The 61,525-nt window shown below is 36.5% G+C and overlaps 1 pseudogene; it reads left to right on the forward strand.

Moving 5' to 3' along the window:
- The first annotated feature begins 36,303 nt into the window (after nucleotides 1–36,303).
- LOC136404263 (DNA-directed RNA polymerases I, II, and III subunit RPABC2 pseudogene) lies at nucleotides 36,304–36,724 on the forward strand (annotated as a pseudogene).
- The last annotated feature ends 24,801 nt before the right edge of the window (nucleotides 36,725–61,525 follow it).

Below are 61,525 nucleotides of genomic sequence, written 5' to 3' on the forward strand. Positions count from 1 at the left end.
AAGTGCTGAAATAGTTCATCAGCATTTGTCCCTACGACTGCAGTCTTTATAGTGGAAACACCATAACTAAATATTTGCTGTCTGTACATAGATTGAAGGGGGAATATGGCAAAATCTGAGAAGCCATGATAATGGCATATAATTCTAGTCTTTGAGCTGATTTTAAGTTGACAGTTTCAGTATAAAGTTGTCCATTGATTTGCAAGAGTGATTTGCCATTTAGTGGAAGTTTCCCAGAGCCATTGTTGTTGATCCTTTGAAAAAAGGAACAACAATAATTTTGAGGCTCAAAACCTATAAGCTGTAAGGGTCGCCTATGCCCCTTAATAACCCAGGAGGCAACAAGATCAAAACATGGAAGTGTATTCAATGTGCCCAAGCTGTAGCTGCTCTTGTACCAATTGAGCAGGTGCTCTAAGTTTCTCCTGAGATAGGGGCCATTGGTCTACCCATAAACGATTATCTGATTTCCAAGTAATTGGGTCAGCACAATGCATTATTGGGGTAGCAGGAGCTACCAAGGCCCCTATGCTAAATTTTGATATCCTAATCCACACCTTCTGCTATTGGATGCCACTTCTATGGGGGTGAGTATTCCTCGCTGTTCTTTCCCTAGTCCCTTGGTTGGCAAAAATCCCCGATCAAGCATTTGAGTAGTGACTAAACCATTAGGACTGACAAGCAATGCTCCCATATTTTTCAAAACATCTGTACCCCACAAATTAACTAGCCATCCAGGGAGCACATAAGGCTTAAAAAATCCAGAATGACCTTCTTAATCTTCCCAATTTAGAAAACTAGAACTTTGTTGGGATTTACTCTGCCCTATACCTTGTAATTCTGTGGCTGCTGCATGAATGGGCCAGGAAGGAGGCCAATGTAGCTTAGCAATAACAGATACATCAGCTCCAGAACTAAAAGTCCTTTAAATTTATGCTCATATATTGTTAGTTCCATTTCAGGGCGTTCCTGACCTATTTTTTTTAAAATCCAATTGGCAAAATCAGAGGAGCCAAATCACCAATTTTCTTGGGGTCCCTTTTGTAGGATGTGGCCTGAGAAGCAGAATTAGCATCCTTATATTATTCTTCTAACTGCCTTGAATTAGCCGTGAGACAATTTTTTTTTTATTAATTTTAATGGGGTGATAAAATTATCTTCTGTTACCTTCTAACTGATTTTTTTTGTGCCCTTCCCCTCCCCCAAACCACTCCCTCTCCTCCTCCCCACCCTGTAACCCCAACTCTGTTGTCCATGTCTCTGAGGCTCATTTTTATGTCCCACCTATGTATGGAATCATATAGTTCTTAGTTTTTTCTGATTTACTTATTTTGGTCAGTACAATGTTATCAAGGTCCATTCATGTTGTTGTAAAAGATCCTATGTCATCATTTCTTATGGCTGAGTAGTATTCCATAGTATATATATATCAAAGCTTTTTAATCCACTCGTCCTCTGTCAGACACTTGGGCTGTTTCCAGATCTTTGCTATTGTGAACGATGCTGCCATAAACATGGGGGTGCATTTCTTCTTTTCAAACAGTGCTATGGTGTTCTTGGGGTATATTCCTAACAGTGGTATAGCTGGGTCAAAAGGCAGTTCAATTTTTAATTTTCTGAGGAATCTCCATACTGTTTTCCACAGTGGCTGCACCAGTCTGCATTTCCACCAGCAGTGCAGGAGGGTTCCCTTTTCTCCACATCCTTGCCAGCACTTATTCTGTGTTGTTTTGTTGATGAGGGCCATTCTGACTGGTGTGAGGTGATATCTCATTGTGGTTTTAATTTGCATTTCTCTAATGATTAGTTATGTTGGACATTTTTTCATATGCCTGTTGTCCATCTGTATGTCCTCTTTGGAGAAGTGTATATTCATCTCTTTTTCCCATTTTTTGATTGGATTGTTTGTCTTCCTGGTATTAAGTTTTACAAGTTCTTCTCATCTACTGTTGGTGAGACTGTAAAGTAGTGCAACCATTATGGAGGAAAGTATGGTGGTTCCTCAAAAAACTGAAAATAGAACTACCTTATGACCCAGCAATCCCTCTACTGGGTATATACCCCAAAACCTCAGAAACATGGATACATAAAGACACATGTAGCCCCATGTTCATTGCAGCACTGTTCACAGTGGCCAAGACATGGAAACAACCAAAAAGCCCTTCAATAGAAGACTGGATAAAGAAAATGTGGCACGTATACACTATGGAATACTACTCGGCCATAAGAAATGATGACTTCGGATCATTTACAACAAAATGGTGGGATCTTGATAACATTATACGGAGTGAAATAAGTTAATCAGAAAAAAAACAAGAACTACATGATTCCATACATTGGTGGAACATAAAAACGAGACTAAGAGACATGGACAAGAGTGTGGTGGTTACCAGGGGTGGGGGGAGGGCGGATGCGGGAGACAAGGAGGGAGAGGGTTGGGGGAGGGGGAGGGGCATAAAGTAAACTAGATAGAAGGTGACGGAGGACAATCTGACTTTGGGTGATGGGTATGCAACATAATTGAATGACAAGATAACCTTCACATGTTTTCTTTGAATATACATACCCTGATTTATTAATGTCACGCCATTAACATTAATAAAAATTTATTTAAAAATAAAATTAAAAAAATTTAAAAATCCAAAAAAAGAAAAAGTTTTACAAGTTCTTTATAAATTTTGGTTATTAACCCCTTATCAGATACATTGTCAAATATATTCTCCCATTGTGTAATTTGTCTTTTTATTCTGTTCTTATTGTCTTTAGCTGTGCAGAAGATTTTTAGTTTGATATAGTCCCATTTGTTTATCCTGTCTTTTGTTTCACTTGTCTGTGGAGACAAATTGGCAAATATATTGCTGCGACAGATGTCAGAGAGCTTACTGCCTATGTTTTCTTTTAAGATGCTTATGGTTTTATGGCTTACATTTAAGTCTTGTATCCATTTTGAGTTTATTTTTTGAATGGTGTAAGTTGGTGGTCTAGTTTCATTTTTTTGCAGGTAGCTGTCCAATTTTTCCAACACCATTTATTAAAGAGGCTGTCTTTACTCCAATGTATGCTCTTACCTCCTTTGTCAAATATCAGTTGTCTATAAAAGTGTTTATTTCTGGGTTCTCAGTTCTGTTCCATTGATTTATATGCCTGTTTTTATGCCAGTACCAGGCTGTTTTGAGTACAGTGACCTTATAATATAACTTGATATTTGAAAGTGTGATACCTCCTGCTTTATTCTTCCTTTTCAGAATTGCTGAGCCTATTCGTGTTCTCTCTTGGTTACATATAAATTTTTGGAATATGTGTTCTATATCTATGAAGTAAGTCATTGGTATTTTAATCAGTATTGCATTAAATTTATAAATTGCTTTGGGTAATATAAACATTTTAATGATGTTTATTCTTCCTAACCATGAGCATGGTATATGCCTCCACTTGTTTGTATCTTGCCTGATTTCTTTTATCAATGTTTTATAATCTTCCTTGTTAAATTGTCTTTAATCTCCCTTGTGAAATTTATTCTTATGTACTTTATTTTTTTGGTTGCAATGGTAAATGTGATTGATTCCTTAATTTCTCTTTCTGACAATTCATTGTTAGTGTATAAAAATGCCTCTGATTTCTGAGTATTGATTTTATATCCTGCTACCTTGCTGAATTCATTTATCAGGTCCAGTAGTTTTTTGACTGCGACTTTAGGATTTTCTATATAAGTATCATATCATCTACAAATAATGATAGTTTTACATCTTCTTTTCCAATTCGGATGCCTTTTATTTATTTTTCTTGTCTGATTGCTGTGGCTAGGACTTCCAGAACTATGTTGAATAAGAGTGGTGAAAGGGGGCACCCCTGCCTTGTTCCTGATCTTAAGGAGATTGCTTTTAATTTTTTCCCATTGAGTATGATGTTGGCTGTGGGTTTGTCATACATGGCCTTTATCATGTTGAGGTATGTTTCCTGTATTTCCACTCAGCTGAGAGTTTTGATCATGAATGGTTGCTGGATTTATCAAATGTTTTTTCTGCATCTATTGAAATGATCATGTGGTTTTTCTCCTTACTTTTGTTTCTTAGATGAATCACATTGATTGATTTGTGAATATTGTACCAGCCTTGCCTCCCAAGAATAAATCCCACTTCATCTTGGTGTATGATTTTTTCCATATATTACTGGATCCAGTTTGCTAATATTTTGTTGAGGATTTATGCATCTAAATTCATCAGGGATATTGGCCTATACTTTTCTTTCTTTATGTTGTCTTTGCCTGGTTTTGGAATCAGAATTATGCTCGCCACATAAAAGGAGCTTGGAAGTCTTCCATCCTCTTGAATTTTTTGAAATAGCTTGAGAAGGATCACAGTTAGTTCTTCTTTGAATATTTGGTAGAATTCACTTGTGAAGCCATTAGGCCCAGGACTTTTCTTTTTGGGGAGTTTTTTGATAACTGTTTCAATCTCATTTGTTGTAATTGGTCTGTTTAGGTTTTCTGATTCTTCCAGATTAATTTTTGAAAGATTATATGTTTCAAGTAATTTGTCCATTTCATCTAGGTTGTCTAGTTTTTTGGCGTACAGTTCTTCATAGTATTTTCTTACAATATTGTGTATTTCTGTTGTGTCAGTTGTTATTTCGCCACTCTCATTTCTCATTTTCTTTATTTCAGGCCTCTCTCTTTTTTTCTTGGTGAGTCTGGTTAAAGGTTCATCAATCTTGTTTACCTTTTCAAAGAACCAGCTCTTGGTTTCATTGATCCTCTTTAGCCTCTATGTCATTTATTTCTGCTCTGATCTTTATTATTTTCTTTCTTCTACTAGCTCTGGACTTTACTTGCTGATCTTTTTCTAGTTCTTTTAGATGTAGGATCAAGTTGTTTATTTGAGCTTTTTTTACCTTCTTGAGGTATGCCTGTAATGCTATAAACTTTCCTCTCAGAACTGCTTTTGCTGTGTCCCATAAATTTTGAGTTGATGTATGCTCATTATTGTTTGTTTCTAGGAACTTTTTAATTTCTTCTTTGAACTCATTGTTTACCCATTCATTATTTAATAACATGCTTTTCAGTTTCCAAGTATTTGAGTATTTTTCAGTTTTTCTGTTGTGGTTGCTTTCTAGTTTAATGCCATTGTGATCTGAGAAAGTGCTCGATATGATTTCAATCTTCTTAAATTTGTTGAGACTGCTTTTGTGCCCTAATATGTGGTCTATTCTAGAGAATGTACCATGAGCGCTTGAAAAAAATGTATATTCTGCTGCTTTAGGGTGAAAGGTTCTGAAGATATCTATTAAGTCAAGTTGGTCTAATATGTCCTTTAAGTCTGTTGTTTCTTTGTTAATTTTCTTTCTTTAGGATCTATCTAATGATGTTAATGGGGTATTGAAATTCCCTACTACTATAGTATTGCTGTTGATTTCACCCTTTAAATCCATCAAAGTCTGCTTTATATATTTATGTGCTCCTATATTAGGTGTGTAGATATTTATAACAGTTATATCTTCCTTTTGGATTGCTCTCTTTATCATTATGTAGTGACCTTCTTTATCTCTAACTATAGTCTTTGATTTAAAGTTCATTTTGTTTGATATAAGTATTGCTACCCCAGCTTTTTTTTCATTTCCATTTGCATAAAATATTTTTTTCCATCCCTTTATCTACAGTCTATTTGCATCTTTTGATTTAAGGTGTGTCTCTTGTAGACAGCATATGTATGGGTCCTGTTTTCTTATCCATGCAGCTACCCTATGTCTTTTGATCAGATTATTTAATCCATTTACATTTAAGGTTATTATTGATATATAATTGTTTATTGCCATTTTATTCTTTAAAACTTTATTCTCTTATGCTATATTATTTTTCTCCTTTGATCTGTTTACAACAGGCTCGTTAGTATTTCTTGCAGCCTTGGTTTGGTTGTAGTGAATTCCTTGAGTTTTTTTTGTTGTTTTTTTTTGTCTGTAAAGCTTTTTATTTCTCCTTCAATTTTAAATGATAGCCTTGCTGGATAAAGTAGTCTTGGTTGTAGGTTCTTGTTCTGCATTAGTTTGAATATTTCTTGCCATTCCCTTCTGGCCTCAAGTTTTTCTGTTGAGAAGTCAGAAGTCATCCTTATGGGGGCTCCTTTGTAGGTGATAGTCTTTTTTTGTCTAGCAGCTTTTAATATTTTCTCTTTATCACTTAGCTTTGGTATTTTAATTATGATGTGTCTTTGTGTTGATTTCTTTGGGTTTCTCCTTAATGGAGTTCTCGGTGCTTCCTGAACATGTGAGATGTTTTCCTGCCTTAATTGAGGGAAGTTTTCAGCTATGATATGCTTGAACAAAGTCTCTATCCCTTGTTCTTTCTCTTCTTCTTCAGGAACCCCTATGATGTGGATGTTATTTCTCTTCATGTTGTCACAGAGCTCTCTTAGAGTTTCCTCAGACTTTTTGAGTCTCTTTTCTTTTTTTCTGCTTTGCTTCCTTGCCTTTATTTATCGTGTCCTCTAACTTGCTGATTTTATTCTCCACTTCATCCATCCTGCTTTTAATTCCTTCGATTGTGTTCTTTATTTCAGATACTGCATTTGTCATTTCTAACTGATTCTTTTTTATTATTTCAATGTCCTTTTTTATATTTGTTATCTCTTTATTTAGGTGTTTGTAATGACTATCTATTGTTGTTCTAATATATTTGAGCATCCTTTAACAATCATTATTTTAAACTCTGGATCTGGTAATTTGGTTATATCTGATTCATTTAGGTCCTTTTCTGGATTTCCTTGGTTCATTTGTGTTGCATATTTTTGCCTTTCCATTTTGTCTGTGTAAAGGAAGGTTTTGGCCACTGCATTCAACTGGGTATGGCCTTTGTTCCCTAGGTGTGGTCTGTCTGCAGGCCTGCAATCCTCTCCACTGTTGCTGCCTAGGTTGTTTGCGTATGGGTGTTGCTGGTGCCTGCCCACTGGGGCTGTTGCTGTGGTTTCCACCTCTCCTTCATGGGTGTGGCTGAGATCATGTGCTCAGGTGCACAAGCCTTGGTGGCCTTGGCCCTTACCCCACCCCTGTGGGTGGCATTATGCTCGGTCTTGAGGGCACTGGCGAGCACCTTTGCTCAGCTGCTAGTCTCTGCCTGTTTCTGGGATTTTGCCCTGCCCTTGCATGAGGAGCCCACTCGTGGAACAGCTGCTAGCCTTGGCTCTACCAGCCGGGCAGGACTACATGCCCATGCTCAGCTCAATAGCGGAACTCCGCCTGTTCTGGGCTTTTGGCTCCACCCCTGTGGGAAGAGCCAGCTCCCAAGTCAGGCCACAAGCCTCAGTTGCATGGGCAAGGCAAGGCTGTGCTTCTGCACCCTTTCTCAAGAGCAGGTCTACCCCTTCTGGGGTTCCTGCCCTTCTCCCGCAGACTGGATTACAGGCTGCCGGCAGCTGAGCTTAACCACATTTGCATGCCTACTCCTCCCCAGCCAGGCAAGACTGAGCTCACACGTGAGCCCAGTGGCAGCCAGCAGGCTTCCACCCCTGCTAACAGAACCGTGCCTCCACTTCCTGCTGCCACCCGCCCTCCAGCAAGCCCTCAGCCGTGTGGGGTGCGGGCGCTGCAGCTCATACCTTAACACTCACTACTGTAGACCTGAAAGCTCCCTCTTTCTAAGTGACTCTGCTCTGAGTGCCATGGGAGAGCTTGTTTGGCTGGTGTCCTGCTTCTCTTTGCTGGTATTGCTGTTTCCGGGGGAAATATTCACTTCAGATTTGGGGAGTGACTTTTCCCAGGGTTTATGGTGGCTGTCTCCCAAAATGTTTCTCCTGTGCCTCCTAGATTACACTCTCTTCCTGCTACTCCGGTCCTCTTCTCTCTCCCCATTCCCTGGAGCCCCGGGTGAGTGGCTGGGAAAGAGGTTTTCTGCGCAGTCCCTTTAAGAAGAATCCTGGGTCTGAGAAATCAGACTCTTTCTCACAAACAGTATCCTGACTTGTTTCCAGCTAAATACTGTCCTTATGCCTCTTCTGGTCTGTAGGGCTGCAGGCTGGGCTTTGTTCCTGGGACTCAGGACCCTCCCCTGTCTGCTAAACTCACTTCCTGCCATGCGAGTCTCTCCCGGCTGCCATTCGCTCCAGGGAGCTGGGCAGCCCTCTCCACATTTCTGCTTTTCCTACCAGTCTCGGTGTGGCTTCTTCAGTGTTCCTTGGTTGAGGAGTCCTCTTAGTTTAGTCCAAAGTTGGTTTTTCCAGATGATAGTTTTTAAAATTATTTTGTAATCTACTTTGGTTCTGGTATGTACTTTGGTACATCCACCTACTCCAGCGCCATCTTTTCTTCTCAAAATTTTATACTTTTCTTAAAATAATCAAGAACTTTAAAATGTCTTCTAGAAGGAGATCATTTGTTTTAAAGTTAAATCACTCAAATATTTAACAACTGCTCACAGTTCTTTTCCTAAACATAAAGATTATGTAATAAGCTATCTTATACATGGTGTTTATATCATGGCTATTCTCAGAATATAGCATATCAATTTCATTTGCTATTGTGCACATTTTTGTGATCTATGATATAACATTTCATTGTCCTGGCTTATGTATATACTGGTAGAATATTTCCTTTTAAATTGTAAATGAGTAGATATGAATACATTTGAATTAAATAATAAAGGTAGGGGAAGAAGAAAGATGGAAGAGATAGGAGGGTTAGTTAAAGATGAAGAAAGAACACTGGCAATTCTTTTTTAGATTTACAATAAAAAATTCTCAATTAAAGATATATTTATATGAACTTCATAAACATCTGTAGAGGTAACCAAAACTGCTTTATGCAAAAGTTCTGAATTATATTTGTAACACAATTAACTTGTTGAAGATATTCAATAATTTTTCTATTTAAATATTGTTATTAAAGTTTTAATAGTTGAAATGTTAGAAAAATACCTTACAAACAAATATTTTCCTCAAAAAGAATTTTAAAGTGGTTGGTATAATTAAGAAGGGTCATGGAAAAAAAAGAGTAGAAAATTACTACAAGAGAAAGGCAAGAGCCAGCACCTGTTCTTAAAAAACCAGAATATGGGTTTCATTCTCTAAGTGATCTCCAAAAATAGGAGAGTGTCTTATTTGCAAATGATGAACCAGTGAGGTAACAAATACATATAGTACAAGTTTTTTAAACTTATTTTCTTCAACATAAACATCATATGATAAACAAAACTTACTTTATAGTATACACATCTAGGAGCTCTGTGTATATAATTTAGAGGTAAATAAACATATACGTGTATGTCTAATCTTTTTTTCTAACTATAATAGCATTATTGAAAATTTTGGATATTGTTCTTCTAAGCAAATGAAGCAGAGGCAATTAAAAATTCTTGAGCAAAGAGAAACAGGTTCAAAGTAGTTATTTACAAAGACTATCTCAGTGTTTGTGTGTGAAGTTCTTTCAGGGAAGTAAAATGATTCAAACTTTAGAACTCTTATCAACATCCCTAGTTTGTCCCAGCCTTCCTTGCCACTGTTGCTGCAAAAGGATTCTGTACTAAATGGCCATTTGAGATCATTTTAAAGCAGGTGTTGGGAACCTTTTTGGCTGAGACAGCCATGAACGCCACATATTTTAAAATGTAATTTCATGAAAGCCATACAACAACCCGTGTACATTATGCATTATCCAATAAAAATTTGGTGTTGTCCTGGAGGACAGCAGTCATTGGCTTCAGCCACCCACAACCATAAACATGAGCGATAGGAAATGAATAGATTGTAATACATGAGAATGTTTTATATTTTTAATGTTATTATTTTTTTTATTAAGGATTTGTCTGCGAGCCAGATGCAACCATCAAAAGAGCCACATCTGGCTCATGAGCCATAGGTTCCCAACCCCTGTTTTAAAGGGTGAATAATTTGAAATATTATTTCATTATCAAATACCAAGAATAGACATTTTTCTTTCACCCTTTATGCAGGCGTTGTGACTCAAGCTTTTAGAACTAGAGGATAATCAGGTATTTGCTGGTGACATAAACTACCAGATTACATCTTGTGTATTATTCTGAGTAAGGCAAAAGCTGGCAGTGTTCTTTAGCTCCAGAGTAGGTACCTAAAGGTATTGTATTGAAAGATTCTACCTAGCTTTCTTCTTGGAGGGAGTTTCAGCCTGCTTCAGATCACTATAAGATATAAGCTAGTCTCACTGTAAAAGGTGTGGAATGTGTGTGTGTGTGTGTGTGTGTGTGTGTGTGTGTGTGTGTGTTAAACTCACATTGGCAATGAAGAATGAGAAAAGCCTGGTACTTAATCTTAACAATTAGTGAGCTTGATAAAGCTTTTAAATATCAAGAAATAAACATGTTAAACATGTACCAAAATGGCATTTTAATGTTGCTAAGAGGGAATGAATGCAAATACAAAGACCTCAAAGCAATGTCAGACTTTATCTTTTAGATGCTGGCTCCAATTAAGACATAGTATTTAAGAATGTATTATGAAACTAAAATCTCCAAAATGTAGACTGTAATTACCTAGGTTTGAAAACATATTATTTGAAACATTACCAAACATATTATTTGAAAAAACATGGAAAATTTTCATTAAAAATAAGAATTTAAAATTTTTAAAACAAATGCCATGAAAATGGCTATGTTTTTAAAATACGGTTCTAAGTCTATGGACTTGTGCTGTTAAATCCAGTCTCCACTAGGCACAGGTAGTTATTTATGTTTAAAATAATTAAAGTTTTAAAAAATCAGAAATATAGTTCTTCCAAAAAACTGGCCACATTTTAAGTATGACTAGATACTACTGTTCTAGACATTTCTGTTCATTAATAAGACTAACTTTTATATCTAAAATAAATCTGAAAATAATTTCAAAAATTATAATGAAACAGTAAACATATTGTCTATATTTGTGAGGTATGCATAAACATAATAACTATATCTAGAAATAACTATTTCAATATTCAAAAAAACCTATTTTTTTTATTTTAGGGATGCTGAAATGAAACCATATTGATAGTTTTACATATCAAAATGGAGCTGTAGATAGTAACAAGTTATTGTTTCCCATGTGATTAATTCACAATGCATACTACTTACAATAGAGGAATTGCTACAATGGTCTGTTACCATTCCTTCAATTAAACATGGAAATAATACATTTTGCAAGTATAAAATTAATATTCATTTGGCAATCTATCAAATTAGCTTATAATCATTGTGAATTCCTCAATTAGAACTGTAAACCCTTGTCTTACTCAGAATAATATTAACAGAATTTTTGAAACAAAAGTATAAAATGCATCTTTTAAAACAGCTGTACTATTTAATAAGTAATCATTATAATTAGTGCTTTTGGTGCAGACTTTATTAGAGGAACTCAGTTTACTCCTGATTAAAAAGCCTGTCTAAAATGGGTAAGTTCATAGCAAGCAAAGTTTAAATATATAAAATCTAAATTAGGACCAAAAATAACAGGAATTTAATTAGAAAAATGTATTAAAAATAAATATATATATATTTATTTTTATTTTGCTACTTTTTTTTAGGAAATATATATACACACATATGGCAGAGATAAAATACAACCCAGTTTTTCAGAGTACTAAGGCAAGGACAAGCTCTTCTCTTTTTGTATTCTTGTCCAAGGAAGCCAAAATAAGGTGACATTAGCTTAGCAAAAGCAAATAGAAACTAGCGCCTTGTCTTATCATTAGCCATTTGAATAAGGAACATGGTAACTTCCAAGGTTACACATAATTTATATCTGACATTCATGAGGATAGGAATAAATGTCCACTAAACTGCATATATATCATGATAAAATAACTCTTTTAGACATTAACAATTAGATTGGTTGTCACAATGAAAACAATAAATCCAAATTCTTGACATAAGCATACAAGACCCAAAAGGATCCAACCTAATTCTACTGCTTACATAGCTACACATAGCTTTGCTTTCATCAATAAAGTTTCAATCCAACATGCATTTACTATATTGCCTATGATGTGTCTAGAATTATTCCACATATTAATGACAGCTCAGGAAGGAGGCGTTGTTACTATCATCAAAGAACTGAGCAAGATGGAGAGGCAAATATTTCTCCTTTCCTTGAGGATATTAATTTTGTAATAAGAGAAAATAAGTACTTGGAAAGGGTAAGAGCTATGATAAACATCTCTCTTATGGAAAATACATAAATTGTGGCATTAAAAAGATAATCCATGATTGGAAGTTTAAATGAATGAGTATTAGCTAGGCAAAGAAGTTCAACCAAGGTGGGTATTCTAAACAGGCCAGACCACATATCTTCTGAGGCTCAGAGCCATTTTTCTAATTGCCTCCTCCACATTTCTTAGATGATTGTCAGTTTCTTCTAACTTAACATATATAACTGAATGAATAATTTCCATCTCGCTGATATGTGTCTTGGACAAGCAGACATCTGAGGTAAGCCTTGACTCCTTCTCTCACATACTGTACTTCCGTTCAACTACCAAGCACTTCCAGTTCAACCTTGCAATCACCTTTTAAATCCACACTCAAATCTTGTTTAAGTCCTTATCTATCACTAAGATGATGCAATTACTTACTAGTGGGTCTGTCTTCCTTTAGTGTTACCATTCTCTCATCGACTTTACAAAGAAAAATTAATATTTTTAAGAGCAAATAAGAAAATGTCATGCTCTTACTTAAAATCTTTTGAAAGTCCTTCACGGCTCAGAAGAATATAAGCCCTGATGTGAGAGCTGACCTTTCTACCCCACCTTAGGAACACTCTTCACTTTACAGCAATAAGGCACTGTTAGTTCTCCTACCTACTAAGTTCTTTTTGCCTCTGGGGTTTCTACTTTTGCTAGTCTCTCATTCTATAATCTTACCATCATCTTTTCTTCTTTGATGGTAAACTATTCGATTTTCAAGATTAAGTTTAAATGTCACCTCTGCTTACAAATATCCCCAAACCCTTCAAATTTAAGTAAGTTGTCCATCTTTTGTGCTCCTCTACTTTACTTCTTTTGTCATAGTATTCATCCCATATTTTGAAACTACTAAATGTAGTGAAGCAGGACACAGTTTATGTTGTTCTCTTTTGTATCCTTTGTGCTTGGCACATGGAATAGAATAATTATTAAATAAAAACTAATTTCTAGGACATGTTTTATCTGTAAAACAATTAGTATAATAGATTATATTTAAGGACTCAGGTTTAAATTTCTCTGGTTCTCTGAGAAAAACCATAGATATCTTAGTTTGATAAATGTTAATAGTGCTTTGCACCACAGCTTTCTACTATACTTTTTCTTATGTACACTAAACTGTGAGCTTCCTGAAGTCAGTGTTCATTTTTTTAATTTATTATTTTTATTTCATTTTTTTTTTTTACTTTTGCAAGTGAGGGCAAGGAGATAAAGAGACAGACTCCTGCATGTGTCCCAACTGGGATTCACCCGGCAACCCCCATCTGGGCCAATGTTCTGCCTTTCTTAGGGCCATGTTTGCAACAGAGCTATTTTTAGCACCTGAGTTAGAATCTTCACAGAGTCACCCTCAGTGCCAGGGGCTGATGCACTTGAACCAATGGAGCCATGGCTGCAGGAAGGAAAGAGAGAGAAACAGAAGTAGAAGGGGAGAAGAAGCAGATGGTCGCTTCTCATGTGTGCCCTGACCAGAAATCTAACCCAGGACATCCACTCTACCACAGAGCAAACTGGCAAGGACTCTGGGTTCATTTCTTATTCATCTCTGTATCCCCAGCCCCTGCCACTCCTAGATACTCAGTCTTTATCAGAAATATCCATTAAACATATGAATTAGGAAACATAGTATTTTCTAAAAATTATTATTTATAATTTTTCAAAATTACAATGGCTTTCTCCTTTTTTATTAAATGCATTGTGGTTGCATCAGTTAATAAGATTATATAAGTTCTAAGTGTACATTTCTCTGATACATAATTTGTTTCTTGCTGTGTGTGCCCACCACCCAAAGTCAAATTATCTTCCATCACTATATAATTACTTTTAAGAGAAAATTTTTATGCATTATTAAACACTAGATTCAGGATTAACCTAAGTTTAGCAATATTTAAGTAAACAATAACTTTTAATAAGTTATTATTTAAGTAAATAACTTTTTTAAATGCATGTGATATGTGGCATGTGCAAATGTCACCAACCTCTACTTTCCCTCAACATTTTTTTTAAATTTTTTAAAATTTATTCATTTTAGAGAGGGGAGGGAAAGACAGAGAGAGAGAGAGAGAGAGAGGAGAGACAGAGGGAGAGAAGGGGGGGGAGGAGCTGGAAGCATCAACTCCCATATGTACCTTGACCAGGCAAGCCCAGGGGTTCGAACTGGTGACCTCAGCATTTCCAGGTCGACGCTTTATCCACTGCACCACCACAAGTCAGGCCTTTCCACCAACATTTTAACTGGAGAAAAAGTCTTCCAATTTCAGAAGATTATTTTTTCTAATTATAACAAAGCTCATGTTTTATACTTTCCTTTGAATAGAAAAGAAAAGAGACTATCTCACAGACAACAAGTGGTAGATAAAATACTAATAGAATAATCCCAATGGCCTCCACCCTCACCTGCTATTTACTAACTAGACCACAATTACCCTCTGCTGGAAAAAAAAAAAAGCTGCATCAGCACAAGTAGGCTTCACATATCACAGTAACTTTGGTGCATGAAGAAACTTAGAGAATCACTTTGGGGATTAAATTAAATGACCTGTTAATTAAGTGTTCTAAGAGGTCAGGGCACTGGAGGAAACAGAGGCTTGATTAGATCAGGGGATAAGAAAAATGTTGATGTTAAGACAAATATCAATTGGAGTAGAAGCAGAAAGTAAAACTGTTATAAGAAAAATTGTTATTTCTTTTGTGTGCTATTGAGCAAGTGTCCTTCATGTATGAAAGCATCTGATGTACATAAATGCTTACAGAGATTCCTTGGGTTACGGCAGTCTCGACATACGTTTCAAGTTTCTGACACTCGCTCCCATAAAAACTTTAAAAAATTGAGATGCGAGTGTTTTGACTTATGCCATTAGCATTGTATTTATGGACTACGTGGGCAAACTAGTTTGGTTGTGCGCAGCTAAGATTATGCAGTATTCTTTTTCTGTGGCTTTGTGGTGTTTTATGTTCTAGATCATGATTTTATAACTGTGTTAGGATAGGTGAGTGACTTAGGCTAGCATGTATTTTGACTTACACCAATTTTCATGTTATGTCACTGTCGTAGAAAAGGAACTGTGCTGTAACCCAGGACCTCCAGTATTTATAAATACTGTCAATCATATTTCTGGGCCGCCACTTTTTGTTCACTACAAAATTATATTTGTATGTGTTTGGCTATTCTAATACATAAGAAATATTTTGCTAGAGTATTACATATATAATATTATAGATTGAGACTAATCCAGAAAGTAAGAATTATTTCTCTTCCCAGATATCTCAGAATTCTCTTTCCTAGTAAGGGAAATCCTAGATGCATCATCAGTTTTGGTTTTGCTATCAACTGGCATTAGCCCTTGGGAGAATCACATAACTTCCTTAGATCTCATATATAAAATGAGACTCTTCATTATTTTACTTATAAAGTTCTATGTCCACACATCTAATAAATTTGTCATGCTCACAGAATATGATGTTATCATGATAGTATGTGAAATAAGTTTTTATATGAAGATGTTTATAGTTATTAACCTTTAACTACATATATACATATTTGTTTTTTCTTGTAGCAACAGAACAATACCCATGGTTTTAAAATAAATATATTTTCTCACATACTTAAAGTCACTAAGTTAAAATAAAACTAATAAACTATTAACTGTATTTGGAGTAAAATTAAAGTACCTATGAAAATGTAGGGGTTATTTTCATTTTCCTTACCTGGTCAAACATATCAATCTGTAAATAGACAGACTTTTGAGAAGTTTAAATATTTTTTCCTTTTGCAGTTTTTAGAGAGACCATTTGTTCTGACTTGCACAATGCCATACATTTAACTATCTGTTGAATTTATCAATGGATTTCTGGCAGGATAAATTACTTTTACCTTAACAAATGCTACTTTTATAGTCACTCTTTTTCAAATTGTCCAAAAGTGTATTTAAGTCTATAAAGAAACTTATAAAGGTTTTTATTGTCTTGTTAATTATTGTCTGTGTTAGTTATTCCCTGTTGATTCTGGATGTTATTTCTGCATTACGACTGGGTCAGTGCACTCTTGTATTGATAGAGTCTCTCTTTGAGTGGCTCAGTTATTCTGATATGTATTATGTTTTAAGATGAAAAATTGTTAAATATAACATGAAGGTATTAATGGCACTTCTGGAAAATAAAGGCACTACTTTAGTAAAGTAAGTTGTACACTGATTCTAAGAAGTACTCAAATTTATAATAGATGTCAATATAGGAGAATAAGTTGCTACTTAGAAAAAATAAAATGATACATATGTATATTTATTAATATATAGGCATGTAAAGTATTTTCCTCTATAGAGTGTTTACATGCTCACACACAACTTATTACTTTCTAATTGTAGAAACTGATGCCTAAAGTAACTGGATTATAGAAAGTAGTACAACAGAGTAAATTGAAAGAAACAAAAACTTGAGTTCTAGATTTTTATCCCAGACCTACCATATTTTTTTCTAATCTATGTGACTATGGAAAATTATTTATTTTATCTAGTTTCCTTACTTGTAATTTGGGTATATTAATAATATTCACTCCATATAAGGTTAATATGAAATAATGCATTTTAAATACTTAGCATAAAGACTGGCTCATGTAATGGAATATATAAATAATACAGTTTTAAAATTGGACCTTTTTCTTCCTCAAGGCTGAGACCTTTGAAATATTGTGTCAGCTGTTCCAACATTGCAAAGTAAAGTATCTGCATAACTTAACTACTTGCAAAGGACGTGGCCTAGGCCCTTAGTTGAGCTAAACACTCAAATCCAAGCTATAAAGAGGTGAAGAAAACACAGTCATTGAAATGACTCCCAACTTCACCCTCTGTAGAAGAGATAATATGTCTTTCCCTCACTGAAGAAAAGTTTAACTTAAATTGAATTTGATTTGTGTTACAATAATCTATTCATTAGCATGAATAATTCAGGTGCTTGAAGATCTTGGATTCTCAGGAGTTTTAACAATTGTTACAGTTTTCTTTCTGGCCATGTACAAAACCTATACAGAAGGTGGTCAGATTTAGTCCATTTACAAACATGTTCATTTTCTTTTTATCTATTACTTTCCCAAGATTTAATGTGACACATTAAAAAAACAAAACAAAATCATATGAAATACTTCATCATAAATGCCAACCTAAAAAAATATTTCTTAACACATTATTTCATGTGGAAATAAATGTAATCTTTCTGCTGAAAACAAATGGAAAACTCACAAATGGTGCTTTTCCAGGTGTTTTAAATGAGAATGATAGTGCTGGTAAGTCTGCAGGAAAATTATAGCGTGTTAGTGCTAGAGCTGCTGGAGCATTAGAGCCCAATTTCCCCCCTTTCACATATGTGGAAACTGAGGCCCATTGTCACTCTTCTTGGGTGGCAGTAACTGGTTACTAACATAGGATTTAGAATCGAAAAGTAAATTCAGGCACTAACCCTGGCATGTATGTGCTGGCAAATTTGAACAAGTTGCCTAACATCTCCAAGCTTCATATGCTTCTCATGTAAACTGACAATAATATAATACCAACTCATAATTTTTTAAATAAAATAGATGATAATTTTAGCATATATAAATTATTTTAGTATAATTTTTCTTCTTATTTTGTGCTTTAAATTTTTACATGATCTCCTGCTTAAAGTCAAGGCAGTGAATAAAGTCATAAGCCATTTACCTTCCTCTGTGTGACCTCAGCTCAGGGATGACAGCACACATATTGCCAGCCTAGAGTCAGCCCTTTTGAGTGATTTTTACCATAGCAGGGCTTTAGTGCCAGAGCGGAGGAACCAAGAACCACATTACAGTACACAGCCTATGTTGGGGAAACACCTTGGCTATAGAATGAAGACACTGGAGCTGTTCTAGTTAGCCTCCAAAGTACATTACAAATCCAAATATGCTTTTAGGAAACCATCAGGAAACACTATAGCAGGCAAAAATCTGTCAAATAAAAGGAAGTATATAACCTGCCCAAGCACACAGAAACCTGAAACAATGTTTATGGGCAGAAAACTCTAGACATGTCGTAGCAACCAGTGTACGCACCCTGCCACCAGACACACTGTAAGCAATGACAAGGATCTGGCTGGCATGATCAGGCTTGAGGAGAAGCACCTTGGTCCTGAGATTCTGGAGTTTCTTTGACTCATGACAAAGAAATTACCACACTATGTTCTACTGTGATCATGAACTGGGTCCTGTTGGAATCCATGGGAGTCTGAAAGACCAGAGTAACAGGCTTTACTGAAAGGAAGAAAGGAAACAGACTGAGGTAAAAATTTATAGGGCTGGGGATAGCCTCCAGCAAGGGTGTGCTGGTATGTTCGGCTTTCTGGAATACTCTTCATTGGGGTGATTGACCAGCTTCCTGGAATTCCTTTGTCCAATGGGCGATTGTCCGGTAATTAAGGGTGGGGTCAGGTAGCCAAGCGGAACAGCAAAAGGGCAGTTTGGGAATTCACGGATCTATCATTTCTCAACTCTGTGGTTACATATAAAAGAAAGGAAGTTATTAATTTTATAATATATGGTGAGGGGTGATGAGGAGAAAGAGGAGAAAACATTGGAAAATTATTGCTTCTTCTGAAGAGAACTCAAGAAAAGAACCTTGCCACGCCATGTTCCTCATCCAGTTAAGGAGGTTGTCAATTTTCATGCTGTGAGGTCTGAACCAGGCAATGTCTCCGAAAACCTGAGTGAGGAAGTAAAAAAATTTTGCAAGGTAGTAATTGTTAGTTGCTGCGAGTGCCAATTAAACAGGGTGACATGGTGATATACATGGTCTCCTGGGTGAGCCTCATGAGACGTGCTGGTCTGGTTCCTCTTGAATGGGAGGACATGTGGAGATTTTTAGAGACAAGGAACCTGTTGGCATAAGTTTTTGGAAGGACTGAATATGTGTGGTTTAAAAGGAAGGGGGTTTGGAGAACATTCAGGAGGGAACTTCTCGGGCTGACGGGCGGCTTCTTCCTGCTGTCATCCCTACCTATTTGATATTTCCCTCGTGAAGTTCTCCTTGGGGTATTGGGGAATAGGAGTGTAGGAGCATTTGATTGTAGGTAATCCTAGAGATTTCTCTATCTGGGCCTTGATAAAGAAGGCAGTGAATAGGAAATTAGGAATGCAGAGATAAGGAGGATTGTATAGCAGGGGGTGAAAGTTCTTCCATGGTAAAGTTAGAGATATTCTTTCCTGGCAACCCTGGAGAGAGAGCAATTAGTTTGACCTAAAAGAAATGTTTCATGTCCATTTGTAGGCTCTTCTTCTGCCAAGAAGACTCAGCAATCTTGTCTCCTTACTATGTGAAGGGTAAAAAGACTGAGAAGCATTAAGAGGTGAATGCTATTTATTTTTCTAGTTCTTCAGGGATATAGGAGAGCTTTAGGGTTAGGGAACCTGTGGTTGAAAGATAGGACCTAGGAGGTGTGCTGATATAGGGTCTCAGATTTTTCTGTTTTGTGAGAGCAGGTTTAAGGGTTGGTGTGTAGGGTTAAGTAGATTTTTCCAATTTTCTGATTCGTGAAGATCTGCATGTGGTTCTGTAAGAAACTAGTAAACAAACATATGAGGCAGGGTCTAAAAGTTAGGAAAATAAATAGAAGAGTGAGTGGACCAATGAAAGGTAATAGTCAAGACACCCAGTTTATGTGAAACCACTGATTCCATGTATATAAATTTGCTAGGCTTCCTAAAGCAACAAAAAGAGAAATTAACTGTACAGCTCGTTTGGTGCTTAGATCGATGGATAGTATACTAGGAATTGAAAGAGGCTCATGGGGTGGGATTAGGTTGATATTTGAGGTGAGATAGATTAGGGTACAGGTTTCTGTCCAATTAGAAGGGAGACACATATAGGTGTTGGTCCCACATGAGTAGAAAGCCCCTGATTGGGTGAGGTGAATAGAGAATGAAAGGACAAGGGGTCGGTTTCATTTCTCTGTTTCTGAGCTCCAGATGGTCAGGGTGGAGGAAAAAGTCACCCTTAGCAGCAGTGGGAGTTGTCAAGATCACGGTGTGTGGACCTGTCCACATGAAAGTCAGTCCTTGGGTAATGTAATGCTAAAAGCACCTCTTGGACAGTCTTTGAACCGTTTGCTGAATAACCTATAAATCCTGCAAGTACTTAGGGAAAGGGTGGTTACATTTCTACACTTTGTAGTTAGAATTTAGGTCCTAGTGATCATTGCTTCTATCTGGAATTAGCAGCAGGTCCCAGCCTACAATAGGCATGGGCATTGAGACAAGAGGAATAAAGGAGATGCTATACATTAAATAAAGCAACAAAATCAAACTGTCAATACCCACAGTAGAGATCTTCGAGGGATAAATAAAACTCAAATATTCAAGCAAGGCATAGTAAATGGCCCTTGTGTTAACAAGAAATGAGATTAGTTTATCTGCTCTTTGGAAGAAATACCTTAGGCTCCTGAACGACGTCCTTGGGCGTTCAGTGGCAATTCTCAGCATTCTGGGCAAGGTCAGGTCACAGGTAGCTGGATCAGGGCTAGAAGAGACTGAACCCTCCCTCCATGGAGCAAGGGGGCAGCTTACTTTCTCATGTCCCTCTTTCCACAGCACAGATGTGTTAACTGGTGGGGCCAGGAAGCCTGGCAGGCTTCAGTTCAATGACCTTTCTTTCCACTCTTGAAGTAGGGCCCTGATAGAATCCTATGAAGCCTTTTAGGGTGCTAGAGCCAAAAGCTGGTATTTCTTGACCTCTTTTGGGCCTTATTTGCCTTTTTTGTTACTTCCTTGGCCATTATAGACCTTAAAAGCCATGCTCAGAAGATCTCACTGAGGGGCTTGACTAAGAGAGCAAAATTGGAAATCTAGTGTTTAAAGAAGCCTATTAGACTGAGGAGAGAAAGGATTTGATTTGTGGTGGTAGGTGGTTGGAGACTGTGGAGGGTCTGAGTTCGATCTAGGGTGAGACTTCAGGTGGTGGTGGTTAAGGTGATGCCTAGATAGACCACGAACTGAGAATGAAGTTGAGCCTTAACAGAGAACACACAGTATCCCTTCATGGTGAGGAAGTTAAGAAGGGTGGTGGTGTGACTCCTTGAGGAAGGCAGGGAGGGGCTGTAGAGGAGTAGGCTATTTACATATTGTAAGAGAGTACTAGTTTTGAGATTGCATGCTGTTAAATCCTGAGCTAGTGCCTGCTGCAACAGGTGTGGGCTGTTTTTGATCCCCTGGGGTAAGACAGTCTATGTAAATTGCTGGGCTGTATTAGTGTCCAGGTCAGTCCAGGTGAATGCAAACAGAAAGTAAGAGTCAGGATGTAAAGGAATGTTAAAGAAGGCATTCTTGAGGTCTAGGACCCTGAAGTGAGTGGTGTTTGAGGGAATGTGTGACAGTAACTTGTAGAGATTAGGGACTACTGGATGGAGGAGAACTATTGCCTCATTGATTAGGCATAAGTCTTGTATGAGGTGATAAGCCCCTGATCATTTTTGAACAGGAAGGATGGGGGTATTGCAGGGAGAGTCCATGGGGATGAGTAAGCATGGGTTTATGATGTGGGTAATTACTTGTTTAAGGCCTTAGAAACAGACACAATTACACAGTAAACAAAGACTTTAGATACACATTATGAATTAAGGAATTTAAATGAGCACACTTGTTTCAGTTAAAATTATACTAGAGATATTTTCTGACAAAGAGACAAGACGAATTACTTACTTACATAACTTAATATACAATTCTGTTTTTTTTTTTAAGTTTTTCGAGATGGCAGGGAGTTGCCAGCATAGAGGGGAGGAAGAGAGGAAGCAGACAGATGGACAGTGTGAGCAGCTGGATAGATGGAAAGAAGGAGGGTCAGAATCTGCAAGAGGAGGAGGAGGAGATTAAAGTGCCACATGGTCAGAGAAGTCAAAAAAGATTTAGAGCTCTGAGGAGAGGGGAGAGGGCGAGGAGGAAAGAGGCACAGTCACAGTTTGTAAGGAGGGAGGAGGGGTCAGAGAAGAGACCGGAACTGCAGCCAGAGCCACAGCTTCTAAGGAGGGGGGAGGATTTAAGAACACAGTGGAGCAGGGAGAGGCCCCTGGCCAGCAGGGGAGGAGAGAGAGTTGGGAGTCCGCAGAGAAGGAAAGATTAGGAGTGGAGGTTTTAGGTGAGGTTTCTTTGGCCAAAAACGGCCTGCGTGTAGACAAGCAGTACAGAAATTAAGGACAGGAGAGAACAGAGAAGGAAAAGCCTGCACAGGTAAGGAATCTCTGATGCCCTCCCCGTCCAGTGGCAGAAATTGTCAAGATCTCTTAGGATATTGTAATGGTAGTAGAAAGCAACCTGGCTAGGTGCTTAGACTTTCAAGGAAGTCTATATAAGCTAGCTACTCGGAATAGAAACCTTCCAAACTGTGAACCTCAGAGAGTAGGGTGAGTCCCGAAGGAGTAGAGGAGTAGTCTCTGAGGCCTGAGATTGGGAGGAGCCCATGTTCCGAGGGGAGTCTTGCTGGACAGTTTGGACTGAGAGGAGCCCACAGTAGAGGAGACTGGTGAGAGAAGGGGGTGTCCCCGCCTTCAGTCACAGTTCCGAGAGGAGAAAATCTCTGTAGAAAGAGAGTCTCAGACAAGAGGTCATCACCCCAAGGCTGAGATCTCGGGATGTAGGAGAGGGGCCTGGCTAGGCGTGCCTAGACTTTCGTAGAAGTCCATAAAGGAGTAGAGGCAGACCACCCATAGATATGGGGTCCAAAGTCAAAACCGTCCGTCCAGGAAGGGGTGTTTTTAGAGAGAAATTTGGAGGCCAACCGGGGGAGGGGAGGGGAGAAACTCCTTACCTTTCTGGTCCAGCAGGGGTTCTGGACAGGGTTAGACTACTGGCCAATCAACCTACAATTTCAGATCCAAACAGAATCAGGGAGGAAGCCCAGGATGAGCTGCCGCTGCCCATTGCTTCCCTGGCTGTAAGTTTAGATGGCAAAGAGGGATTGTCCAGGCAGTTAGTACCCTGTCCTGGGGTTTGGCACCAAATGTTGGAATCCATGGGAGTCCGAAAGACCAGAATAACAGGCTTTATTGAAAGGAAGAAAGGAACCCTGCCGGGCACTTCTCTGGGGGAGAAGAGCACCAAAAACAGACTGAGGTATAACTTTATGGGGTTGGGCATAGCCTCGAGCAAGGGTGTGCTGGTATGTTCGGCTTTCTAGAATACTCTTCATTGGGGTGATTGACCAAGGTTCCTGAAATTCCTTTGTCCCATGGGCAATTGTCTGGTAATTAAGGGTGGGGTAAGGCAGCCAAGCAGAACAGCAAAAGGGCAGTTTGGAATTCAGGTCCAAGTTTTGTAGCTAAGCTTGGGCCGTGGGAGAATCTTGGTCTCTACTTCTGTTTGTATACCTCACCACTGAATTATAGCTGGTTGCCATGCCTTGTGAATTTCAGTTTCAAAATTATCCTTCCCTTTAAACACAAATGCACACATCTAAAACAAACCCAAGTGTAAAAGAAAGCTAATTTTTACTACACTTTTTAAAATGACCAAATCTGAAAGCTATGTTAACTTGTCATCCAAATCAAATCCCAATCAGTCACTGGTTTGCCCTCACTCCAATTGTGTTTAGTTCCTGAGCATAGTAGTCATACCATGGCACCAAATCAGGAAGGTGACATGGTCCTAATAGTTACCAACTGTTTGGCCTTTGGTGAGATCAATATTTTTCTTCATTTTAGAAAAAGTCACTATATCCAACTTATAGTCCATCAGAAATTCTTGTTAATTCTACCTTCAAATACATAAAGAATTTTAAATTACCTTCTAACACAATTCTTATTACTTTAAATAAATAATATTTTTCTCTTATTTGGACACTATTTTAGACACCTAAATTTGTCTCTTTATTTTCTTTTTGCCCATTCCAATACATTATTCTTTAAGAAGGTCAGAATGATCTTTAAAAAGATAAAGCATGATATAATTTATCTTTAATTTAATAATTCCTACTTAAATTAGAATGGCATCTAAACTCTTACCATGGCTGAAATTGGCTGCATGCCGAGCCCTGCTTTCCTCTTTCTGACTTCATCACGTATGGCTCTCCTTTTGCTCGGTAAACTTTACACAGCCTGTTTTCTGTTTTTCTAATACACCAATTTTTTTTTCTGTTTCAGGCCTTTACATTTGCTTTGCCTTTCCATTCTTATGTCTAATTGCTGGACACAGTTTTTCAGGTTTTAGCTAAAAGATAGTTTGTTTTGAGATGTTTTGTCTGACTATTCAATTTAATGCTTTACTGAGCCCCACCATCAGCACCATTCTCAACTACTTTAGCATATAATCCAGTTTTGTTTTTTTAAAAGAAACATCATATTAATTAATGATTTTGTTTATTTGTCCATCCACTCAGTCCTTTTCTCCATCTACTAGAAGTTCATAGAAGAGGCATGTGTTCACTGCTCAGCATTTGATACAGTGTCTGATATAAATGGTTTGCCATATCCATAAATTCTTGACATTAAACCTGCATTCCTAAACTTATTTTTTATTCTACATGCCATTTGTTTTATTAAAATTAAATGTATTGCAAAGAACTCATAAAACTCAACAACAAACAAACAAACAATCCAATAAAAAAATGGGAAGAGGATATGAATAGACACTTCTCCCAGGAAGAAATACAAATGGCCAACAGATATATGAAAAGATGCTCATCTTCTTTAGCTATTAGAGAAATGCAAATCAAAATGGCAATGAGATACCACCTCACACCTGTTCGATTAGCTGTTATTAGCAAGTCAGGTAACAGCAAATGTTGGAGAGGCTGTGGAGAAAAAGGAACCCTCATACACTGTTGGTGGGAATGTAAAGTAGTACAACCATTATGGAAGAAAGTATGGTGGTTCCTCAAAAAACTGAAAATAGAACTACCTTATGACCCAGCAATCCCTCTACTGGGTATATATCCCAAAAACTCAGAAACATTGATACGTAAAGACACATGCAGCCCCATGTTTATTGCAGCATTGTTCACAGTGGCCAGGACATGGAAACAACCAAAAAGCCCATCAATAGATGACTGGATAAAGAAGATGTGGCACATATACACTATGGAATACTACTCAGCCATAAGAAATGATGACATCGGAACATTTACAGCAAAATGGTGGGATCTTGATAACATGATACGAAGCGAAATAAGTAAATCAGAAAAAAACAGGAACTGTATTATTCTATACGTAGGTGGGACATAATAGTGAAACTAAGAGACATTTATAAGAGTGTGGTGGTTATGGGGGGGAGGGGGGAATGGGAGAGGGATAGGGGGTGGGGAGGGGCACAAAGAAAACAAGATAGAAGGTGACAGAGGACAATCTGACTTTGGGTGGTGGGTATGCAACATAATTGAACGACAAGATAACCTGGACTTGTTATCTTTGAATATATGTATCCTGATTTATTGATGTCACCCCATTAAAAAAATAAAATTATATAAAAAAAAAAAAAAAAAAAAATTAAATGTATTGGCCCTGGCCGGTTGGCTCAGTGATAGAGCGTCGACCTGGCGTGCAAGGGGTCCCGGGTTCAATTCCCAGCCAGGGCACACAGGAGAAGCGCCCATCTGCTTCTCCACCCCTCCCCCTCTCCTTCCTCTCTGTCTCTCTCTTCCCCTCCCACAGCGAGGCTCCATTGGAGCAAAGATGGCCCAGGCGCTGGGGATGGCTCCTTGGCCTCTGCCCCAGGTGCTAGAGTGGCTCTGGTCGCAGCAGAGCGACGCCCCAGAGGGGCAGAGCATCGCTCCCTGGTGGGCAGAGCGTCGCCCCCTGGTGGGCGTGCCAGGTGGATCCCGGTTGGGTGCATGCGGGAGTCTGTCTGACTGTCTCTCCCCGTTTCCAGCTTCAGAAAAATACAAAAAAAAAAAAAAAAAATTAAATGTATTACCTCCAAACATGTCTTATATACTTCCTCTCAGCTGGAATATTACTATTGAACTGATTCCACGTCTTCCAATATTTTCCCTTTTAATTTGTTCTTCATAGAAGCCTGAGTAATAATTGTACATATATTTATACATTTGATTATATTAGACTTTACTACAACAATATGCAATTTAAACAAGTATATTTTTGCTTACTTTTTATTCATAATATACTGCACAGTGCCTGATATCTAGTAATTATCAATAAATAATCATTGAAAAAATGAATATCACTACTGAATTTGCCAGGTTTTTTTCTCCCCTACCTAGAATAATTTATTTCAGGAAATCTCTACCTATGAAAATTATATTCAACTTCTAAAGGCTAACTTAAATGACACTTCCTCTATTAATCTTACTCAATTTCTCAGCCAAAGTTGAGCTCTTCCTCCCTTGAACATAAAGAGTATCTTTGTTTATAAAATATGTTTATTTTGGTATAAATTTAGACTTTAATAGAGTTATAAGAGATAATAAACAAGTTTCTTCAGTGGTGACATCTGGCCTAACTAGAGCACAATATCACAGTCAGGAACTAGTCATTAATATAATCAATCAACCTCATTTATCTCACCAGTTTTTCACCCAATCTGTGTTTGTAGGTACTAACTCTATGAAATTTCACCACATTAGCTGATTCCTATGAACACCAGAACAGTCCAAATACACAACAGTGCCATCAGAAAGACCATATATGCTACATTTTATAGCCAAAGACAAAAATTTTTGCCGCGGACAAGCATGGCTCCAAATAACGGTGCAGAATTAAGGAAACACACTTTGTCAAAACAAAAACAAACCCGGAGGAATCCTCAAACTGCCTGGCAGTATCTGAGTGCCTCATAGCCCCAGTTCACTTTATTATATAGACCTATGCAAATCAAGGACCCTAATACAAAGTTGCACATCAAAGGCTAAGACAGAAACTCTCCCAAGGCAAAAACAGGATACATTAGTGAAATTTACAAACATCTGAAACAAAGAGTCAGAGGAAGGGCATGTATATTGCTTCCAGCAACCCAAGGAAGCAAGTGGAGTGGGTGCAAATACTCAGCATCAAAGCCAAATATGGAGATGGAGGGGGGAGAACTTAGCCTTTTGCTAAGCCTCAAATCTATAATGGCTTTTTGCCATTTTTGGTCCACAACAAATTTTTCTTCCCACTTTCTTAATACCGGAGTAAGAAGTGGAGTATTCATTCCCCATCTCTATAGTAGGTAACCATTTTAAATCAGCATTTATCATTCAGTGTAATTCCCTTGGGATCCAAGTTGTTTTGTGTACCAGTAGTAGTTCCTTCTATTGCTAAGTAGTATTCCATGGTACAGACATGCTACAATTTGCTTTTTTTATTCACATACTGAAGTATCTTTGGATTGTTTTCATTTTTGGCTCTTATAAATGAAGATGCTATGAAGTTTCCTTACAGGTTTTTGGGTAACATAAATTTCTATTTTTTTGAGATAAATGCTATTATCTCAAACACACTTTAAAAATACGGTACTGGCCCTGGCCAGTTGGCATAGGGAAAGAGCATTGGCCAGTCAATGGATATCCTGATTCCTGGTCAGGGCACCAAAAAAAACGACCATTGGTTCCTCTTCCTCTCTCTCTTCCCCTTCTCTCTTTCTTCCCCTCCCACAGCCAGTGGCTCAACTGGTTTGATTGTCAGCCTGGGCACAGAGGATAGCTTGGTTAATTCAAGCATCAGCTCTAGATGGGGGTTGCTGGGTGGATCCCAGTTGGGGCACATGTGGGAGTCTCACTATCTATCTTCCTCTCACTTATTAAAGAGAGAGAAAAATAAAATTGAGGAACTAATAAAAGATTAATTCCTTTTGGAAATGGAAACACTGGAGTTTCTAAAGAAACTGAATAGTCATAAGAAATAGTTACAGTAATGTTTTTTCTTAGACAAAACTGTATGCTCTTTTATTCTGAAATTTTTTTTATAGAGATAGAGAGAGAGAGAGAGTCAGAGTGAGGGACAGACAGACAGGAACAGAGAGATGAGAAACATCAATTATTAGTTTTTTGTTGTGCATTGCGACACCTTAGTTGTTCATTGATTGCTTTCTCATATGTGCCTTGACCACAGGCCTTCAGTAGACTGAGTAACCCCTTGCTTGAGTCAGCGACCTTGGGTCCAAGCTGGTGAGCTTTTGCTCAAACCAGATGAGCCCGCGCTCAAGCTGGTGACCTCGGGGTCTCGAACCTGAGTCCTCAGCATCCCAATCTGATGCTCTAGCCACTGCACCACCACCTGGTCAGGCTGAAATTTTGTTTTTTATTTTTTTCTCAATCACGCAAAAAAGTTAAGCTTATACTATTGTGGGTAGAGTGCAGAGCACATTCCTAGCAGCTGTAGCTGATGCAATGCTATGAGAATACTCCAGCTCCCAGGAGCCTCCTGAGCACACCCAGGAAGGGAGCTCACCTGCTATAAGGAAGTGACTCAGCACCAACCACGCAGCTCCCTGACCTTTTCAGCCATTGGCTTTGAGGAACACACTGTAACACCCTATAGGCTGAACCCATCTATATAAGCTTGCATACTTCCTGAATAAAGTGGATCTGCGTCACTGAACCTGGTCCCCAGAGTCAGGTCTTTGCATTTCCGTTGTCCTCACCCCTGGCAAGACTTGTCCACAACTGGTGCCCGATGTGGGGCAGGGACCTAACAGGCATCCAAGGGATGGGTGAGTGACCCTCTGCAAAGGGAAACCTCCCCAACTCTCAAGCCCCACAGGCTCGAGCCCTGCACACCCTATTGCAGAGTAGGTGAGTTGAAGTTTGTAAAGAGGATCTCTGTACTAACTGGGAGATTGTCTCTGGTCTCAATCCCTGAATTGAGAATGCGCCCCTCTGGGACCTGGATACTTGGGCCCGAGCTCTCCGACGTGTTTGTTTGGCCGAAGTACATGGGACAAACCTTCCCTCTTGGCCTCATTCCTGCCCTGCTAGGGCTACATGCCTGCTTGACCAGTGCTCCTGCTGGGGACCCTTCGCCAGTGCCAAAAATATTACAGGATACCTCTCTCTCTGAGGAGCCCTTACCTTCCTATTCATCCCCATCCACTGAGGAGAAAAGTAGTTTAGACACCGAGTTTGACAAAAATCGCAGCGGAGCCTGCAGAAACAAAACCAACCAAATTGCTAACCGTGCCATCAGCTCTGCCCCCGGGAAAAGCAGAAGTTGCTACTTCCACATTCCCTGCCGGGCTCAGTGCCCCACCCCAGCCTCTCAGACGCCATTTTCTCCAACATGTGTTCTTGCTGCAGACCCATGGGCCAGCCTATATGTCCCCATGTGTCTTTTTTCTTTCCGTCTGTCTGTCTTGTCTATTTTTCTGTATCTCTCACTCTCTCTTCTACCCCTCTCTCTGAAATGACGCTGGAAGGACCCAACCACAGCACAGTGGCAGGATCACACCCTGTTCTAATGTAAGGGAGAGGTTATGCTTATATTTTTCAGCCATTTTGGATCCCAGAAACCCCCCAACCTGCTTGACAGGGTTTCTTGGGCACCGACTAAGTGGTTTAGTCTTCACCCGTCCAAAGCCACAGCCCTGGTCTTCTCCACACCAACTACGACTGAGAGGAGGAGGTCCTCAGCACTCCATAAGAACACCTCACAGCCAGCGTGTGTGCCCCTTCACCTGGGGGGATGCGGAGGCTTTGGCGGGGCTGGCCCAGAGAATTGCCCCTGATGGGCCCCCAGGCCCTGGTGCTCTGTTCTTGCTTATGTGTGCAATAGTAACTGCTGACTCCCAGATGCAGGCAGCGGCAGCTTGGAGCTCAAGCCTGACAGCACAAGCTGGTGTTTTCAGTTTATATTTGGAGGATGAGGAGAATTGTGCTGGAGTTGTGATTTGCAGACTCCAGAAGGTAAACAGCAACAGCTGCGACAGGAAGATGAATGAAAGTCTGGCTTGCATTGCCAAAATGGCCGCTGGAATGGCAGGGAGTGCCTGCTAAACTGCTGATGGGTTCACTGACATTTTGGGACATAGGGGTGCACGCCATCATGCTCTCCAGAGCAGAGATGGAAATGATGATTGCCATTGCCACATGCTCCTCTTTGGGACAGTGTAAGACCTGCCTGGACTGCAGGAATGAGGGGGGTGGCTGATGCCTCATGCGCATGGACTGATTTCCTGGACTACGGCCCAAGTGAGCACTGGCTCCTTTGTTGGATGGATTTATGGATTTTGGACAATGTGAAATAACCTGATGGGGTTGGGGGATAGCTTTGCTGGAGGCCCTTCCCCTGTCCCAGGAAGCTTTTCCCATGGCTAGAAAGAAGGCCAAGGACATTTTGTGCTTTAGGCAAAGTGCTCAGAGACTGGTGAAATGTATCTTTGTAATTGTTGAAATTGTATGATTTGTCATGTTGTTGTAATTTGTGTAATGTGCCTTGTAACCATATGCAGTTGCAGCCCATGGCAAGTTCTGTGGTTGGACGCTGGGACATTTGTGGGAAGGGGGCATGCATGGACCTACATCCATTTTTTACAATCAAAATGGAACTGTGTTTAATGGCACCTAGAAAGTCTCTGTAACACAATGGAAGGGAAATGACAACACGACCCCTAGAAGGAATCCCTTGTTTGAGACCCCTGTTCTATTTCCTAACTAGTCAAACATTATAGAAGCTTGCTTCATTGTTTAATCCAGCTAATCTATTAGCATACAGTATAATAAGTATTATAGTTGTTTTAGTTCTAGTAGGATTCCATTGCCTAATGCGTAGCATTCAGAAGCTACAACAACAGCAAGCTGTCATTTATCAAGTCCAATTGGCCTTAATTAAAAGAGAAGGGGGAGATGTGGGTGGAGCGCAAAGCACATTCCTAGCAGCAGCAGCTGATGCAATGCTGTGAGAATACTCCAGCTCCCAGAACCCCCCTGGGCACACTCAGGAAGGAAGCTCACCCGCTATAAGGAAGTGACTTTAGTGCCAGCCACGCAGCTCCCTGATCTTTTCAGCCATTGGCTATGAAGGACACGCTGTAACACCCTATATAGGCTAAACACATCTATATAAGCTTGCATACTTCCTGAATAAAGTGGATCTGCGTCACTGAACCTGGTCCCCGGAGTCGGGTCTTTGTGTCTCTGTCATTCTCACCCCCGGCAGGACTTGTCCACATACTATAAAAGATTATTAAGGAAATTCTAACTGCACCATTAATTATTAGTCCAGTATTTGGTAAGAAAATATGGTCAACATTTGGACATCAAGTGAATTATGTTGACTCCTGACTAGGACATCATAGCCTTGGATGATTATTTCTCCATCATCCTCATATAAAATCAGTCTTATAATTCTTTTTGCTGAAATTTGTAAATTTATTTTCCAGTATTCATCACTAACTGAATTTATTTTATATGACTTAAAATGTAGACATTGTTGTCCAATAACAACTATATAAGCAACATTTGAGTTGATCAACTTTGGTTCTATTTAGTGAAACAATATTATGACCATGGCTATTTAATGCACAGTTAAAAGTTGAGTATGCAGTTAATCTACTAATTATTTGCCATGTGTTTTGCAAAACATAATTTCTTTGACATGTTTATTGAACAACTGTATTGTCTCTTCATTGCAAATAGAGAGTTACTATTGATCTTGACATCTCTTAAGATGCTTGTCAAATTTAAATCCTTTATGCAACTTATTTTTCCTGAAAACTGTCTGGGGCAATTTTCTAAATGAGACACAAGCTTTGTTTTCTAAATCACTGAAAAGAAAGAATTGCATTCAATGTAGTGTATGTCCCAATACACTTTCAATACATTTTCTTTCATTCTCATTTTCTATTGCTTCTTAACTAACATGAAAATAGTTTTATATTTTCTCTCCCAATTTTAGAAGGTAATGGATGCCTTAGATTTTATAACTTTGTAATTCTTTTCTCTCTTTCTTTATTCAATTTCTCCTTGTCTGCTTTCCAATATATAAAACTTTATTCTACAAAATGATTTTATTTAGTATTCTTAGCCCTTCTTTCCCTTCTACTTACCAAATTTCTCACATGTGGTTCACAAGTTCAAGTTTAGCTTCCACCTAATTGTTTTTTAACTCTCTGAAACACATTTTCATTTTCACCACTCAGGCTAAAGTGATGACCACAAACTTAACAACAATAGTCTCCTTATCCCAAAATTATCATCATCATCATCATCATCATCATCATCATCATTATCATCATCATCATTATCATCATTATCATCATCATCATCTCTATCACTACCCTTATGCTTCTTGATGTCACTCTCAACATTGATTACCAATTCTATCAGAAAATTATTTCCCCTCTATGGTATCTAGAAATGTTTGTGGTTTTATTTCTAAAATATAAAGCTCCATGAATTCTTCCCTAACTCCATGAAGGTTTCTAAATTTTTTCTTTCTTTAAAACATAAGATGAGCTATTCTAATTAAGATGGCATTCAAGGAATGTGACCATGAAGTAGGGGCCACACACGAAACCAAGCACCAAAAAGGACAGAAAGGCCACATTCAGTAAAATGCACCATACTTTAATGAAATCCTAAACTATACCTTGCATGAAAGAAAGCATTCATACATAAAAACAAGTAAGAATTTTTGCTCATATGAGGGATTTTTACTTCATTACCATTCCTCCAACTGCCAAATAAATATCACTCACATTCTCAAAATAATTAAAATTTCTTATAAAAGTTATCTAATTTAATTAAAAAAAAAAGAATTTGAGAACAAATAAGCTAAGGTAGACAGTTTGTTATGCCTCATTCCTTCTGGAAGGAGCAATGTTGACTGCATATATAGCAGTCTTAAAAGTTTTCAAAATATATAATTCATTCTGAATACATGATATGGATTTATCTTGACCTAAACTCTCCTATTGAAATGCAGATTGGAAAGGAATGTTTTGTAACTCTTCTGGGTAATAATACTTACTTCTACAATCACATCCACAGTGCAGCTTAAGGAACTAAATTCAGATGTGAAGAATACACTCTCCAAAATAAAAATAATAAGCATCTTTATTAGAAAACCAAAAAATTAATAACCCCTTTTCACCCTATAGAATAATCCATAGCTATTTCCATTGTTTTGAGAACTAAAACCCTCAAAACGAGATATTATCCTGCACAAAAGGAGAAAAACACAACTTTAGATATGTATGATGTTCGCTTTCATTTCATAGAGCTAGTATGAATCTCTGCAGCTGTAATCCTGAAGAAATGAAATTAAAATGATGAATATAAACTATTGAGGCCCCTAATATGGCAATGACCCCTTTTGGCCTTGCTCTATCCCCACCTTACCTTTACATATCCCTGAACGTAATAAGCCTGCCACCACTAATGTTATAAAGTAGTAATTGTTCCTAATTGGTAGGGAAGCGACAGACCATTCTGGTAATGTTGTGAAACTATAAGAGAGGAGGAGTGAGAGCATTCACAGGCCCAGCAGTAATTATCCACTAATTTGGCCTGTTTGTGTGGGGACAGCTCATTATAGCCCTTAAGAAACCTCAGAATAAAGAGGAAAAGTAGGTAGGAGGCAAGGTTAAATAATTAGTGTTCAGCAGATTTTTTTAAAAGATTCAAAGAATAGGATTAAGGGTGGGAAATGTGACCAGAGTAACAATTAAGAAATAGTAGAATGTTCTGAACTTAAGTGAGTTTTTTGTTTTTGTGGGAGCAGGGGTATATAAGAATCTTTTTTTATGGCATAAAGAATGACCTGTCACTTTTATTACACTCTTTCCATTATGACCCTGAACATCCCCCTTACATTTTATGGTGGCAATCTCATGCTTAACAAGAGATCTTCATGAGTCCTAAAAAGATTTTTACAGTTTTTATAAAATAGTGTGTAAAAAGTTTTTCATAGTTTATCTACAACATTAGATTTGTTTTGAGGGTTAAAGCTATATTTGTGTGTGCACACATGGACAGGTAGCATGACATAGATTTTATAAAGAAATAGTTATTCTATAATTTTGTTAGTACACCAGAATCCCAGGATTTCTTACTTACATATATCTAATACCTCTATTTCAATATAAACCATGCTTACTCTTGGTGTATGAATATAATATGTATATATTTTTTAAAAATATACATATATAGACTCATAAATAATTGATTTATATATATTTTTAAATATTTTCTAAGGGTATCATTTTTACCAGTCTCCTTTTAAAAAGTGTTTTTTTATTTACTTATGTGATTGTAATTAAAGCTTCTTTTTTCACCTAACAGAAAGTGAGATGCAATGGATCAATTATTTTAAGCTAAATGAGCTGTATAATTTGAGTCAATCAGGAAAGACCTATGTATGTCTTAGATGTATATTTATTGAAGGACTTTGGGGAAAGTTTCAGGATATTATAAACACAATTTCTTTGCCTAAAAGATGAGAATATGCCTAACTACAATATAAAAATAGAAGCTTGTGTCTTATCCAACAGCTTTAAGCTGCAATACAAAATTAATATATTTTATCCATAATATACATTAGAAAATTTTGCCTTAACTTAGTTAAAAATGAATATGCTTAAGCCAAGAGTTGGGTTGGAATAGTATTCTGCTTTCCATAAGGAAATTGTAGAGTATCAATATAAATAAGAGTAAATTATTAGAAAACTATCATCATTTAGAAAACAGTTTAAAACATAAGCCAAGATCTTTAGTTACTAATAATCAAGCACTGTCTCCATTTATGAATCAAGTAACTATAGTATATGAATAACTACATTAATTATTGTCATTTTTTTCTTTTTTTATTTTCCTTCTTTTATAAACATTCATTGATAACTTTAAATGAATGTCACATTTTAACTACTTAGCAAATGGATCTTTCTGCCATCTCAAGGTGCTAAAAAGACAAAAAGAAATTATAGTTTAGAGCTGTTTAGTCAATAGATTTGAGGAGCAAACATCCTGTTGAGAAAAATACATGTTGTTTTTAAAGAGGCAGCAGTAAGATTAATAGCTAGCTGACTACTTAATAAAAATTATGGAGGCCACAAGACAAAGGAAACCACATTTAAAGCACTAAGAGAAAATAGCTGCCAACTTAGAATTTTATCTATAACGAAACTATTCTTTACACATGAAAGTAAAGATATTAACATATAAGACAAAAAAACTGAACGAATTTATTATCAGAAAATGCATACAAAAGGAAAAGCTAAGTGGAGATTACCAAGTAGAAGGAAAATTATTATGGACATAAACTTGGAAATGAAGAAAAAAATATATAAAGCAATTTATAGAGTATACAGGTAAATATATATGTATATTGACTGCATAAAATAATAATTGCAGTATGTTGGGTTCCAACCTATATGTACAGTTAAAATTTGTGACAATACCACATATATTGAAATAGTGATAAAGTTAATATGATCTAATTTTATTATTATTATTACTATAATTAATTAAATGAGAGGCAGGAGGCAGGCAGGCAAAGACAGACTCTCGCATGCACCTTGACCTGAATCTACCCGACAAGCCCCCTACCGGGCAATGCTCTTCCCATCTGGGATTGCTGCTCCATTGCTCAGCACCCAAGCTATTTCAGTTCCTGAGGTAAGATCATAGAGCCATCCTCAGCACCCAGGACCAAATTGCTCCAACAATTTGAGCCATGGCTGCCGAATGGGAAGAGAGAGGAGAGGGAGAGGGGTGGAGATGCAGATGATCACTTCTCCTGTGTGCCCTGACCAGACTCAAACCCAAGATTTCCATATGCCGGGCTGATACTCTACTGCTGAGCCAACCTGCAGGGTCTTGTTATATTTTTTGATACATAGTTGAACAAGTCAAAAATACAAAAATTATATATATATATATATATATATATATATATATATGACCAAATATATCAATAACTACATTAAATGTAACTAGGCTAAATATTCCAGTTAAACAACAAAATTTTCAAAGTGAATTAAAAGATAATTTTAATTATATGCTGGTTAAGAGATCCATTCTAAATATAAGGACACAGAAGCATTTAAACAAAAATATGGGGGAGAAACACAATCAAAACAAAACTGTTGATGATCTATTAATGTCACAAAAAGTAGTTTTAAGATAAAGAGCATTGACAGAGTATGTGTGGCACTGCGGGAGAGAGAAGCTTCCTGATCATGGGTCTGGGGAGCAGCAGGGTTGCTGCGACATGGGAATTATGTCAGACAGTAGGGGCAATTTTGATGACAACAACTTTCATGATGTGAGGGAGAATGAAGGACTAGATGACTCGGAGAACATTGAGGAAAGCCAGGATAATGTTGAGGCCCTCTCTCCAGGAGAGCAACCACACACCAACCAGAAATGAATCACCATACTGTATGTGACCAAGTATAAGCAGGACCTAAGGCTGGGCATCTGAGCCCTTATATTGCAATGTGTGCCTCAGTGATGGTAGAGCTGGAGGGGAAGACAGATCCTTTACTCATTGCCATAAAAGAGGTCAAGGACTGAAATATTCACATCATTATTCATGCTACCTTCCAGACAGGAGCTATGAAGACTGGGAGGAAACAAGCTCATCATCAGCAACTGAACTGGAATCATCTTCCCAACTGTGCCTCATCTCTGAGTTCTAATCTCATATTCTTTTTTTTTTAATTTATTGATTTTAGAGAGAGAGAGAATGGAGGTGGGAAGAGAGAAGAGGGAGAGAGAATTATCAATTTGTTCTTGTATGTGCCCTGACCTGGGATGGAACTGCAATCTTTGCTACTGAGACCATTCTCTAAGCTATGAAACTATTGTATTTGGCCAGGGCAATTGTCACATTCTTTATACATGTAAATAAACTATTCAACCTTTCTACCCCCCCCCCCCAAAAAAAAGATGTATTGCCAGATTTAGAGAATATAAATTATAATTATCAAAAGATCAAATTATCAAGCAGATATAATTATGTTAAATTTTTATGTACTTAATAACATTACTAAAGATTATATAAAGCAAAAAAATGTCAAAACTAAAAAGAGTGATTAGCTGTATACAAAATCAAGGTGGAAAACTTTCATACTTATCTCAAGATCTGATATATGACAAAAAATTCCAATGAGCATAATGATCTCAAAAACATAATTATCCTGACTTTTTCAGAGCAATGTACCCACCACTGAATATATATTTTGCCACTGCCCATCAAAATTACCCCAAATTCACCATATGCAAGACTATAAAAAACTTACAAAATTCAAAGAAAACTAATTAGAGATGCTCTTTTGTTTTAGGGAAATTAAAGTTAAAAAAATGCAAAAGATTAGAAAATTACCAAATATTTGGAAATATATTCAATGGCCATATCGTTAGAGATTAATAATAAAAATTAAAAATACTCTAAACTAAATTACAATAAAATATGAGATAACAAATTTGTAAAATACAGCTAAATCTAGCCTAAGTGAAAATTTATAAACTTTGAAATTGTATAATAGAAACTTCTTCTAAAAAGATTCATGGTCATGTGTGATATATGTATATCTCACATGAAATTAAGGAAAGAATATCAAAATAAAGTTAATAAATTGAGAGAGAAATGAGTAATATAGTTAGTAAATTTAAAGAGTTGATTTTTGAAAAGAGTAATAAAATAATCACACTTCACACAAATGTTCAAGAAAAGTTGAAGGCACAATTTACCAATACCAGGAATGAAAAAGGGAAAATGCTTATAAATTCTAAATAACTTAAAAGTAAACAAGATAATACTGTAAAATATTTACACAGTATATATGAAAAATAACAAAAAAAATCAACAAATTCCTCAATAATCAAGCTAAAAAAAGTGGCACAAGAAGTGAATAGAATAAAATGAAATAAAACACTACTCAAAATAAAGTTCTAAAAAACCAAGTCTACCTCAACAGACTATGCCTAAAAATTATGAAATCTGGCAATAATAAAAGAACTATTGCTATGCACAGTATGAATTATCTAATAAGAGTAACATTTACTGAAAGCAACAGAGTACATTCTGAGTAATTCCATTTATATACAGAAGGCCAATCTATGGTCTTAAAAGTCATAGAGGTATATATTTTTATAATGGAAGTGATAGGGAGAGGGCAAAAAGTGGCTTTGTGGGATGCTGAGAATGTTTTATTTTTTGATCTAGGTCTTCATTACACTGGTGTACTCACATTTGAAGAATCATCAATTTGTTCATTTGTGCATTTTTCTAAAGAAATCTCTGGTTCTCAGCCAGGGCCTATTCCCCTCTCACACTCCTCCCTCTAATTCCCGGGGGATTTTCTAAACTGTCTAGAGATATTTTGGTTGTTACCACTTGGCAGGGGTGCTACTGGCATCTAGTGGGCAGAGGCCAGAGGTGTTGCTAAACATTTACCAATGCAGAAGACAGCCTTCCTCAACAAAAAAATTCTGGTTTGAAATGTTAATTATTGCCAGGGTTGAAAAATCCTGATAAATATATATAATGTTATTTAATATTAAAGTACATTAATTTTTTAAAAAATATATCTACATAGACATGGTTTTTATTCTGTATGGAAGTTTAAATGTATAAAAAAGACCAATTCTATCAAAGACAAAATGAATAGGGCATACAGATAATAAAGTAATTGAAGTTAATGAAATGTAAGCACAAATATTTAGATTTGAGGAAGACTCATCATAAACAGTACTTTAATCTTAGGTATATGTACTATTACATATTTATTTGTAAGTCATTATTACAATTAAAATTATATATTCTATAAAACCAAAATATAAAAAAAGGGGAAACAAATGTGTCCCAAAGCTTACATATGTGAGAATAAAAGTGAGTACCCATTCTAAGTCTAGATTTCTGTAGACCAAGTCAAAAAGAAAAACAATAGGATATATAACTTCAATTGTCTGACAAAAGGAAACATGCTAATTTATCATAAGAAAAAAACTCATATTCCTGACACTGAATTTTAAAGGAAATTTGTAACATGGAGAATTTATAGGCCATTGATGAACACAACACACTGACCTCAACAATAGCTTTTTTTTAAAAAAAAAAAACTATATCAATATTTAAAAGTACAGCTTTTTAAAATTAAATCTCAATAATGGCAAGTGCATAGCGTAACATGCACCTGAGTGGAGCCCTTTCTGCATGGCGGAAGGAAAATGACGTTGCTGGTGTTGCCGTGGGGATTCAGGACAATGACACAGGATCCAAGTCTCTGTTGCAGTAGTCTTCTTTTCCCATGGATCAAACAGGGTCCACCAACTATTTGTGTAAAAAATGTTTTCTTGGAACATTTTATGTCCATATATTTATGTGTGGTCTGTCCCTCTCTTCATGCTACAATGGTATGAGTGAGTTATTGTGACATGCTATCACACTGTGAAAAAACTTTTATCATCCTTCATTGTATATGAATCACATAATTTGGAAAATTTTTCTAGAGACTAACATCTCCCTCCATGTATCTGAGACATTTTTTTCTTTGACACACATATTTATGTGGCCTGGAACATTCATTATCATAGGCCTCATATCCTGTGCATTTAGGGCATGTTATTGGAATAATTAGCACTAGCTTAACAAAAGTGACTGCAACCCTCTTAAATAACTCATTAAATAAACAATGTATTTACAACTCTACTTTTCCCGAGCAAAATAGCTCAAATGTCTATCCTAAATGCCAACTATTATGGAGGAAAAGTCCAAGTAAAAGGAGACAGCAATCTTAACTGATTGCAGTTAAATTGGCCTACTTTTCCATATTTTACAGAATTACATGACCAAATAACCATGTTATAGGGTTCCTCCCATGGCCTTGAAAGTGTCAGTGCAACTAAAGGTCTCTAAAGCTGAAATAAGCATCATTTGCTTCACAGGAAAACCACCTCTGACTACATTATATTAGAATGTAATCATTTTTCTATCAGAGATTTATGGTCAGTTGATATTTATGATCAGTCATCTTCCTACTGTGGTGATAAAATTAAGCTAAACCATCTTTTTTGACCAGTATTGTTGAAATGGATAATTGAGATTATTAGCACAGTCTATTAACATATTGCCTTATTTTAGTACGCTTAACAAGTAAGTTAATTGGTCAAGGATAGTATATTTCAATAGTGGGTGGAATTACCATTATAAATTTTGTTCAAGTCATAAAATTCATAAAGAAAAAATACCAAATTGGTTTTTTATATACCATAATTAATCTATTACATTATTTCCGCTTTCTAATATTTAAAGTTATAATAAATACAAGTTTTGATAAAGTTTACATAACTATTTTCCTTACTCCTAAACTAAAAGATGTGTCTCTTGGTTTAAACAAAAAAGAACAAACACACCCTCCAGTCCATATTAACTATATGAACAAATGTTTAGAAGAATTTTTCTTAGACATTCTAGACACAATGTTAAGATTTGATAGTATTATGGTCAAGTAGAACAGAGCAGATTGTGTGACTTCAACACTCTAGTTTCATTTTATGTTTAAAAATACTCTCCCTTTAATATAGTTCGAGGACAGAAGAAATAACAAAAGGCATTCATGGTATTGAGAATATGGAGCCTGAAGCAGTGCGATATAGTAAATTTTCCTTTGGGATGATTCACATCTAAAAGTGAGAGCTTCTATGTTCCTGTGAAAAGTGGGTTACAGTTTGTTTAAATTGAGGCAAATATAACTTTTACATTTCTTCTCAAGTATTCCTGTTAAAAATGTATTTCACACCCCAGGAATGTAATGTTTCTTTTTAGTATATCTTCTATGTATTTTAAAGGATGTGAATATACTCCATTTAAAAAAAAGAAGAAAGAGAAGAAAAAAAATTGGCCTCCTTTAAACTTATTAAATATATCAAGGGAGATTTGAAGGTGAGATAGTAAAAAATACACATACATCACATCCTAAATGTAGAGAATTATCTCCAAAAGAATGATCAAGCAAACAGAATAGCGTGAGACAGTATTTTGAAAACAGAAACACTTGAGAAATATTTTCCATTTTTAAAATAGGGTGACTGTTACAATATTTAAATTTTTGTATGAAATTAGCAGTCTTTTGGCAAAAAAATTATACAAGACAACTGCCAGATTAAAATACATAACTCAATCTGTCCTTTAACTCACCACTCATTCTTTCCTCCTGTTTTTTCCTTTTTCTTTCTTATTCCTTTAATCAGAGAAAAGAAGTGCCTTTTTTTGTAATAAGAAATGGAAATAAATTCTGAATGTGTGAAGTAGAAATAGTAAGTAATCACAGACATTCTGAGTTCATTATAAGCATTCTGCTCTAATTTTTTTTTAATCCAGAAGAATTATTTCTTGTTATAGAGAAACCAAAATAGCTGAGCAGGAGCATATGTTCTTATCATGTTTTAAATGTCAACATTATAATTGTTCATTTGTTAATACTCCAATTGGTTATAACATTAGTTATAAGACTACTAGAAGAAATAACAGTTATCAATTAAATTTGGTACTTTCTAAAAGACAATGTATGAAGCTTTGAACAATTTTACCTTTTCCATATCAGTATTTCCCTGGAAAGCAAGATCCCCATTCTTAAATGTACATACTTAGAGCCACACATGCGCACATGTTTTAAATTAATTATAATAGGTATTGTATATGCATTACATATTATAACCTGCTTTTTCACAACATATTATATTCTGATTATTTTATCATATTGCTGGATATTCTTTTGTGAATTATTTTTAATGTTGAGGTATATAACAATTCACTCAATTACTTCCCTCATTATTAAATTTTGTTTGCTTGTGATAATTTTATTTCACAACCACAATGAATATGTTAATATATATACAAATTTATATTTATACATTTCAGATTAATTCCTACTACATTTATTTATAAAAATTTTGTTAGATAGAAACAAATAACATATTAAAGTGTGTAACGTATGAGACTGCCAATTTCCTAACACCTCACTTTTGAAAACACCAGTCCAATGAAATGGTTGAATGAAAAATTAGCAGTTTATTTATTCTAATTATCTCTTTTATCATATATATTTTTCATTCTACTCCATACCTATTCCATGAATTATTTAGGAAATTTAAAAATTGTTACCAGAGAACTGTTAAATATCTCTTGATTTAACTCAGAGAATTAATTCAGAATTAATTTAGCAACATAGGAATTAATTCAGAGAGGCAAAATAAACTTTTAGGGATACATACAAGGAGGACTAGAAAGAGCCTATTTGACTTTTTTCTATAATTTTTGAAATATGTGAATTAAAATACTTGTGACATACTTAAATGTAATTTAATGTTAACTAGAGATGACATGTTTTATTTATAGATAACTACATCTTCAAACAAGTAGTAAGAAATAAAGCAGGGGTACAAAATAGTATTCATTTTATAGAATTATGTTTTGTAATGATTTCTAGAAAATAACTATTTCATGAAAGAAGGACAACTTGGAGTTGGTTTGATAAAATTTGAAAAAAACAAAAGCAAAGAGTGGTAAGAGACACAAAAGAAAGAACAAAAATTATGAAAGAATAGGAACAAATAAAGGGAAAAAGAAGAGTCTTTAATAACCAATATATTTTCATATAAAGATTATCTAGGGAAATATTTTTCACAAGAAATAGTAACTATAATATTTAAGCTTAGTTTGTGTAATTATAACTTTAATAACAGACAAGAAATATGGGTAATTTAGTAAGGGGTCTGAACTCAGCAGACACTCAAGAGATCAAAAGGAAACCAATCATAAAACTGAAAAAAATCAATGTGTCAATCTTTCTTGAGACCATCTTTGTACTGTAAAGACGTGACTTCAGTGCTGCAGTGTTTGTTTCTGCCTCAATCTTAATGGCCAGCCTAATTGCAAAGGTATCACAGTTTGATAAACCACAAGTCACAACCGTGGATGCCTTCATAATTCAGAAAATAAACAAGACCGTATCTTTTATTAAGTATAGTCTCTTTACTGGACTTCCAAGGTTGGCTGAATTTTATATACATAACCATTCTGTATATTGTATGGGGAAAATGAGCCTGAAATATGAAGTCCAGCAAAGGTAAAAAGAGATAAGCAAAGTAGTGACATAGAGAAATGGACAGTACTCTGGTTCTGTCAACTTCATCTGATACCAGCCTCCATCTACAACTTGCCATTTATGGGACTTACTAAATTTTTATTTCAACTAAATTGGGTTCAGTTTCTGCCACTTAAAATAAAACAATCCAAGCTAATATGATAATTCATTTTATTTATCTCTCATAGTAACACCTCAATACAGTTATGAGGCAAATTTAGAAGATAATTTACCTCTGAGGCTTATAAGTTTAATTAGTGCACTTTTTGCTCTTTCAATATCATTTTTGAAATCTCTGAACACAAAGCCTTATTCTAAATTTTAAGCTACTACAGTGGGGTCAGGGGGAACTACAGAAGGATAATAGCTACAGCTAAAGTTGTTTCATTAAATCCTGTAGGGAAAATGTGTTAAATATAATATTTGTCCAAGAATAAATTCCTTTTTCTGCTTAGAGATAAATATACTAAATACCAGGGTCCTAAATCCAATATGTTAGTCATAGAAGACAAATTTATATGGTTTTCTGACACATTTGTACTGCTAGACTTCACTAAAGCATATGAAGCACACATGTTACTCTGACAGCAAAGAAATGAAAATTATGCACTATATATATTTTTCAGTGGCATCTTTGTAGACCTTGCCAGTATCTGAACTGTTAGTACATGGTTGAATTTCAACTTTGTGCAAGAATTTTTAAAGCAGGTTTATTATACTGCTCAATATATTTGACCATAAATTTTATTATGCAGAGAAAGCAAACTTTTTCCAAACATGGAATTTTTATTTTTATTTTCTAGTGAGAGAGACAGAGACAGAGAGAGAGAGACAGACAGACAGGAAGGAGAGAGATAAGAAGCATCAATTCTTTGTTGTGGCACCTTAGTTGTTAATTGATTGCTTTCTCCTATGTGCCATGACGGGGGCAAGGGAGAGCGGTGACTACAGCAGAGTGAGTGAGCCCTTGCTCAAGGCAGCGACCTTGGGTTCAAGCCAGCAACCTTGGGCTTCAACCAGTGACTTTTGGGTTCAAGCTATCAACCATGGGGTCATGTCTATGATCCTATGCTCAAGCTGGGGACCTCGGAGTTTTGAACCTGGGTCCTTAACATCCCAGTCTGATGCTCTATCCACTGAACCACTGCCTGGTCAGGCCCAAACATGAAATTTTACAAGCATCCATTAATTGTTTAGTATAGCAAGGCTTTTGAATTCTAGATATTTTTTTAATACAGATGTGGCTTTTCAGTAACCTTCATCCTTAAGAAAAAAAATAATATATCCCTCAATTTAGTGTTTTCAGTTTACAGTATATAGTTTTAATACTGACCCCTTCTGTCAGCCTACTTTAAGAAGACAGTGTTAAAATAGCACTAGAAGATTTTAGGTAATTTGGAATCTTTTTTATTCCTTGAAATGAGCTCATCACTAAATGAGAATTTTAACAAATATTGAAAATACTTTCACTGTTCTATTATTTCATTCAGTCCTGCTATTGACACTGCACTCAGTTCTTTGTCAAGAATGAAATTGAGCCTGACCAGATGGTGGCACAATGGATAGAGCCTCGGACTGGGATGTGGAGGACCCCAAGGTTACCAGCTTGAGCACAGGCTCATCTGGTTTGAGCAAGGTTCACCAGCTTGAGCCCAATGTCCCTGGCTTGAGCAAGGGGTCACTCAGTCTGCTATAGCCCCCCAGTCAAGGCACATATGAGAAATCAATCAATGAACAACTAAGGAGCCGCAATAAAGAATTGATGTTTCTCATCTCTCTCCTTTCCTGTCTGTCTGTCCCTCTCTCTGATTCTCTCTGTCTCTGCCACCAAAAAAAAAAAAAAAAAAAAGAATGAAATTGAGCCTGACCAGGCAGTGGTGCAGTGTATCAGACTAGGCAGAGTATTAGATTGGGATGCAGAGGAACCAGGTTCAAAACTCCGAGATTGCCAGCTTGAGCATGGATTTATATGGTTTGAGTAAGGCTCACCAGCTTGAGCCCAAGGTCGCTGGCTTGAGCAAGGGGTCACTCGGTTTGCTGTCGTCCTCCGGTCAAAGCACATATGAGAAAGCAGTCAATGAACATCTAAGGTGCCACAACAAAGAATTGATGCTTCTCATCTCTTTCCCTTCCTGTCTGTCTGTCCCTCTCTCTCTTTCTGTCTCTGTCACACACACAAAAAAAAGAATAAAATTGAACTCACTGCTAATAAACCATATTCAGGTTTGAAATAAATTAGGTCAATCTGAGACAAATTGCAAATTATTTGAAGTTTATTATTGACATTTCACTCTTAATTTTTAAGAAATAAACTAATATTCATTAAGGAAAAGATCAATACTCAAAGGAAAACTCACCTTACTAGTGTGGGATTTGGGTGACTCTATTTTACTTATCTACCTACAAATTCATACATATTTCACATACAATTGCAAAAATGAGATAATTACGTGACAGAAACTCTAAAATCAATATGACATAGTAGGATAGAATTTTATTTTGATTCATGTGAATGAAGTTCCCTAGAGAACAATTTTATAAGCAATTCCGTACAGAGGTCCTTCCAGCTCATTGTTTAACAAACCTTTGGTCGTGGCTTTTTCTCCTCATGCTCCAAAGTAATCACATCAACATCCCAGGAAGTAAGATGGAATCACTGCCCCCTAAAAATATAACATGAGCAATGTGTATGTGTGTGTGTGTGTGTAGTTCTAAATTTTCAATAGCCTACATTAAAAGAGTAACAAAAAAATTAATTTTTATAATAGACCATTTTGATATGGAATCAGTACAAACATTAATAATATAAAATTTTACTTTTTTCTTGGAAATTTTATATGTATTTTTTTTTTTAAATATTTTTTATTTATTCATTTTAGAGAGGAGAGAGACAGACAGACAGACAGACAGACAGAAAGGAGGAGCAGGAAGCATCAACTCCCCTATATGCCTTGACCAGGCAAGCCCAGGGTTTTGAACCGGCGACCTCAGTGTTTCCAGGTCGACACTTTATCCACTGCGCCACCACAGGTCAGGCATGTATTTTTATATTTATAGAATTTGTAGAGTTTCTCAATTTAAGTTAGTCCCATGTCAAGTGTTCAAAGTGTGGTTAATGGTTACCATATCAGACACTGTCCACATAACTTTGGAAGCAATACAAACAAATTATCTTTCATCAGTTTTAAGCAAAATTGTACTGGAAGCCCTAGTTAATTCAATAGATACAGAAAGGGAATAAAAGTATTAAAGACTGGAAAGAAAGAAATTAAAATACCTTTAGTCACAGATGACATGATTATCTATGTAAAAATCTCCACAATTTGATACACACTAAAAATTCCTATAACAAATACAGAAAGATTATAGGATACACAAGGTTAATAATATACAAAAGTAAATTGCTTTTGTATATACCATCAATGAAGAATTGCAATTAAAAATAAGTAATTTTGTCTTTATGTTGGAGGATCAGATAAAATTTTCTTCATTTTTAAAGCTTAATAATGAAATTATCCCAAAGTAGAGAACTCTGGTTCAATATCACCAGGTTCATGACGGATACTTTGGAGCTTCATATTGTAATATTTATTTTATATTTTATAATTACTATAATTATAAACTCTAACATTGACTTTGTTCCATTAGATTGTTTTTATGCTTCAGATACTACACTATCACGTGGATCACTGCTCTTTGATGTCCTCTATATATATATTATATATTACTTTATCGCTGACCCTGTTTTCATTATTATTATTATTACTGCTTATTTGATTGTTTTTCTCATTTTTTCTATGCATATCTCTTATGCATATCCATTTATATCAATTATTCTTAGGTACTGATGAATTTTATATATATTCAGATGTATTCTGAAATATCTTTCTTTAAATCAGTCCATTTCATTTCACATCTTTTTGGTCTTTGTTAATTTATTTTCAATTTTTGAATATCTGGTTCACATTTTACATTTGCAATTTCTTGTTTAATTATCTTTAATATTAACCTGAGTTTAATGTTATGTTTTTCTTTCTTTCTTGGTTTGTTTTTTTTTTTTACTATTTTTTAAGTAAGAGAAGGGGTGATAATGAGACAGACTCCTGCATGCACTCCAACCAGGATCCACCTGGTAACCCTATCAGTGATCAATGGTCCGACCAACTGAGATATTTTTAGCACCTGAGGTTGAGGTATTACGACCAATTGAGCTATCCTCAGCATCCAGTGTCCACGCTTGGACCAATCAAGCCACTGGCTATCGGAGGAGAAGAGGGAGAGAAGGCAGGCAGAGGGAGAGGGAGAAAAGAAGATGGCCACTTCTTCTGTGTACTGTGACTGGGAATCATAACCTGGGACGTCCATACGCCAGGCAGACACTCTATCCACTGAGCCAACTGGCCAGGACTTGTGAGAATGTTTTTCTTCTGCATCATGGCCTGATTTAATTTCTGTGCTTTAACCTAAGAGTTTTTATTATTTTTATTTGTTTAAAAGTATCTTTATATGGATGCTGGGTTTTACTTTTCTTTATTGTGTTTGTTTTGGAGTCTCCTCTACCTTAATTGCAAAATACTTCTGAGTGACCAGAAGTGGTTTTCCAGAGGTCTGAGTTCAGCGCCTTCACCCTCTGCTACAAAATAAAAGCTGCTCTAAAGAACAAATTTAGTTTGTTTTAAATATATGGCACTTATTTCTTTTGCTTTACATCTTCTAATTCTTTGCTTCCTTCCTGTCTCAGTAGGGTCATCCTCTTCAGTTACTCTTTTCTTCTCCTCACAACCCAGGACACCCAAGGACACCATCTTCAAAGGTGTGTCTCTTCCGCAGAAGCTTTGAGTTCTCAAGAGGGCCATCTCTAATCCCATACATTTTTCAAGCCCTTTTCTTGTGAGTGATCAGTAGCCAGTGGCCTAATTTGCCATGTTACTACTAGAATAAGGTCATTTCTGTCTGAAAAAAAAAACTCCGGTTGGTATTATCTGTGTTCTGTTACACTCTCTTTTCCATTCAGTGCCCACCAACTGTTTTCTCTGGATTCCATCTGGAACTAATTTTTCCGGTCTTGGGTGTTTATTTTCCCTATTAAGTTTTATCATCTTAAATGGGAGAGTTAGTTGGTTCTATTTACTTTGTGTGTGTGTGTGGGTGTGTGTCTGTGTCTTTTAATTTAGGAGAAAATTTGGAAACATTAGAATATAAAATAAGCCCTGAAACCTCTGAATATTTCTTTATCATTTAAAAGTGCATCTAGGCCTAGGGTGGTGCAGTAGATAGAGATTTGACTTGAAATGCTGAGGTCACTGGGCTTGCCAGGTCAAGGCATCTATAACAACCATCCAATAAAAAAATTAAAAGTGAAGCAACTATGAGTTGATACTTCTTGCTCCTACCCCCTCTCTCCATTATCTGTAAAGTCAATAAATAAATTTTTTTTTTTAAAGTACAACATAGGCATCCCTCCAAAGGAAACATTTTGGGTCCATAATTTCCAAAAATATCTACATTATATTTTATGGCATTGATACTGCAATTTTATTTTATTTTATTTAGTTTTGGTAAAAGTTCTTAGTTACATAAATGAATTCACTCTGATATATTTAAACAGAACCCGGATTTACTAAATATTAATAGGCAAAGTAACTATGCAATTTGTTTTTTAAGCTGTTGTCTTGGAGATAATGTATAATTGTTTTCACTTGCAAATGTGTCCTTCTTGATGATAAATTATATGATCACCTAATTAATGGCTCACACAATTATTAAGGAGCTGAAAAAGAATTTAAGACTAAGCGTCTAGGAACAACACCCACAATTATGCTGCAGAACTGACCAGATGCTGCTACTGCCACTGGTACTGTCCCCACCAAGCTGGAAAAGTCAGACTCTCCCTTTACTTCTTCCTCAGTAACTGCACTGTACATCTGGAACACCCTGAAGCAAGGATACTTCCAGGAATAAGGAAAGTTCCCTCAAAATACTGTGTCTTCATGTTTCTCAATTCCGAATCAGTCTCATGTGAGTGCATCTTCCTCTCGAGCCTACAAGCAGAGTCTCTCCTACAATTCAGATGCAGGCAATTGTTCAGCACTCTGCCAGTCATGTGCACCCACACATACAAGTCTATTATTTCTTGCACGGTCTCAGTTTCCTGGCTGGATTAGAAATACTTCCCCTTAGTTGACCATGTAGCTTCCTAAGTTTTGTTTTCTCCTCCAAGGTATTTATTTATTTGGTTTTCTTGCTTGCTGTTTGATTGATTGATTGAAGAGCTTTACTTTTCAAAAGTGATTCTCTTAAATGGGGAGTCACACATCAGTATTATTCCACTGATTATACACTAAAAATTAATCAAAGATATGGTACATCAAAGAGTAAAATGAAAGATCCTTCAATCCAGTGTATATTAGAATAGTTGATAAATCAGGTACCCTGAGATTAACTCGAAGGATTAAGTGAAACTTGGAGGCATTAAATTTATATCCAAAGTGAGGCAGACATAATATAACTGTAAGGTAGGAAGACAGAGAAAATATGGTAACTCTTTACTAAGTTATGAAATGGTATCATATAAAAGGGAGTAGGGGAGATTGTGTCTCTATTTAAACATAGAACAGTGATTAGATGCATATGTAAAAATTAATAATTCTATTATATTTAAGTGTTTTAATTTATTTTTGCTATGTTAAGAGAATTATTATATTGTTTTAGAGGTTGTTCTTAATCCACAAATCCCACTTCCTAATCTAAGAATAGAGTGTGTTTCTATTCAAAAGGCTTTAATTTTAAAAATAATAATAATGAAAAGCTGTGTAATAAATAGTATCTTATTCATTAAATGATCCTAGAGTATTACAGAAAAACAAAAATTTTGTCAATTCATTGGCAAGTCAAAGAGCCCAAGAAATAGCAACATTTTATTTTTTTATGACATATCAGGTCACATATGTGTAACACTAAATTAGCATATCTCTGAATTTACCACAAGCCTAAATGAGAATATTGAAAATGTTAATCATGTCACAAGAATGGAATATGACCAAAATTACCATTAATGATATAACTTTTCTTCTTTTATCAAATCTAACTCTGTAAGTAGTATGATTATTGTATTGACAAGGATACCTTAGGGTGTAGCCATATAGCATATAGTGTTTCCCATTTATACTTTTGTATTTTCTCAGTGAGGTATGTCCTTTTCCTGCCACTGGATGGAATCTTTGGTAAGCCCTGAGATTTCTCTTGTCATGCTTATGTAACTAGAATGCTATAATCAGAGTTTGGTAATTAAATCAAAACACAGTTCAATACTTAACACAGTTCCAATGTTCTGTAAAAATCAAACCTCTGAACCTACTTATAAGTTGTGGCTTTTTCCTTCCCAAATTCCAGTGGCTCTGAAGTCTGATTAGAAAGATGGTATTGGTTTAGTGCCCTCTCTTTCCTCACCTAGGGCCTGATTCTCTTCTCTCATTTAGCTAATCCCTCAGGGTTGGAGGGGTGGTGTAGGGAGGAGAGTGAAAATAAAAGATGGTTCATACTTGACTACTACACTGTCGTGATCTAGAACCATCCTTCTTTAGACTTGCAAGAATTTTCAAGCAAACCCCTTCTTTCACGGGGCAGCCCAGGGGTACACCAGAGTCTGACTCCCATTGCTGTCCTCTGAGATTCTCTCCAGTGGATAACGTTCTGGCTGATCCCTCCTGAAACCCCATGGTATCAGGAAACTTACCTCCAGCTTCCCTCACTGAAGTGCCCTTGACCTTCCTGGTTGGTTCTCTCAGACAGCTTTCAAGAATGACTCTCTAATGTCCGAGGCAAAAACCACTCTTTCTTTGTCCCCCAAAGTTTTGGGGATCTGCTTATTTCTCAAAATGCAGTGTTTTGCTCTACTACCACAGTGTGAGTTAGTCAGCTTCTCGCAGGTCCAATGCTTCGTGCATGCGTCAGAAACAGAGGTGGGATGAAAACATAACACAGCTCTCTCTAAAGAAATCTGCTTTTTGGGGGTGGGGCCAATAAAGGGTAACGTTCATAAAAATAAAAAAAAAAAGAAATCTGCGTTTTAAATATTCTCCTGCTATAATCATGGCCTATCTTTTTACATTCTTGAAAACGGTGAGAGAGTTAAGTGTTTTCTACAGATTCTGGAATTCTTGTTCTGAAGTTACTTGCATTTTGTACTACACTTCCTCTCTTTGTAATGTACTTCAACCAAAAACTTCCACTTTAACTTCAGGTTCCATTAAGGTCACTCTCTGTGTGTCACAAGTGCTTTTATTTGAGAATTCTCTTGCCCTCCTTTCCTCACCTGTGACTTGCCTAAGACAAGAAACTCATTAAAAAGAATATGGAAAAAATATGTGCTCTCACTACTGTTATATTCATTTGTAGGTATTTCTTTCATTTTCTTCCCAGATGCACACCTATTTTATATTATTTGAATTTATAGCATTTGTATTATGACTATTTTTAATTATTGCTTTAAAATTTCCATACAGTCATAATTTTAATAACAAATGAGTATTCTTAAGAGCCTTTCCAGAATTTAAGTGTTAAATAAATATTATTTTCTTAAAGTTTTGGGGAAAAAACAGTTTTAGATCCTTTGTGCATATAGCTTTGTTTATATTTTATATTAATAGCACATTAGGAAGTGATATATATATATAAATATATATTAAATACATATATATCTATGTAATATAATATATATATATGTGTGTGTATATATATATATATATATATATATATATATATATATATATATTGTCAATGAAATCATGTAAAGCAGATGCCTTTTTTACAAGAATTGTTCTGGTGTATTTGAATACCCAAAACAACCCAGAGTTCTGTAGATCTTCATTACACTCAGGTTTGCAACAAAAATCTCCCTCAGAATGGCAAATCAAAGTAAGGCACAACATTGATATCTTTATTCTATTATTCATCCATTCATGCAACATGCATTTATTGAATGCCTTTTATATAGGTATTGAGCCAAGAGCTATAGGAAATGCTACAAGAATAATATGTGGACTTGCCTTCAGATTTTATTCTGATAAAATATCAAAAATCATAATAATAATTATACAAATTAATGTTTATTGGTTATTATGGGCTATTCATTCATAACAATAATTTACAAACACATTACTTAATCTTCCCAATAATCCTTCCAAGTAGGTGTAAATAACCTAATATCAGATGAGGACACAAAATCTCAGAGAGGTTAAAGAAATTGTACAAGACCAGTTAACAAATGGCACAGGGAGTATTTGGTCCCCTACGTGGCTCTAGAACTATGTATTCATTATACAATGACTTGTGTACAAAGCAGTCTGCCTGTAAGACAGATTCACAGAAAATGTTATTAGTATTCAGAAATAAGGAGTAGTATGATCTACAGAAACAACTGAAATATTTTGTAAAGATAAAAAAGATTGCATCATCAGATAGTTCACAGGTAAATTATTTCTGTTAAGGAAAAGGGCAATTGAGTTTGAATTGTTCAATTGATTTTCTAGACTGATTCAATTTTCTTTGGTTAGGTCTATGTGTCTGAAGCCTGAGAGAAAAATGTCATGTATTCCATAACAGCAGCCAGTCTATACAGCTTCTCCCAATTTGAGAAAGGCCAAAAATATTATTGCTTTTATTGTACAACAGTTCTCATTATCCATAGTGAATGGAACCCAATGAATTTTTTCAGTTAGTGAGCTTCTACTCTCATCAAGTACACACACTCAGAGAGATGTATGTTTTCTATAGGCAGTGAGTGGGTTTTCAGGTGGTTTTTAGTCATTCATTTATTAAAATTAATAATTGCTGTAACATTAATATAGACCAAATGGGAAGAGCATTTATAAAATCATTTTCAACAAATGATTTCCACTTTTGTAAGAGAACTCTGGCAACTATGTCTCTAACCTCACTTATAATAACATGAAAACTATCACCATTCTGTCAGCACCAGTACATTTCATTTCAATATCTGTGGAGTCTACTTTCATTGCTTTCTTTACTGTTTACATTACACATTATTTATATGAAAACATTTGAGAGCACACTGTTTCTGTTACAAACCTAATTTTAGGGATAAAAGGAAGAATATGAATTTTAAATAATTTTAGTTAAACTATCTTGATAGCACTAGTGGTACTTTTTTGAGGTTTCTTATGGCAACCAGATTTTCTAAAGTTATAGAAAGGATCCTTACTACTGTCAACATCAAAATCATCAAAAGACTTCTATCATGCCCCATAGGATGCTCTTACATGGAGCTACTTAAATGGTATATCGCCTTGAGGTTTCTATGCAATACCAAAGTTTCAATTATCTTCTCATATTTTATTATACTCATTCTATGCCATTTTTTTTCAGAACACTCAATGGTAAATGTTTTTAAGCTGGTGAAAGGTACATATACCCCTCTAAGAATTATTAAAATTATTTTTTTTAATTCTACACAAAGATTTATTTATTTATTTATTTATTTATTTATTTATTTATTTTGTGGCAGAGACAGGGAGAGTCAGAGAGAGGGACAGATAGGGACAAACAGACAGGAAGGGAGAGAGATGAGAAACATCAATTCTTCGTTGCAGTTCCTTAGTTGTTCACTGATTGATTTCTCATATGTGCCTTGACTGGGGGGCTACAGCAGACCAAGTGACCCTTTGCTTGAGCCAGCGACCTTGGGCTCAAGCTGGTGAGCCTTGCTCAAACTAGATGAGCCCACGCTTAAGCTGGCAACCTTGGGGTCTTGAACCTGGGTCCTCCACATCCCATTCTGATGTTCTATGCACTGCACCACTGCCTGGTCCCTGGTCAGGTCAAACATTTTAATTTTAATGACATAATTAAGTAAAAAAAGTATTGAATGTTTAAGGTCAAAGAATTATATTTTAAATTAGCCTACATAGCCACAATAGAGTCTATATAAATTTATGCATCATAGAACATAAATACTCTCAGATAAAAATGTCCCCATGGTGCTTATATTTGAAAGTATAAGAATTAAATATGCCTTCCTCATCTCTGGTGGTACAAAACTCTACTATATAGAATTTTTATGTCTTAATTGCATTTTTGTATTTTTTATGTAAAATACTAGTATGTCACTAAAATTTTTATTTTTCTGTGTCATAGCATAAGATACAATAAAAAATAGCATTGGTCCAGTGTAATTTATTCCACAATTGCCTCCAAATTCTGTTGAATATAACATCCCTACCTTTCTTTCTTATGGACTATTAGAGTACTTATTTCTTTATTATCTTTTTCTTCTGAATTTCAACTACTTCTTTATCTTCTTTAAACTATATTGCCGTATTTTATAACATACTGAACTGATATTACATTTTTATAATTTACAGTTTTCTAAGTTTGAAGCTGATGCATCAAGAACAGTTGTCTTATTAGATCTGATTCAATTAATTAGATGCAGGTAAATATTATTTAAAATATAACATAAATTAAAAATCCAGGTTCTGGTGTTAGATTTCCTGGATTTAACATTTCCTAGCTGTCTGTCAGTGGGCAAGTTAATTAAGCTATACATGACTCAATTTTGTAATCTATGGAGTGGGGATACTAATAGTATCATGCCATTGGGTTGGTGGGAGGACTAAGGGGGTAATCCACATAACACTTAAAATAAAATCTGGCACAAAATAAGTACACATTAACATTAGATATTTGAAGGCTTTCATTACTATAATCATAATTATTATTATTACATAATAACTTATAATTATTATATATTTTCATTTAATTTGAAAGACATCTTAAAAATTTTACCAAACACTGAGGATATAAAGATGAATAATGTATAGTCACTTTTGTGGAAAAGTAAGGAACCAGAGAGAATAATATGTGATAGGCAAAAAAGAGGATAAGAAAAATGCACAAAAGCATTTGAAAATATTCATAAATATTTAATTTTATGAATTCAGTTAAGTCTATGGATACCAAATTTATATGATTGCAGCAATAAATAAAATTTGAACTCTGGCTCAAATTAAAATGAATTTCACATTTTTTAATTTACTATCACTTTCAGTTTAAAATTTTAACTCATCCACTTTTTTTACATTTTCTTTGGGGGGGCTTTTCCTATTGTCATTTTGTTCTGAGTTTAGAGCTTATATTTACGAACATGGGTCTTATTAATTTCCTAAATTAGTTAATATTTATTTTATGTATTTCCACATTGAGATGAGACAATGTACTATACTTAAAATTTTAAGTATCTTTGTTGGACTTGAAGGGGTTATAATTTTTCAACAGAAAATGATTTTTTATTAAATTCATACTTTTCAAGTTATTTTAAATATAATAATTAATATATATCCAATTGAAAAGAAACTTTATTTTTCATAACTCGTCACTATTTAATATTGTGTTATACTGCTATTTCTTTATTTGTGCATTTATTGTTTTTCTCAATAAAACATGTTTCATGAATACAGACACTCCTTTGGATATTTCAGTACTCTATAAACTGTACATTGCACATAGTGTATGGATATGTGGGTGCACATTATGTGGCATTTCCCAAACTGAATTGATCTTGGATTATTTTCACTATGGCTCTTTTCACAGAACTAGTATTCCTTGGAATACACTTTGGGAGACACTGCTAAATAGTTTCAGTTTAGTTTTCCAGGTCTACCTTGTATCTTTTTCCTCACACAATTGGCCCCAGATGATGACTTGTACAGATTGTGTTGATAGCCTCCCTTTCCTTTCCCTGTGCTTCTGGTTGGACTCAGACAATCAAAAGTAATAGCAAAAGAAAGGAGAAAAATGGATGTATGGAGACATGCATCTCTACTGGAGGCCTCAGTTGCCATAAAGTGACCCTCACCATAAAGCTCTCCTCTCTGTAACCTCCTCCATGTTGTTGAGTCAAATAACTTTGGTGGAGGCCTCTCAGGTCCTCAGCCCCTCCTTTTTCAAGCCCCAAGTTACTGCGCTATCATTTGTTGGTTTTCTAAATTCGGCCCATGGTGTCTTAAGAAGTCTCTTTGGCCAGCTCACTTCAATTGCTTAGTGTGAGCATACCATCCGATTCTTGTCAAGGTTTTAACTATTCCATGCTGAGCTCTAGTCCCACCATCTCCTTAGTCCTTTAATTAGATAGATATTTAGGTAAGGTCTGTCTCGAGATATATTCTCTCATTAATATACTAAGTAGAGGTTTTAGAGTTGCATGACTGGGAAACATGAAGTCAGAGTACCCATGCATAAAATGTTATGTGTGTCACAAACACATATGTGATTTCTGCAGAGAACATCCGTATACTTTGATAAATTCTCAGAAACAAACAGGAGTTTAATCATGCTCTTGTGATTACAGTCTCTGCTATTTGACATTTTTCTTTTCACTGAAAATTAAAGACATGTATTAGTAAAAGCATGCTCTTCCTAAACCAAAAGAGTTCTTTCTTTCTTTTATTTAGTAATACATCTTACTAGGCTTTTATTAGTTGCATAAATTTATTTCTTTATGGAGAAATTAATTTCATTTTACTTTACATACCCTAACACTCATTAGACAAATATGTATTGATTTCTTATGTATTTTATTAGGTTCTAGATACACAGGAGTGAACAGAATTAATATGATTCTCACTTTCATAAATTTTTATCTAAATTACTTTTTTTTATTTAGACATATCCAGAAGATATATTCTAGAAAAATTCCACATTTTATAATATAGCATATTTGACCTAATTTACTAACATTAATTGTTTATATTCATCTTTGCCAGCTAATCTATAATTGTCTTGACACCAGGAAGTCTATATTACACACTGTGGAACTTCAAGAATATTTGACATTGCGTCTGATAAGGGGTTAATAACCAAAATTTATAAAGAACTTGTAAAACTTAATACCAGGAAGACAAACAATCCAATCAAAAACTGGGCAAAAGAAATGAATAGACACTTCTCCAAAGAGGACACACAGATGGCCAATAGGCATATGAAAAAATGTTCAACATCACTAATGATTAGAGAAATGCAAATTAAAACCACAATGAGATATCATCTCACACCAGTCAGAATGGCGCTCATCAATAAAACAACACAGAATAAGTGCTGGCGAGGATGTGGAGAAAAGGGAACCCTCCTGCACTGCTGGTGGGAATGCAGACTGGTGCAGCCACTGTGGAAAACAGTATGGAGATTCCTCAAGAAATTAAAAATCGAACTGCCTTTTGACCCAGCTATACCACTGTTAGGAATATACCCCAAGAACACCATAGCACTGTCTGAAAGAAGAAATGCACCCCCATGTTTATGGCAGCATTGTTCACAATAGCAAAGATCTGGAAACAGCCCAAGTGTCCATCAGAGGATGAGTGGATTAAAAAGCTTTGGTATATATATACTATGGAATACTACTCAGCCATAAGAAATGATGACATAGGATCTTTTACAACAACATGGATGGGCCTTGATAACATTATACTGAGCATAAGAAATAAATCAGAAAAAACTAAGAACCATATGATTCCATACATAGGTGGGACATAAAGATGAGACTCAGAGACATGGACAACAGTGCTGGGGTTACAGGGTGGGGGGAGGAGAGGGAGGGGGTTGGGGGAGGGGAGGGGCACAAAGATCATGGCTTTTCAGCATTTGCCATATTCCCCCTTTAATGTATAGACAGACAGCAAATATTTACTTATGGTGTTTCCACTATAAAAACTGCTGTCTTAGGGACAAATGCTGATGAACTATTTCAGCAGTTCCTCCTTCTTCAAAGACTTATATGTCAACATAGAGCTCCATGTTTCATAGGACATACTCAAGCTCACTCCATGCTCCCTGGAGCTTTAGCACAAGGGAATGCCCTTTCTTTTTTCTTTTTTTTCTTTTCTTTTTTTCTCTTTTTTTTTTGTTGTTGTATTTTTTCTTTTAATTATTTATTTTTTGTATTTTTCTGAAGATGGAAATGGGGAGGCAGTCAGACAGACTCCCGCATGCACCTGACAGGGATACACCTGGCATGCCTACTGGGGGGGAATGCTCTGCCCATCTGGGGTGTTGCTCTGTTGCAACCAGAGCCATTCTAGCACCTGAGGCAGAGGCCATGGGGCAATCCTTAGTGCCTGGGGTGGCTTTGCTCTGGTGGAGCCTTGGCTGCGGGAGGGGAAGAGAGAGACAGAGAGGAAGGAGAGGGGGAGGGGTGGAGAAGTAGATGGGTGCTTCTTCTGTGTGCTCTGACTGGGAATCGAACCCAGGAATCCTGCACACCAGGCCAATGCTCTACCACTGAGCCAACCAGCCAGGACCTAGGAATGCCCTTGTTGATCAAGCTACCCAAAAGAAAATTATATGGAGCAACCATGACAGACCGAGCAAGTCAGTCTCATACTATTCATCACCAGAACGCTGCAGCCCAGTGTAAACAGTTTCAACTTTCCCGGGAAGCAGCACGGAAGATTGGGAAATCCTGTCCAAGGGGTCCTATACTGCCCCTTCATTTGGAGTTAACCCTCAAGGACCCCTACCAGGACAACTTTGGCAGATGGATGTTACTCATATACCTTCATTTGGCAAACAGTCGTATGTCCACATTACAGTAGATACATATTCCGGATCTATAGTAACCTCTGTCAGAACAGGAGAGGCTGCTAAGCATGTTATAGCTCATTGTCTGTATGCATTGTTCTATTATTGGATTTCCTAAACTGGCTAAACTGAAAATGCTCCTGCATATGGAGCAAAAGCATTTACTGTATTTTGTCATGCTTACAATCTTTAAAGTTAAGGTATTATTAAAGTGTACTCAGCAAACATTTTAAGGTCAATTTAAAAAAAAAAATTTAGAAGGGGGTAGTCATATCCTGGAACTCCTACAGGTCTACCATATCATGCTTTTTACTTAAAAAAATTTTTTTTACATTTTTTTTGAATGCTGATGAACAAGAGACACCAAATCTTTTTTGCCTGCAAACTACTACCTTCTTTATTAGATCCAGCTAATAACACTGTTTTATCTTTTTCCAAATAGCTCCAGATATATGGAAAAGATTTACATAGGCGGATGGGGATCCTCAAACCCCTCAGCGAGATCTTCTAAGCATGGCTTTTAAGATACCTAGAGGCAGAAAAAGCCCAATAGAAATCAGGGGAACTATCAGCTTTTAGGATACACCCTTAAAAGGCTCCAACGCCCCAAAGAAGTCTCATAGGATGCCATCTGGGTCCTGCTTCAGTAGTGCAAAGGAAAGTCATTGAGCTAAAGCCTGCCAGGCTTACATGCCTCTGCTGTGAGGAACAGGGACACTGGAAGGTAGGCTTCCCCCTCACTCCTCTAAGGGAGGGTTCAGTCTCTTCCAGCCCTGCTCCAGCCACCTATGACCTAACCTTGCCCAGAATGCTGGGGTTTACCACTGAAGGCTGAAGGTGCCCAGGGCCGTCGGCCCCATCTATGACACTATGGACGAGCCTAGGGTATTTCTTCCAAGAAGCAGGTAAACTGATCTCATTTGCACAAGGGCCACTTAACTATGTTTTGCCTGAATAGTCAGGTTTTTTATTCTTCCCTCAAAGATCTCTGTTGTGGGTGTTGATAGTCCTATTTTCTGCTGCTTTGCTTAATATATAGTGTTTCCTTTATCCCTCCTACCTCAATGCCCCACTCATATTTCAGACTGGGACCTACTCCTAATTTAGAGCTCTCTTTCCCCCTTTTGCCAACTTCTATTATGAATCTACCTTTGCTACCCAGCTTAGTGTATCCCAAGGTTCTCTTTACCATGCCACAGTCGCAGAGCTCCAGGGAAGAGCAACCTGGTCTCATCTCTCCAGGCAGAGGAGAACAGAAGCTCCATATCCACGCATGCTGCAAATGGCTTTTCCAATCTACCTGAATCATTACCAGCTAGAAGCAGCGGTCATTGGTACTTGGACATGAGCTGCAAAGTATAGAATGGTGACAACAATTCCAGTGCCATGAGGACTTTTCCTGGATGTGGACTTTTCTGGACTCCTGCTCCCTGTGACAGCTCCTAACAGACTGAACTGGGGTTGGGTTGCATTTTTCAGGGATTTGGCATGGTGATGGGGCCAACTTGGACTTGGTGAACATGTTAAGGACACTACTCTTTTATGGATTCTTGCTGTATTGGCCAAAAGTTTGCTTAAGGGCTTTTAATCACTGTAAAAAAAATAGAAGACTGGATAAAGAAGATGAGGCACATATACACCATGGTATACTATTCAGCTAGAAGAAATGATGACATTGGATCACTTACAGCAGAATGGTGGAATCTTGATAACAGTATGCGGAGTGAAATAAGTGAATAAGAAAAAAACAAGAACTGCAGGATTCCATACATTGGTGGGACATAAAAATGAGACTAAGAGACATGGACAGGAGTGGGGTGGTTACAGGGGGTGGAGGGAGGGAAGGAGGGAGAGGGGGAGGGGGAGGGGTATAAAGAAAACTGGATATGGGTGATGGAGGACGATCTCTCTTTGGGTGATGGGTATGCAACAGAACTAAATGACAAGATAACCTGGAAATGTTTTCTTTGAATATATGTACCCTGATTTATTGATGTCACCCCATTATAATAAAAATTTATTTATTAAAAAAAAAGAATATTAGACAAGGCCTTGTTCACAATATAAAAACATATGTCAAATAAATTATTATTTTTAAAGTAGAGAGGAGGCACCATGTTTTATATGCTACTGTTTTCTAAAATTAATTGACTATTAAATGTATTGTTTGTCTAATTGTATTGTATATAATTAGGTAGTTCAAGGGAACAGAAATATAAATTGAATTGGTAAATGGCTAATTTTTCAACCTGGTTATAAAGAAGTTGTATTTTAGTAAAATATTGGAAAGCTGAGAGCAGAATTTCTTAAGGTGTAATATCCACACATCTATATTGACATTTTTAAACATACTGGCACACTGTCTGACCAGGCGGTGACGCAGTGGATAGAGCGTCAGACTGGGATGCATAAGACCCAGGTTCGAGACTCCCAGGTCGCCAGCATGAGCACAGGCTCATCTGGTTTGAGCAAAGTTCACCAGCTTGGACCCAAGGTCACTGGCTTGAGCATGAGAAGATAGACATGACCCCACGGTTGCTGGCTTGGGCTCAACGGTCACTGGATTAAAGCCCAAGGTCGCCAGTTTGAACCCAAGGTCGCTGGCTTGAGAAAGGGGTCACTTGCTCTGCTGTATGTAGCCTCCCTCTCCCTGTCAAGGCACATATGAGAAAGCAATCATTGAACAAGTAAGGTGATGCTTATGCTTCTCATCTCTCTCCCTTCCTGTTTGTCCCTATCTGTCCTTCTCTTTAAGTC

This window comes from Saccopteryx leptura, chromosome 4 (assembly GCF_036850995.1).
Source record: "Saccopteryx leptura isolate mSacLep1 chromosome 4, mSacLep1_pri_phased_curated, whole genome shotgun sequence".
In the NCBI taxonomy this organism is placed as follows: Eukaryota; Metazoa; Chordata; class Mammalia; order Chiroptera; family Emballonuridae; genus Saccopteryx; species Saccopteryx leptura.